Source organism: Eutrema salsugineum, unplaced genomic scaffold (genome assembly GCF_000478725.1).
Source record: "Eutrema salsugineum unplaced genomic scaffold, Eutsalg1_0 scaffold_12, whole genome shotgun sequence".
NCBI lineage: Eukaryota > Viridiplantae > Streptophyta > Magnoliopsida > Brassicales > Brassicaceae > Eutrema > Eutrema salsugineum.
In genome coordinates, this window is record NW_006256895.1 from 708,510 (window position 1) to 778,437 (window position 69,928).

Genomic DNA, 69,928 nt, shown 5'->3' on the forward strand with positions numbered 1-69,928 from the left:
AACGAACTTGCGTAGATCCTTCATATTCAGTCTTCAAAGCCTCCCATGCCTCTTTAGATGTTGATGCTGCCACAATTCGTGAGAAGGTTTGATCCGTAATGGCAGTTTGCAGAATTTGCAAAGCGATCGTATCGTTCAACATCGCTTCTTCTCTAAGCGTTTTTTCCCTTGCTGTTTCAGGGTTTCCTCCGTTCGTACTGGTTCGGCTGGCACGCCTTCTTCAACCACAGACCATAGTTTCCTGGTCTTGAGAATGGTTGTCATCTTAATGCTCCAGAAGTCGTACTTCTCCCCATCGAATATGGGGATCACTTGATGTGAAGAGCCTTGCATCGTCTCGGCTTATTTTGCGAAATCGTATGCGAAAAACTTTGTTTTTGTTCTTGCTGTGATTGTTTGTGCTTTCTCTTTTGTCCTCTCAATCGATAAGCTCTGATACCATGTTGATATTTTGTGTTTGAGTGTTTACGGGAATGAAAGAAAAAAACAGAGTATAGTTGTAATCGATATTTTATTAATGATTTGAAAAAGTATTACAACTTGTTTTGTGATACAAGAAACAAAGACTCGATCTATTACTTATACAAAATGAAACGTTGTGTTTGTGTAAAATGAAAAGACATGACTCTTGATCCAAAGGACACAACTCTAAAACAGAACACTGCGTCTTTTGATCAATAACTGAAAACGTAACTAACTAATGTAAATGTGACTTTGGTTTAGAGATATGATTATGGTTCAACATGCACCAACAACGCATAAAATTATGCCTCAATCGTCGATCTCTTTGAAATCTTGACCTTGTCAACATACAAACAAGCAAATAATCGGTCAAATCATCGGCTAACTGCAAACGTTTTACAAACTAACACATCCCGATCTCAGATTCATGTACTTGCCATGAATTCATTTCTTAGACAAAGAACCCCTAATGAAGTTATCTCCTCACATGAAGAACATGGAGACAAAAGTCATGAATTTTGGGTTTCAGACCCATAAAATTTGAACTCACTTCAGACTTAACTCTGACATAGAACAATTTCGTCTTGACTCATCAGAACACCACTTAAGCATGAAAATGATTACAGAGACTTTATTTCACTTCGAGAATAAGTTCTCTAACTCCACCTTAGGAAAAGAGGGCACTGAACGTAGAACCAAAATTAAATTCACAAGCGATGAACTTGAAAGATAAAGCTCTAGAATGCACCAGAAAGAAAATGGAATCCACCAGAAAGAAACAGGAATCCACCAGCAAAGAGAAAACTCTCAAATTTGATTAAATCATAATAAGGTTGACTTTCGTAAACTTCAAAAGTTGTTTGAATACTAAAACAAAACCCTAAACTGAAAAGGAAAAACCCCAAATAAACCAAAAATAAAAATACGAAATAAAAACTAGATATTAAAAAAAAAAACATAACGATTAGCCTCCTACATCAGACTTCTCCACTTCTGAAGAACTCGTCCTTAAGTTCCTTTCTTGATAAGAGAACCACATCTGCCTTGCATGGACCATAGTTGCTAGGTTGTAGTTTGTTGTACCTCGAATTCTTTTCTTGATAACAAACGATATCTGCCTTGCATGGACCATAGTTTTTAGGTTACTGTTTGTTGTATCTCGAGTTCTTTTTTTGATAAAGAATCACATCTTGCTTGAATGGACCATAATTTCTAGGCTGCAGCTTATCATACGTACTAGCTTGAAACTTCTTCTTTTGGAAGAACAACATCACAAATACACCTTCTTCTTCTCCAACTCTGAAGTTTCGTAGAATAATGGAATCAAAGCTACACCTTCTGGATTTATTTTTTTCTCCAATTTTGAAGATCCGGATAATGGAACATCTTTCTTTACCGAAAAAGCAAGATCATACTGTAGAAGTTTTTGATCATCTCTTTCTCCATGAATTCTTCTTTATCATAACTCGGATCTTCCACAATAACATCATGATTGCTCCCTTCCCTTGGAACCCTAGTTGGTTATTATCTTCTGCCTCTTTGCTGATTTATGCTGGCGTTGCTAATTTTATTTATCAACGTAGTCATCGTACTGGAAAAAGCTACAACACCATTGTTTCCAAGTATGGACCATTCAAGATGTTACAAAAGATCAATGATAAACTTATGTTGTGGCTCTCCCAGAATCGATGAACGTCATTCCTAATACCTTCAATGTAGCTAACATTCACGAGTATCAAGTAGATGGGATTTTTTATACAGAAGAGAATTTGAGGAATATTTTTTTAGAGGTGGAGGAGACTGACGTAGGAGAGATTTAGTTTTTATTTCCTTTTTATGTAATATTTTATCTTTTCCTTTTTCTAAGTTTTACTATTTTGATAATTCCTTTTTTTTGCTTCGTTTCTCTATACATAGATGCTCTAGTTTATTTGTAAGACACGTTATTTTCTAATTAATCAAGCTGAGAGACTTTTCTCTATTCTGATGGATTTACAGAGTTTTCTTCTTCAAGTTCATCGCTAGTGAACTTGAATTCAAAGTAGGTTTAGTGTTTGCTAATCCTAGGGATTTCTGACTGCATCAGGTGGTATCAGAGCAGGCTTTCTACTGTCTCTTTTTCAAAACATGATCAGCCATGGGAGATCAATCGTTAACCAAAGCAGACTTTTAGGGCTTTACGGAGGCTTTTACCACATCCCTTTGGCCGAACAGATATTGATTTAAACAACTCAGAATAACATCAACGAAAATCAACAGAGAGATAGAGAAGAAAAATCTGTTAGGTTCAACAAAGATCATCAAAGAAACAGAGGAGAACCCCAAAATATTGGAAACAATGGTGTTGTAGCTGAGATCAGATGGAAATAGAATGAGCTTGCATGACGAAGATAGGCTGGCCCATGGTGGAGGAGCTCGAGCCGTGGTCGGAGTTTCGTTGGCTGCGCCTCAGGCTGGGGGCTCCTCGGATTGCTTGATGGGACTTCTTGATGTTCATGTATCTATTGATTAAACAGTTGGATCGTTCTCAAATCAAGTGTAATAGAAAGCTGGTGGATCCCTTTTGAATATCTCGAGGTTTGGACTGGATCAGACGGTGAAAAGGTCTTTATTTGAAGCGAAAAATTCTGATGGTTTGACGCTAAGCCGAAAATCTGGTTTATATCGAATTTATAATGCTTTTATCTAAATATTTTGAAAAGAGTCCTGATACTACAAGTATACAAAAATCATAGTAAAAACATTTAAAACCGAATAAAATACTTGTAAAAGCATATTAAAACCATAGTAAAAATAGGTAAAAACACGGTGTTATTATCCAACAAGTGAACAAACTTGAAGCTATGCTTCAACAAGTTATTGAAGAGCACAATCAGAACATTAAGGAACTACATGAGAAGATTGATGGATTCTACCATAGTCTCCCTCCTAAGTACAAATCCTTCTCCGCTGATATTAAGAAGTTGGATGTCCAGTCAGACTATTGAAGTTGTGAAAAGACTTCGATATGATCATAGAATCCTCTCCCTAGATCAACGCTCAAGCACTGGACTGGGACTGATAATCCTTGCAAACAACAAGTGTTTCAAGGCTTGTGGAATCGATAAGACTCCACAGGTTGTGGAAAGACCTTTGATGAATTTGGTTCGACTTCTTCACTGGATATGACACACAAGGCAAAGAGAATCAAAGGAAATGTTTGCAAACACTCTGAAATTTGATATTTTTAAATAATTTCAAATTTAAATAAAATAATTTCTTATGTAATTAATAATTTGATACATCTTTATTGTTGATTTGTTATAGAAAGATGAGGTGTCATCATTTGATATTTCTTGTTTAACTATTATATATTAGATTTAAATGCATCATCTGTATATTGAAGTTTTTTAAAATATAGTGAAGGCACAACCACCAATCTATGTGTATACTGATAAATCCAATATTAAAGACGACTGAGGTTCATAAGATTGGGCAAAGATTCTCAGCATGCATATTACACATCCCCATTACATTTTGAGAGAAAAAAAAAAACAAACATTTCAGAAAATGAAACATAACAACTAAATTTTGGATCAGATGTTGTTTCTTATTTGTCTTAGTACTTATATATGGTTTAATTACATCAAAATATTCACTTCTGGTCCTTCTGAGATAACACTGTTCTTCTTTGTTCCTCTGGTTGCATGGATTTGCTACTGTGTGCTTAACGTCTGAGTTCTGGTTCATGGGAAACGATTCTTTTAGGGGTGTTATTCTTCCTTGTCTCTAATCTGTTCTTCAGATCTTTTTTCGCACCATTGTTCTTCCTTGGCTTCACTTCTGACTCTTGTGAACTGGTTGCTTCACTATCTGTTGAATTCTCCTCATGATATGGTTCAGGTGACCGAGCTCTGATGAGAAGAGCTTTGTAGGGAACTTTTCTCGAAGTATTGTCATTCCTCGGCTTCATTCCCTTCTCTGTCGAGCCAGTTGCTTCATTATCCATTGAATTTTCTTCAACTGGTTCAGGGGACTGAGCTCTTATGCGAAGTGATTTGTAGGGCCGCTTTGGATGGGGAGAAGCCACATGTGGTAGTCTTCCACGCAGCTGAGAGTTATCACTCATTGACCTTGAAATATTGAAAGATTAACAATGAACAACAAGAGAGACCTAGAGAGGGGGTAGAGAGAGCAAGAGAAGTAAAGAGTGTTTATGAGAACATAGAAGTGTCTTTGGAGGACTATATAGATTTACAATGTATTATCTCTCTTTTTATTTTTTTATTAATACCTCTTTACAGTTGTTATTAATAGCTTTTAATTAAAAATTTACGCTTGTAAAAGATAGAGAAGAAAAATACTATATTGATGATGCATTCTTTAATTAAATCGTTTGTTGAATTAAGTCTAAAAATTTTAAGCTAATTTCACTGTACTTAAAATTAAAGGATATGGAAATAGTTTTTTTTAAAAGGTAAGTATTCCTTTTAAACAATATTTATTATAGAATTTGAATTTGAGTGGTGATACAACACCACCACTAATATAGCTACAAGTCATAATTATTTTTTAAAATATAAACTAAAAAAGGAAAAATATCCTTTAAGATTTTGAGGTATTCAAGCTATATAAGCATGGTCTAAAAGAGATATCAACATATCTGTATTTGAAAATATTTACTTAAAAATATATTTTGACCATAAATGTATATAGTATAAAATCTGTAAAATATTTTGACCATAAAATTATATTACTATATATATAGAGGGAGAGAGAGAGAGAAAGAGATATTATTTTAATAAATAAAAAAATAATTTTTCCATAAATATACATATATACATATATATTGTCACACACACACAGATAAATATACATATATATATATATATTATCACACACACATATATATTTATATATATATATATATATATATATCTTTTTAGTAAAATTTATTATGATATTTTAAATTTTATGCTAAATAAGGATATGCAGATTAATTAAACAACTCAGGAGATTATGTACCTTATTATTTCAGATATATATATATCAGAGATGGTTAGATATTTAAATATCAGAGATAGTTAGATATTAAGTTTATTAAGAGTCTTAGGTCTAAATTTCATGTGATCTATTATTAATATTATTTTTAGTTTTTGGGAAAAAGAATTTTATTTTCCTGAGTGTTTTAGCCAGTCTAAAAAAAGGTTATAAGTCCCATTTTTACTAGACAGGATTGTAAGGAGTTATAAAACTTTTTCTTAAATATACTAAAAATGAGTTTATTTAAAATATCAATATCAAACAGGTCCGAGTTCGCCTCTTCTTCTAGGTCTGATAGGAAGTCTCTGAGAAACTAAAAAAGAGTCATCACTAGTCATGAAACAACTATAGATGATTTAATTTCCAAGGTTCAATTGATAATTGATAAACTCCAAAAGTTCATAAAGAACAAATTTATCAAATCTCAAAATTAATTTTTCTAAGAACAGATTATTCAATTAAAACACAAGAACGAGATATACAACTTACAAAACCTTTTGCAACAATTCATTTTTTTCTGAAAATGCTTTAAAAAGACATAGAGAAGACGGTTTCAAATATATACATATTGGTTTAGTTCAAGTTGGAATTAAACCACTTTCAAAAGAAGGATTAAATACTTCAATTTTACCTATTTTAAAAGATACGAGATTTAAAATATTTGAGGATTATTTATTAAGCTCTATTGAATCAAGTTTGTGTACTGATCCAATTTCATTAGATTGTTATCCAAATTTTACAGTATCTTTAAAAGATAAAAAATATCTTAAAATCTCTAGTTTACAAGTTAAAACTCACAATTATGAAATAATAGAAGGATCTATTCCAATTGCTATAATTTTTAGAGTTCATCATAAAGCTATGATGAGTGCTTTCTCTTCAAAAGTAAAATTTCGAGTAAAAAGGGTGAAACCTTCTTACTACAAACAGATCTTTCGAGATCCAACTCCGTAATTCCAAGATCTATTCAATGGAAAGAAAGAAATATTTCTGATGAATGGGTCCTTGAAGGAGTTGTCCAACCAAATCCTACAAAACCCCATGAACCTTTAGAGCCAAATACACGTTTAAAACATATTGAACAATTTCATGATGGAAAGGTAAAACTTTCTTTCATAAGAAATCATCATGAAAACATAGATGATGACACATGCGAATCTTCCTCTCTTCCAGAAATTATTGATCTAGGAAGAGTTTCCCAATTAGCCCAATATTTTTCCAGAATGGAAAATTGTCCAAATTTCCAACCACGGTTTTCAAATTCTAATATTCCAAATTCTGTTTTAAGAAATGTTGATTTTAGAACACAAATCCCAAAACCCGTTTAAAAAGCAGAAAGTAGTTTTCAACATAATGACTTTTCTACAAAATCTGAGCCAACATGTTCTACTTTCTCAGCTAATACAGATAATATGATAAATGGGTTAAATGTTTTAGAAAAAGATTTTCAAATCGATAAAGAGTTTTATGTAATGAATTTTACTCTAAAAATAACACCCAAAATAAATTTTGGTTTTTCAAAAACTTTTTAAAAACTAGAAAAATAATCCAAGAAGAGTTTTATAAATATCTCTATGAACATAAAATACAACTTTTTTTTTCAATTGGTTTGAATACTATGCATTCAAAAATAGTATCTATTTTCCCTTTTCTAAAACTGTGAATCTAATCACCACTCGCAATAAAATCCCTGAATGGGAAACCCTTGCCAATGGAAAAATTATTCGTTCCAATCACCCCCCTCAACAGGGAATCAAGCTTGAATTATTGGAAACACCAATTGAAGTGATTCCTTTTAAACGTCCCCAAGATGATGATAAGACTAATATCAAAAATATCATCGTCCAAAATAATTTTTCAAATACGAATCTTGGAACAATAGGCAAACAGCTTGATACAATAAAAAAAAATCAATTTAAAATCAACCTATCACTCCAATAGATTATACCCCTGAAAAGAAAAAAAAAACTCATATTCAAACCTTTCCAAATTTCTAGCTCTAGTGTCAAAACTTACCAAGAGACAAATAAAGAATTCATTTGTGCCCTCCAAAGCCAACTAAGTAAGATAGACATAGGAGAAAATAGCATGCCACATGAATCCAATATTCCCGATACTCCTACTTCTAAAGCCCAAATAAATACTCTAGCTAATGAATCCTATGCTAGTGAATCCTCTTAACAAAATTTAATCCCTGAGATTAACCGTCTGGGTAGGAAAAACCATCAAGATCTTCAATTAATCTCTGCCCCTGACCTAGGTCAAATCCCGACAATAGAACAATCTAGATTCAATTCATCTTCAGTTTATGACTGGAATATCGATGGAATATCTGAGTACAATATCTTAAATTTCCTACAAAATATGACAATGGCCGCAAATGCCTACAGAACTCAAGTAGGAAATGAGGATAGAACCGTAGCTGAGATCCTAGTAGCTGGTTTTTCATGCCAGCTTAAAGGATGGTGGGATAACTACCTAAACAATCAGCAACGCTCAGAAATCCTAGATGCCGGTCAAAACGGATAAGGATAATGTGCCCATACTAGATAATTTTGGAAATCCCCAACAAGATCCTGTAGCCACCTTAGTTATAGCCATAACCTTACATTTCATAGGAGATCCCTCAGTACTTAGAGATAAGAACGCCGAACTCCTTTCAAACCTTAAATGCAAAAAGTTTAGTGAATTCCAATGGTATAAAAACACTTTTCTTACTAGGGTTCTACTCCACCAAGATTCAAACCAACCTTTTTGGAAAGAAACATTCCTCGCAGGACTTCCAACTCTTCTATGAGAAAAAGTTACAAATAAAATTAGAGATTCCACAGGAACCCAAATAATTGATTATGATGATTTCACGTATGGAGAATTGATCAGTATTGTTCAACAAGAAGGTCTCAAGATCTGTCAAGATCTAAAACTCCAGAAACATCTTAAATGGGAACTCAAAATAACAAAAGTAGAATTAGGCTCATTTTGTAGACAATTCGAAACTGATCCCAGCAAAAATAGTAAATCCTGCATAGGAAATTGCAGTAATTCTTACTACTCTAAAAATAAACCCAGAAAATACTCGAAAACCTATAGAAATCATAAATCTCACGAAATTTCCTGAAAAAAAACCTCGTAAGATATTTACTCCAAAAGAAATAAAACCCCCAAGTCATTCTACAAACACCTCACTTGCTTCGAATGTAATAAAAAGGGTCACAATTCAAAATTCTGCTGTTTTAACAGAAAAATCCAAGAACTCGGCCTTGGAGAAGAACTTTCGAGTAAAATATCAAATCTTTTGCTAGATCACTCATCATCGGCGGGTAATGCTTCTGATTCATCATTATCCTCTGAAAAAACCCTACAAGTTGATGAGCTAAAAAACACATCATCCGGCTCTGAATCTGATGAAAATAAAATAAACGTACTTACAAAAGATCAAGAATTTCAGATTGAGGTCTTGAATTCCATTTCAAATCCTTAGACGAAACAAAAAATATTTAGAAACAATCCTTTCGACCCTGAACGAAAAAGAAATTAAAAAATCTGAAAATACATCAAAGCCTTCAAAGCCTAATAATCCAACATCTTCAAAATCATCTTATGATCTAACCACAATCCTTAACAAAAGAAAGAAAGATGGTTCGAAAAAAACAATTCAAGATCTTAGGATGGAAATAAAAGAAGTGAAAAATGATCTGAAAACTCTTAGACAAAAGCCAAAAAAAAAGATTCTGAGTATTTTTCACTCAATTATATCTTCTATCAAAGGGAATCATGATTCTAGTTCTGATGAACAAGACAATGATAACCTAGATAACATAGAAGATGATCTCAAATCTCAAAGAATAAATATAGTCTCTAGAGTCTGCCCCTAATAATTTCCCCTGTATTTTAAGAGAAATCACTTCCCAAAAATATAAAATAAAAATCACACTTGTTTTTCTGAAAATTACAAAATTGATATGATCGCTCTGTTTGATGCAGGCGCTGATCTTAATTGTATCAAGTCTGGGCTTGTTCCAAAATGCTTTCATCTAGAAACACGAGAAAATTATCTGCTGCTAATAATTTCAAACTCCGCATAACATATAAAGCAGAAGCTTCAGTTTTAAAAGATAATATATTCATCAAAACTGCATTCGTCTTGACAGATGATATATACCAAAATGTTATATTGGGAACTCCCTTCATAAATTGAATCACGCCATACAAAGTTATGGATGATTCAATTTCCTTCAAAATCCAAAACAAAAAACTATCTTTTCAATTTCTTGAAACAACAAAAAACCAAAGTCTAAATTTAATATAAGCTTGCTCAATACAAGAAAATTTCTTAAATTCTTTAATATATAGTAAAACATTCAATTTGGAAAATTTAAAGTCTGAATTTTTACTACGAAAAAACAAAATGGCTTTGGATACAAAAGAAGTAAAAGAAAAAAATTTAAATCTAGAAAAACCTTTCGAAAAAGAAATTTGTTCAGATTTTTCAACAGCATTTTGGAATCGCAAACAACACATTGTTGATTTGCCATACGAAGGAAATTTCAATGATAAAAATTTCCACTAAGGCTCGTCCTATACAAATGAACTCTGAATTAGAAAAACATTGTAGGAAAGAAATTTCTGACCTTCTAAACAAATGTCTAATTTCAAAATCAAGATCTTCTTGGTCATGTGCAGCTTTTTATGTGAATAAAAATTATAAATATTGAGAGAGGCACTCCTAGGTGATAACACCCGACCACTTTTCACCATTGATTTCAAATGCTTTTTCAAAGTTTTTAATCAGTTTTAGGAATTTTTATTATGATTTCCATGTATTTGTAGTTTCAAAGCTCTTTTCAGGAAACTTAGGGAAAATGATGGCAAAATGGAAGAAATCCACTTTTTCAGCTCAGAGTCAGACCGTCGGAAGTTTAGTAACAAATGGAGGCCTTCCCACCGTCTGATCCAGCTCAAATTTAGAAAAAAATCAAGAGGAGACAACCAGATTTCCATAGCACTTTACATCACAAAGATCCAACAGTGCAATCAAAAGATACATGGAGAACAAGTTGACCCAGTTCACCAGTCCTGGAAGACTCTCACCCGCGGAAAACACATGTTTTACCTGTCCTGGAAGACTCTCACCCATGGTGGACCTTAGGACGAGCCACAAGGCCCAATATCAAAGCCCACTTCGCTATTTCTCATCAGAGAAGCCCTAAATGAGATCTGGAAGACCTTAGGACCTATAAATACATTGTTTAGCAGCCCTAAACGGGTGTGTGCTCCTGTAATGAGTTTTTGAGCCACCAAACTCTGTTTTTCTAGGGTTAGGCGATGGAGATGGGGATTCTTCCCCAGATCCATTGTTCTTTCTCCTTTCTATCTTATTAACTTTTCAGTTTCATTCTTTTGCATTCTTCTATGTCTTTCATAATTCATTGCATCATGTATATTAGTCCCAGAGACTCAAATTGTTTGAAGATATCGACAAGCATATATATCGATTAGGATTTCTATTGTTCTAGACTATATTTTGGATCTCATCTCTTCTAAGTTTTTCATAAAGCATGAGAGTAGATTCATGACCTATTCTCTGAGCCTAAGATCGATCAGAGCCACGAGAGTGTTGTATCAGATCATCCGTACCTAGCTTCAGAAAAACATAGTCGCTATAGGAGTCGAAAGCTACCTGTAGAGAAGATGTGAGCAGATGAATTCTATGTCTAATGCATGATCTTAAGTTTAGCATGAGAGAGAGAGAGAGAGTTAATTGCTAGATCTAAGTGATTAGTTGATTAAGGTGATGATAGTTGGTTAATCATACATATGTCTATTCTAGTTCCATGCAGATTCCCAGAAATAGATGAAGATAAATCGCCCGGAAGCTAATTGGAAATACCATTATACGTTGATTAGAGTAAACAGGAGAAGTCTAAATCGCCACCTATGAAGTTAAGAGTCTTTAGTTTGAGTCGATATGCTTTAGATGTTCTTTTAACAATTCATCATGCATTGCATTTCTCGTGAATATTAGATTAGATTTAGTTTAGGATCTTAACCAAAAACCCCAAAACTTTTATTTGTTTATGACTTTGCTTACTTCCTAGTTTGTTGTTTCTCGCAGATTAGACATCCTTCCTGTGAATCGACACCCTAAGTCCTACAACATACATCTGTGGACTTGCAGACACTAGGGTTTTATAAATTTAAAACTTTTGGAGGACCAACGGGCTTGTTAAAAAACAACCCTAGGCCCGCAAGCCCATCAAGTTTTTGGCGCTGTTGCCGGGGAGGATTATAGTTTCTAGAGGTCTAAACCTGGGAGGTTAAAGCCGCAGAAGACTATATATATGTCGAGTTTCTGCCTAAGGAACATAGGAAGTAAACCAAATTCATAAACACCCTAATTTTTCTTTTTCTGCTTACTCTTTCTTCTGTTTGCCCTAGTTTCAGAAACTTTTGAAGCATGGATCATCCAAGGAGAAACCCTAACCCCGAGCGAAGGTCTTGTGACCTGTGTGAAGCTCCCTGCGCATGTGAATCACCCTCCAGGCGTGATTTTGATCATCATCTTTGGAACCCTAATCCGAACCACCACCATGGAGACTTGCGACCTCCGCATCATCGAGATGAGCCCTATTCGCCACACCTGGTGAATCGTCGACCATCTCATCCTCTTCCTCATCAGATTCCCTACCAAAACGCTGAGGCTGATCGATTAACGCTCCAACTGAATCGATTTGGAGCTATGCTGAATCAATACATTGATTTCCAAGTTGTTACGAAAGCTACCCTGTACAAGAGGATCGATGACCTCACTCACCATGTGAAATCGCTAGAAGATCTGCACTCTCAATATATTGCTGCCTTAAAGAGGAAGATAGATGCTTTTGAGGAAGAGCAGCCAAGACAGAAGTATGATATCCTTCAAGGATCCATCGATGTCAAGGCTGCTAAGCTAGAGATCAAGGAGGCCAATGAAATCGCTTCATGGTACAAAAGAAGGACAGATGATGAACTTCAAGAGATTGAATTTCGCCTAAGAAATTTTGAGCACAAGAGCATGGAAACTAGTTCTGACATCAAGCATCTCTCTAAGTGCCAAGGAGACACAAACCTTTTTGTGAGGAAGACCTTTGAGAATCATAAGAAGGATTCTCTTGTTCATGGTCAGCAAAAAGAAGGAGAATCAACCAATTCTGATGCAGGAGATCCTACAATGGACACCTAGAATAACCTTGAAGACATTCTGGAAGACCAAGAAGGAGAAGCAGCTGAGCAACCCTCAGGATTCCCACCGCGGCCGCGAGGGTGTTGACCGCGGCTAGGCCCATCTTCACCGCGGCCGCGAGAGCTTCACCTGCGGCAGGAAGAGACTTGGCAGCGGGTGCGACGTCTCCATCCGAAGGAGACCTCCATCCCTCCTTGAGCTAGCTCACATCACCAAGACTCTGCAGACCTAGAAGAGCATGAATCTTACATCCCATGCATGAAGATCACAGAAGAAGAACCAAATGTCATAGATGTGGAGGATAAATCACCTAAGAGGATTGAAATGCCATACATAGATTCAATCATCGAGTTCGATGCTGCCAAGTTCTATTTTGATTCTTATTCTGCATTTGAGGCACCAGATCATCCACAGGGAAGACCAGTTCAAATTCTGCACAAAGTTCAAGACAAAGGTCAATTTCTTATCTCTTGTGACATTAGAGGTGAAAGATTCCTCAATATTCTTTGTGATTCTGGAGCTTGCATTAACATTATATATAAAACAACTGCTTTGAGACTTGGCATTAAGCACATCTCAAGTACCAGGACAAAGATTAGCTTACCAGATGATTCAAGTGCAACACCAAGAGGGATAGCCCGAGACATTCCTCTAAGGATTGGAGATTGCATTGCCCCTGTCGATCTATATATAGTGAAGACCAAAGATGACTCTTATCCAGTTATTCTTGGATGGCCTTTCTTAGCAACTGCTGGAGCCATCATGGATTGGCCAAACATGAGAGTTTCTTTTGCCAATATCGACAAGTACATCTTCTATGAAACTACACCACTTAAGAGCAAAAGAGGAGAGCATAAAGCACAGGCATTTGAACCAGAAGAACTCTAGAGTGGTGAAGAACCTGCAATACAGAACAGGAGGATTTCGAAAATGACTTGTCTTAGGACAAGATCCTATTTGAAAATCTTTTTCTTTGCAAACTCTAGGTAAGGACTATAAACCAAAGCGCTTAATGGGAGGCAACCCATTTAGGTACTTATTTGTTTTTGTTTAGCTTTCTTTTTCTATTAAATTTTTATTTTTCTTTTATTTTAGATAGGCCTTAGTATGCCATTAAAAAAAAAGAAAAAAAAAGAGAAAAGAAAAGAGGCTGACCGCAGCCAAAGAAGGTTCAGCCGCGGCCAAAGAAGGTTCAGCCGCGGCCAAAGAAGAGCCACGGCCAGCAAGCTTTCCACCGCAGCCAGAGCGCATCCTACCGCGGCCGGGATGTCTTCATCCGCGGTCAGCACCAGCCGGCCACCATTGGCCACTTCCACCACCATCTTGATCAAATTTGTTTTGAATCCCTATCATCCAAGTTTGATCAAGCATCACAACCACCTCACAATCCATCACCAACACCAGGTAAGTTCTCTCTTCCTTAATCTTTTTAAATTCTTACATACTCTGTTTCTCATTCTTGCCTGATTTATTTCACACTGGGGACAGTGTGATTTAAGTCTGGGGGAAGATTTCATCCCTTTCTAACCACTTTTTCTTGCATGAGCCCTTACATTCTGCATTTTCTTTAAAAAATTTCAATTTTTTATCGATTTTCTTGAAGTTTTTCAAAAGTCTTTTGAGTTTCAAAAAGTGTTTTTAAAGGTCAATTACATTTTTAGGGAATAATCACAAAATCGATGATGATAACCAAATTGTTTGCTTCTACACCAATCACTCATGAAAGCTCTTTCAAGGTTTAGTACTAGACTAGGCGGTAGCTAGAGTACTTACACTACGAAATCCCACCAGAGGACTTCTATGCATGAAGATCTTTTCTGATAGGATATACTAGCTTATTTTACTTGGACTTAATCTTGACATCTAATTTTCTCATCAATGGTTTTAATAAAAGGCATCATGATATACATCTAGGACATCTTTACCTTATTGTTACCACTCTTTGTTGTCCTAGATGGCCAGTTCACCTTTAGCTGGTACCACACCTTTAACCCAAACCTTCATGTTCTAACCTCCTACATTCTTTTAAGTCTAATTTGACATATATGTGCAAAAACGCCGGAGAGGGAGGAACAACATAGTTTTCAGTCACTCAAAAGAAAGATTGAAAGAGACCAGAAGGGAGTGTGCCAGAAATCTTATGATGCCTGATAAAAGCTCATTCTCAAAGGTAAATTTCGTGCTCCCTTATACTCCAATCAAAAGGCATTTCCCTTTCCAAAAAAAAAAACGAAAAAAAAGAAAAAGAAAGAAAGGAAAGGAAACTAAAAGCCTAAAAGAGTCTTAGAAGCCGAAATTACTTGAGGCAAGGCAATAGGTATTCACTTAAGGAGTTATGGATTCACAACCTGGACGAAAATCCAAGTCTGGGGGAACTATAAGGAGAACCTGAAGAAAGGAGATCAGAAATCTTAAAGCAAGAAGAATGTGACTGAAACTGTGGGGGCATTTACAATTCCATCCTCTCTTGCTGTTTTGTATAAGTGAAAATTCCTCAGACTAACCTTTAAGGTTAATAAAATGACAAACCTAACCTAACATATTGAAGGGCTTACTAGACTAACCGTATAAAGTTGGTTTAAGTCCATTTTATCCAGATGTTGAATATTATTACGAAAATGCCATATGATTTTTTTTTATAAATTTTTTTTTTTCGAAAAAACTTTAATTTCGAAAAAAACTTTTTAAAAAATCGAAATTTTTTTTGACGAAAAAAACCATTTTTTTAAAACGAAAAAAAAAAACAAAACCAAAAACTAAAAAAAAACCCTAATTCAGCTTCTTCTCTCTCTCTTTCTCCTGCGCCGTTTTTTTTTTCTCCCATGGAGCTGCTCTTCTTCATAACTTGGCAGCCTCCCTTTTTTCGCAGATTTCTCTTCAAAGCTTTCCTTTTGTTTCACAGATCCACACAGATCTTGCCTCAATCGCCGTTCAGAAACATGTTCAGGTATGTTTTTTTTCTCATATATCCTCATTTTTCTTATTTTCTTCTTTCTTCTTCGTCTTCCTCTTTCCCTTCGTCTTCTACTTTCTGTTTGGCGGAGGAGGAGTTTTACTGTTGGTGTTAGAGATCTCGGAAATATTGGCACGACTCTTAAGCGGCGTTCTCGCCGCATCGCGCACAACCGCACTGGACAGATGTTGTTTCGAAGAAATTGTGGTGTCCCGGAGGTTGACGGCGGCGTATGTTTTTTTCTGTAAAACCCGCAACCCTAATTTTTTTTGTTTCAGGTAAGTTTGGTAGATATATTTGGAAAACGATAAGTAGTTTGGTAGATTTATTGTATTTTTTGTTGTAAAGTTCATAATATGTGATGGTAGATTTTTTTGAAAAACGATATGTAGTTTGGTAGATTATTAGTTATTTGATGGTAGATATTTAGGAAATGAAATATGGTTTGGTATATTTATTAGTTATTTGATGGTAAAATTATTTTAGAGTAAAAACGATGTCATTTGGTAGATTTATTAGTCATCTAATGATAGACTTATTTGTAAAACGATGTGGTTTGGTAGATTTATTAGTCATTTAATGGTAACTTATTTGAAAAATGATTTGTGTTTGGTAGATTTATTAGTTATTTATGGTAGATTTATCAGTCGTATATATTTGAATTTTATATACGAATGACAGTATTTGTTTATTTTTTTCTGACAGATTATGGGCTTTGCCATGGTGAACAAATCTTTGATGGGATATCCAGCATCGATCCGACATGTTTTACTATGAATTGTAGATTTGCATTTGGTAGATTTGTTTTGAAATAATGGTAGATTTATTATTAAATTGATGGTATATCTGTATTTTGAATTTGTAAAAATGATAATTAGATTTTAAATGATAATATTGTTGTTTTCAAATTATATTTGTCGTAAAACATTGACCCAGACATTTTCACATTTTTACCATATTTGCTAGTAATGTTATTATTCAATTTAATTTATTTCTTTACTTTCACTATGATGTATATCATAACTGAATAAAATTTTAATCAAAACACATGACAAAAATCATTCGACATTGTGATGTTGTAAGAGTTTATGTAAATAGAGTTAAATGTAACAAATATTCAAAAAGAAAAATAAAAAAAGCATAAGTTAAGAGATGGTTATTACAGATATGACATATATGTTCAAAGTTAATATGAAAAGCAAAGTTATCTTAGAGAAAATATATATCATAGAAAAAATATTCATGTTAGAAATTTTTGACCATTGATTATGGCATCTATATCGTAAATACTAATAATCATCTGTGATCGAATCACAGTTAACCGACATAATCTTAGCAAACTCATGCAAAGAAAACGTTAATGGTAACAAAACCAACTCAAATATAACCATGGAACAAGTCTACCATATGTACGAAACTTGTTTAACATACGACACTTCAAAACAAGTCTACCACACCTCTGGTTTTTTCGTAGATAGGACAATACTTTTAGGACAAAAAAGTAATTTCAATCCATAAAGTCAAATGTCTGCCAAACATTAACAACTAAGTCTACCTCAAGCATGAAAAATAACTCTACCATATATACAAATCTACCATAAACACCTCATATGTCTACCAGATCGAGGTTATCTTTGTAAATACCAAACTTAATTAATCTACCACATGATTATTATAAGAAGTCTACCACACGTACGATAACTCTACCAGATTACATAAACTCTACCAAACAAACAAACATATCTACCAATATTATGTAAGTCTACCTCATGTAACAAATAATCTACCACTCACCGGAATAAATTTTACTTGAATTTAAATCTACCACAAAACAAACATATCTACCACAAAACAAATAAATCTACCAACATTCTGTAAGTCTACCTCATGTAACAAATAATCTACCACTCACTAGAATGAATTTTACTTGAATTTAAATCTACCACAAAACAAACATCTCTACCACAAAAGCGAAAAATCTACCAACAAGATATAACTCTACCATAAAACAGATATATCTACCATTACGTATTGACACATAAATCTACTGCCAAAGGACATAAGTCTACCAACTCAGAAAATAAATCTACTTCATTGTCAATAAATCTACCGAGAAAGTCAACTATGCGAGAAAGTCAACGCTTTCTTTAACAAGTCTACCAACACCTTTGACAAGTCTACCATTCATAACAATAAATCTACCGAAACATAATAAATCTACCTCTCATCGTCAAAACTCTACCAAGATAAGTCTACCAACATTTGTAAACTCTACCAACTCTCGAATAAATCTACCATCGACCTAATAACTCTACCGACAAAAGTTTTGCGTTGACCAAAATTTGATAAGTCTACCGTCAAAGCCTGGTAGACTTATCAAATTTTCAGCGCTATAATCTGCCTACGTGGCATTAAAAAAGTAATGGCATTTTCGTAATTAGGTTTTTTTTAACAAAGACAAAAAGGGTGTTTTGGGTATGCTAGGTTAGTTTTGTAAAAAAATAAAAGTGCGCCAAACAAATAATATAGATACTTTCTAAGGTTAGTGTAGTAATCCTCCCTTTGTATAATGTCCAGTCTCTCCAGAAAAAGGTAACTCTAAACACATCAAGTCTTACCATTAAAAAGCCTTTTGATACCTAACCTTGAATGCCTTGTTTAATATCCTTTGATGAGAATCACTGAAACCTTTAATGAATATTAAGAGCTAGTTGACTGGAAGTTAGTTCTAAATGTGTGGATTTTCGCCTAACGGATTAACGGACTAGTTTTGTTTGTATTTTGGTGAGAATTTTCTAGACTTGATCTGATTGATGCATTGTCCATAATTAAGGTCTAGAAGTATGATTGCTGATATTTTTGAGTTCCCTCTCACTTTTGTTGAATGATATTTTTTCAGATTTGATCTTGTTTTGTTTGAGGATAAACAAAGTCTTAAGTCTGGGGGAGATGATAACACCTGATTTTGACCACTTTTCACCATTGATTTCAAATGCTTTTTCAAAGGTTTTAATCAGTTTTAGGAAATTTTATTATGATTTTCATGTATTTGTAGTTTCAAAGCTCTTTTCAGAAAACTTAGAGAAAATGATGGCAAAATGGAAGAAATCCCCTTTTTCAGCTCAGAGTCAGACCGCCGGAAGTTTGGTAACAAATGGAGGCCTTCCCACCGACTGATCCAGCTCAAATTTGGAGACAATCAAGAGGAGACAACCATCTATCCATAGAACTTTACATCACAAAGATCCAACGGTGCAATCAAAAGATACTTAGAGAACAAATTGACCCAGTTCACCTGTCCTGTAACACTCACCCGCGGGAAACACATGTTTTACCTGTCCTGGAAGACTCTCACCCCCGGTGAACCTTAGGACGAGCCACAAGCCCAACATCAAAGCCCACTTCGCCATTTCACTTCAGAGAAGCCCTAAATGAGACTTGGAAGATCTTAGGACCTATAAATACATTATTTAGCAGCCCTAAACGGGTGTATGCTCTTCTAATGAGATTTTGAGCCACCAAACTTTGTTTTTCTAGGGTTAGGCGATGGAGATGGGGATTCTTCCCCAGATCCATTGTTCTTTCTCCTTTCTATCTTATTAACTTTTCTGTTTCATTCTTTTGCATTCTTTTATGTCTTTCATCATTCATTGCATCATGTAGATTAGTCCTAGAGAGTCAAGTTGTTTGAAGATATCGACAAGCATATATATATATATCGATTAGGATTTCTATTTTCTAGATCATATTCTGAATCTCATCTCTTCTAAATTGTTCATAAAGCATGAGAGTAGATTCATGACCTATTCTCTGAGCCTAAGATCGATCAGAGCCACGAGAGTGTTGTATCAGATCATCCGTACCTAGCTTGAGAAGAACATAGTCGCTATAGGAGTCAAAAGCTACCTATAGAGAAGATGTGAGCAGACGAATTCGATGTCTTATGCATGATCTTACGCTTAGCATGAGAGCGAGAGTTAATTGCTAGATCTAAGTGATTAGTTGATTAAGGTGACGAGAGGTGGTTAATCATACATATGTCTATTCTAGTTCCATGCAGATTCCCAGAAACAGATGATGATAAATCGCCCGGAAGCTAATTGGAAATGCCATCATACATCGATTAGAGTAAACAGGAGAAGTCTAAATCGCCACCTATGAGTTTAAGAGTCTTTAGTTTGAGTCGATATGCTTTAGATGTTCTTTTAACAATTCATCCTGCATTGCATTTCTTGTGAATATTAGATTAGGTTTAGTTTAGGATCTTAACCAAAAACCCCAAAACTTTTATTGGTTTATGACTTTGCTTACTCCCCTGTGGATCGACACCCTAAGTCCTACAACGCATATCTGCGTACGTGCAGACACTAGGGTTTTATAAATTTAAAACTTTTGGAGGACCAACGGGTTTGTTAAAAAAACAACCCTAGGCCCGCAAACCCATCACTAGGATAGTAATTAATTACAACCTTTAAATAATGCATTAAAATGGATTAGATATCCAATACCAAATAAAAAAGATTTACTTCAAAAACTTTATTCTGCCCACATATTTTCAAAATTTGGTCTTAAATCAGGATTTTGGAAAATTCAAATCTCTGAAAACAATCGTTATAAAACAGCATTTACAGTTTTTTTTGTCAATACCAGTGGAATGTAATGCCATTTGGTTTTAAAAAAGGCACCTTTGGAATTTTAAAGAATCATGAATGACATATTTTTTTACTATTCAAAATTCCTTATCATTTACATTGATGATATTTTAATATTTTCAAATTCTCTTGATGAGCATTTTAAACATTTGAAGACATTTTATTATGTTGCAAGAAAAAATGGTTTTGTTGTTTCAAAAACAAAAGTGTCTTTATTCCAAACTAAGATCAGATTTCTAGGGCATTACATATCGTAAGGTATGATAACACCGATAGAAAGGTCTTTAGAATTTGCAAACAAATTTTCAGATAAGATTTTAGATAAATCCCAATTACAAAGGTTCCTTGGTAGTCTTAACTATGTATTAGATTTCTGTCCTAACATTAATATGATAGCAAAACCATTACATAGTTGTTTAAAGAAAAACCCGGTTCCTTGGACAAAAGATCATACTGCATTAGTACAAAAACTTAAAAGGCAGGTTCTAGAAATCCCTTGTCTACACATAGCGGATCCAGATTTAAAAAAAGGTTGTAGAAACAGATGCATTAGATTTAGGATATGGTGGTATTCTTAAACAAAAGAACGTAGATGGTCGAGAGAGTTTAATATAATTTACATCTTCGCATTGGAATGATACCCAAAGAAACTATTCTACTATTAAAAAGGAGTTTTTAAGTGTAGTACTATGTATACAAAAATTTCAAAGTGATATTTTGAATAAAAAATTTATCTTACGTATCGATTGCAATAGTGCTAAAGATGTTTAACAAAAAAATGTTCAAAACCTTGCCTCAAAACAAATTTTTGCGCGATGGCAAGCAATATTAATTATTTTTTATTTTGATATAGAATATATTAAAGGAGATTCAAATTCTGTTCCAGATTTCTTGACTAGAGAATTTCTTCAAAACAGGTATGAATACGATGCCTCCGAGGAAGATTGATAAAAGAAAAGTCATATCCCTGGAACCAATCCCAAAAAAAACTTTACCCCAAACACATCTCTACAGATAAAAATAGAACCCTGGATCTCTGTTACAAAAAAGAATGTGAAAAAGAAGAATATTCTAACTCTCTTCAAACTCCAGAGAAAATTATGGATCAAATTCTATAGCTACAAAAAGCTTTTGAGCTAATTTTTTCAAAACATAAGAAAGGTGATTCTTCTAAAACCTCTCTTCCAAAAATGTTTTAAAATATTCTGAGGTCCCTTCAAAAATGATTTTACATGAAAACCAGACCTCTGAAATAATTTCAAAACCTTCGATTGATTCACAAATTATTTTGAAAGAGTTTCCACAAAACTCAGCCTCTGAAATTTTTGAAAAATCTATTTACCAAAATATTATAAATATTGAAAAAGGATTTTTGATCAGCAACGACCCGTTTTTAACAATCGAAAAATATTTTGGGAAAAACAGATTTTCAAACCTCATAATACTGATAAAACTGTGTTATTCTTTCAAACGATTTTGGAAATAACAGAATCAGTGTCCTTTAAACATTTTTATCTCAATGAAAACCACACTGATCCTGCTTATTCCACTTTTTAAATTCATAAGGTCATTGCTCCAAGAGATTGGGAATACGATCTTAATGAAAGTCTAAATTTCCTAGAAAACCTAAAAGATCTCTCTTGTTTCAATGTCTCTTTCAATTGCTGGGACTATTGTCAGGCTTGGTACAATTCTTTTTTAATCCAATCTCCAAAACGCAAACACACATGGTTAATCTTTTTAAATACCACTTGTGATTTATCCAAATCTCCTTATTGGTTCATTCCGTGGTGGAACTACTTTGGTTCTGTTACTGAAATTTTCAAGCATAACATTCAAAAGTCTTTTCAAATCTTCAAAACAAACTTCAATCCATCAGAAAATGAAAAGAAATTCCCCCCGTTAGCCCTTTCTCACTTTAAATCTCATTTTCCTTGGGTTTTTTCTTGGACTCTCGAATTTTCCCATGATCCAATCACAGTCATTAGGAGAAAGTTCAGGGTAAAATGGTGGGATAAATTAAAAATCCCTCAAGCCTTTATCCGTCCAACATTATAGAATGGATAAAAATAAAAAATTCCAACTACTTCGTCGCCCTTATCCAAACACCAAATAAAAACCAAACACCATAAACAACCTTTTTCTTGGTCCAAAAATTCAAAATATTATCAATGCTAGCAGCAGCTAAATCTGAAGAAGAAATTAAGGCAATCTCCTTACAATTCATGCCTTTAATCTCAGACTCTATTTCACAAACCTCGGGAAGCGGATCAGAATCTAATATCTCGGATGTCGATGAAGAAATTTTTGGAAACAGTGGAGTATGATTCCTCGCCACCAAGTACAAATCTCGACAAAATCATTGTTACAAATAAATCATAACGACGAATCTTTTGATACGATCCACAACGGCGAATACGATAATACCACACATCGCAGACCGCATTTCTTGGTGTTGTTATTCCGCAGACGTGACACCACTGCGATATTGGACATAATCTTTTGTGAAGTGGAGACAAGCTTTTGTGAGTGGTTTTATCCATTCTCTACCACTATTTTATGTTTTATTATTATTTTTATCATTTGAACTCTTGTAAAACTCCTATATAAAGAGTGTGTGTTTAGTTGTAATCTTCAAGGTCTCATTCTCCATTTTCATCCTTCTCTTTCATTTTCTTTCTCCACCATATTCTCTGAGTACTGGATTAACTTTCCTAAATTGCCTCGGCACTTGGATCTCCTCTTCGGGTTTCGTATTTAATATTTTGGTGCTTCCAACCAATTTTCCTTGTCGCTTATGCTCTCTCTCTCTCTCTCGATACGGTTATCCAGAGCTGCAAAGAGGGTGGAGACATCATAGGTAAACCCGGAAGATGTGGCATTGTCGAGTGATAATTTCCTTAATTTTACCTTTCCTATGAACAATAACTAGTCATTTTCACCAATATCATCTGAGAATTAGTTAGTCATGGGTTTATCATGGCAAGAGTAGAATTATTCTTGTTTAATAACTCATCTCCCTACTATTGCACTCTCGGAATCACATGGCACGAGTTGGCAGGCTCTTGAAGAGGTGACCCTTTATTCATGTCCAGAAAATTTATCTCCTTACTTTGTACAAGCTCGGTTCGAACCAAGGATTTTGAGAAAAGTGCCCTCATGTAACTTGTCATAATCTGTCTTATGGATCAACCACTTAGCCTTATAACAGCAACCCCCCCTCCCCTTAGTGGCATGTCTTCTTTTGGTATAGTGACTGACAACTAGTCTATTACATGTGGAATCATGTAATTCTCTCTCTCCATAGGAAAATATTCATCCCCAACAGTTTTTCCCATTTTCTGCGATTTCATTGAGAGGAAGTTATACTTATTGAAGATACGTATTTACTTGTCATAAGAAGATAATTATATTTGACGAATCACCCAGAAGCTGGAACCTGGGCCAGTAAGTCGCAGGCCGAGAAAGCTAGAGCTGAGTCCATGGGACATGTGGTTATGGTCCCGGAGGACCGAGAGCGTGAGTCCGTGGGACTTAGGACCGTAGTTTCAAAAGGAAGAGCTTGACTCCATAGGACCTAGGTTCATGGACGGGAAGCCTTAACCTATGTCTTTGGGACTTGAAGTTGTGGTCCATGATGATTTTTCTTATAAAGCAAGGGCAAACCATTTTAGAAAACTTGAAGTTTTACAACTTCACCCCAAGCCTGTTAGTCCCTGTATAATCATTGATAATATTTATGTGAAAGTATCTTTTAGTATACAACCTCTTATATATTAGAATATACAACATAGTATTTTTTTTTTTAAAAAAAAAACACCCAAAAAGCTCTTTCATATCGTCTTTTGCCTTCTTTGGGTGTGATAAGGTAAGCGCCTCTGCTGTCAAATAGTCAATTTCAAGAAGGCTCGGGGACCTCTGATGTCAAGGATTCTTCTGCATCGATTTAGCAATTTCAACTAGTTTTTAAGTATAGGGGTGGTATTTCTTATGTCTCAATTTCTGATAATTAGTTGGATGACAATGAAGTTATCTTGAAGTACTTAGTTTTCGGGTATTTTATTGGTGATACCCCTAATATCGGCACAGTTTATGATATTGTTAATTGGATATGGTCTACAACAGAGAAAAAAATAAGATTGATGCTCACTTTCTAAACCAAACCATATTGCTATTTTTATTGAAGATCCACAACTCTGTATGATTGTTCTTAAGCGTAGGTTTTGACAGAGTGCAGACATACCAGTAACAGTGGTTAAAAATTAAAGTCCGAATACGCCTAAAAGTCTAGATACGGCTAAAACCCTCTTCTCAGTCCTGCTGTAGTTTAACTTTATAAATGGTTCTAGTCATTATCAAACTGATATTCCTTATGAGTATTAATGTATCATGGAACATCCTGTAAAATTTCATCAATTTCATTGTCATATCATTTAATTGACTATGATTATTGGGTTTTATGGTTGTTGTAGGGTATTTGTTTCAGTTTTAATTGTAAAGTATTGTTAGAGTTTGGCTTTAGTAAAATTTAGTTAACAAAAAAAAACTTTCACTGAAAATTAGACAAAATCAATTGTCCACATGTATATGTCGTATGAATTTATAGTGTTGTACCTTCTATACCGTCTATTTAGGATTATTATTCATAATTATATAATGAATTATATAAACAATTTTTGTTTGTCAAAAAAGTGTGGAATATTTAATCTAAATGTTTTGTGTATATCTAGATGATCTATAGTAATTAATACAATGCTAATATTTAAAAATTTATAATAAAATAAATTTAAAAAAATCTAAATACCTCAACAAGCTTACTAGCGGCTTACAAAATTTTGAACAAAGATTATACAAAATTTTGAAAAAAGGTTGCATATAAATCAATCAAGAAAAAAAAATCACTAGATCCTTCATCCCATAAAAATATAACTGAATAGACTAAGATGAGAATAAATAAAGAACCCAAGGCATACAACCAATTATTTTCTAAGTACAAACGTTGGACGAATAAAACTCACATTCATATATAAAAGCATGACAATGTTTTGCAAAAACTCAGACCCTCTGGATACAAAACAATCTCATGTACATTTACTTCAAGAATTTGATTACTAACACAGAATATACATAAACCTTTTAGTCACTATTTTCAGAGCCATAGGCTACTCCAACAATTGGATAAAACTCAAACGAGAGTGTCCTTTGGGGAAGAAAGAGTTTCCCATGTATAATAGTTAAATTATCCATATATGCATATCATAACTTGTTTTCTATGTCTTCATCAGTGATGTGATGAAAAGTTTGTTTATGCAAAATATCATGTAAATGTATTCATTATAACTTCTTCAGAAGGATCGATTTTTCAGGTTCAAAAAATTGAAATTCCATGATTTCATGATAGGCAATTTACAAATATTTCTCTTAGGTTGATGTTGTTAAGTAAAAACAATATGCTAATTGGACTATACCATACTTTTTTGGTTTGTAATAACCAGACATGTTATAGAGAAGGATGCAATAAAATGTCAATATATACCCAAACTGCCTCGTCCCATGTATTGCGACGTTGTGCACTAGTTTTCGCTATTGTCTTTTATTTCTATCGAAAAAGCATTGTAATCAACAAAAATATATTTTAGACATAAAATATCTCAAGAACATATATTTATACAACATGAAAATTGAACCCTCTAAGCGAAAATAAACCAAAAGTTGAACATTTTGGTCTTATAATGCCTTTAGAATGGAAATTTTATTATGAATCTTCTTGGTAATTATCTCAAGAACTGTCTTTCATTGTAAAAGAAACTTTCTTTCTTAAAGGATAAAACTTAATCAAAACATAGTCTCACTTGGCTTAGAAAGAGATTAGGGAGTGATCAAATTTTAACAAAGGTTTATTATGTTTTTTTATACTAAAGTCTGATTGAAGTTTCATGAGTGTGACAGTTATTTTGTTCAAAGATGTTATTTTGACTTGGAGTTTTAACTTTTGCTAAACAACCCTCCAAATATAAAGTTCAGGTCAAATGAATTAATATTTTTACATTAAACCTGACATTATATTCGATTCTAAGATCGGATATAACAATCTTTATTACTATACAGAAGAATAGTAAAGGGAAGATTTTACTATTTATCCAAAAATCGCCTACTATCTCATTGTTATCGTTCTGATTCGACCATCCGTGACTGGCCAGAACACATGATAACCATATGTTTCTAGATAGATAAATAAAATAATTGATTGAAGATATATTAATGATGGTGTCGAATAAATGATAAACATGTCTCTGGATTGTCAGTCTGATGTTGGACTATGAGTTCTCTTCTGGCTGCATGGTGATGTTATAGTCATTATCTTATCTCCTGCATCAGAGTCGATGGTGTGGTGGTTAGTCTTCATCAGTCTACTAACTAATTCATCACATAAGTCTTCGTCAAAGCCTATACTGAAAGTTAAAAAAATCACTAACTTGAGCTTTTAGTCATTCATTGTCTAACTAAGAGATGCTCCTAAACTTTGAAATACTATGCTTTGAATGAAATATGGGAGAAAGTTGGTTCGTCAGCAACAAGAGACAGACTGCATATATGTTTCCATTCAAAGTAGAGTTTTTACACATCCAAAATGTCACAGAACAAAAAGATCCACACAGAACAACTGTATTTCTCAATATATAAATAACTAAACATGAATCTTAATTTAGAATCCAATCATATTGATCATCATTATGTAGTTAGAAAGCAAAGCTCTTTACCACTTCACCTTTGCTTTTATTCTAATGAAACTCCATCATCAGAAATGACATATAAAAAAACACAATATTAGAAGTGAAGAGTGAACACTTCTCAGATTTAGAGTAGGGCTAGTGTATGTGTATATCTCACAGACCTTCTATCGATGATTTGAATGGTCTTATGCAATCTTGTTGTACACCAGAATATCATCAAAGTAAACTACCAAAAAATTCTCAACGTAAAACTTGATTTATTATCTCATGAAAGTACTAGGAGCATTCAAACCAAATGGCATGATTATCCATTCAGAAAACTCATTCTTTTTTTTTAATGTGGTTTTCCATTCATCTCCTTCATTCATCTTATTTGCTAATAACCAGTTCTCAAATGCTATATCTGAAATTATCATTGATCATTCAACTCATCTAACATGTCTGTATATAACAGTACTTGATGATTATCTTCTGATAGCTCGGCTATCTACTTGATGGTCATTCTTTCCCTCACATAAACTCTATCAATCAGCTCTTGTATTTTATTTCAAAATTCCTTAGATTTCTCTGAGTTACATGTTTAAGCTGGTCGATTTTGTAGACGTGCATAAGGCAACACATCAATTTAGTGTAAAGACCTTTTTCCCTTATTAAGCTTCCCAACAACATGTGTTTCTTCTATTTAAAAAAAAAAAATACTTTCCATGCAACTATTTTCTTTTAATTGCTTTTTCATGTCAAAAAGAGTAGGAACCAATAGTTGCCAACATTCTATGTAAGTGTTCTTGTACCCATCATGCATAACACTCCTATAGACTCCCAAGGTCTTGTAAGTAACATATGATACGCATCTACTAGAATAACATCATTTTTCACCTCATCCTGATAGTTCTTTCCAACAAAGAATGAAACAATAACTTGTTTTAATACAGTTCGTTTGCAGCCATCATAATTACCACTTTAGCTTTTGTGGTTGTTTATGTTTTGTAGTAGGTTGGCTGAGCTTTTCCACAAGTGTACTAGACGATACATTGCTACAACCTCTATTGTCGATGATCATATTGCAAATTGATCTCCCCATAATATGCAACAAGAAGTACATAACAACAGAATGTAAAAGTCTTTAAATCACCAATAACTCCCCACGATAATATTTTTCAACAACCCCTTTGTCTTCATCTTGAACCTTCTAATCCACTGTAGCCAAGTCAAAAGAATCTTGCTTCATTTATTCTTTTTCTCTTGATATTTTTAAATTGCCATAACTCTTTGATTGATACATTCAGCCTGAAAATACTCAAAACCATGACATTTAGAACAATTCTTCTTCACATTAAGGTTAGTATGTATAGTTGTAGCCTTCACATAAACCTTCTTAGTATTGCTGCTAGGATCACACTAAAACCCACCTTTGGATTCAATGAAGAGCTAGAATTGTTAGGTCATGGTAAGGATTCTTCACCCTTAAACCCACCTTTGGATTCAATGAAGAGCCAGAATTGTTAAATCATGAAATTTGATAGCAAGCTTCTATACGACACGAAGATTTTAAAAAGGTGGCATCTCCACCTTAAACCAGCCTCATTTTCATTGTCCAGATTGAAGAAATAGGATCGCTTCTCCGATCTCCTATTCAAATATTTCACTTAATTTTCATATTATGCCAGATAAAATTACAGGTATGTAACTTTGGTGGCAGAGTAACTCAGAGATTATAACACCTCCACACATGGTGGCTTACACGCATATTCATAATTTATATTGGAATAGATTAAAAGTTCATAACTTTCTTGTAATCATCATGTAAGAATCTCCTCTTCCCAAGTTGTTTTAGCTTTGTCTAAAACTAGCTCATTGGAACTTAAGAGTATTCCACCATAGGTTAGCATAAACCTTCAACATATTTTGGGTTCCCCCGTTAAACTTTTTTATTGTATTCTTTGTTTTCAAATGGTATCAGGGCCATGTCTTTTGTTCGCGGTGCGAGATATATAGTTAGAGGTCATATTTATTAAGATTCTTAGGTTTAAGTTTCTTGTGATCTTTTCTTAATCTCATTGTTAGTTTCTTGAAAAAAAGAAATTTATTCTCCTAGAGTATTTTAGTCATTCCAAGAAAGAGTTATAAGTCCTATTGTTGCTAGACAGGATTGTAAGGAGTCATAAATCTTTTCTCTAAACATATTAAAAATGAGTTTAATTAATAAATCAACATCAAAAAGATCTGAGTCTGCCTCTTCATCTATGTCTGATAGGAAGTCTCTTAGAAACTCAAAAATGTTATCACTAGTCATGAAATAACTATAGATGATTTTCAAGGTTCAATTGATAATTAGAAAACTCCAAAAGTTCATAAAGAACAAATTTTTCAAATTTTAAAATTAAATTTTCTAAGAACAAATTACTCAATCAAAACTGAAGAACGAGACATACAACTTACAAAATATTTTGAAACAATTCATTTGTTTTCTGAAAATGCTTTAAAAAGACATAGAGAAAATGGATTTAAATATATACATATTGGTTAAGTTCAAGTTGGAATTTAACTACTTTCAAAAGAAGGATTAAATACTTCAATTTTAGCTATTTGACGAGTTACACGATTTAATATATTTGAAGATTCATTACTAAGCTCTATTGAATCAAGTTTGTGTCTAATTTTTATTTTATTGCTATGCATATTTTACAGTATCTTTAAAAGACAAAACATTTTAAAATCTTTCGTTTTACAAATTAAAACTCACAATTATGAAATCATCGAAGGATATATACCAATTACTTTAATTTTTAAAGTTAGTTATAAAGCCATGACAAGTGCTTTCTCTTCAAAAGTAAAAATTTCGAGTTAAAAAAGTGGAACCCTTTTTCTACAAACAGATCTTTCGAGATCCAATTACGAAATTCTAAGATCTTTTCAACGGAAAGACATTGATCTTCCTGATGAATTTACAAAACCTTTAGAGCCAAATACACGTTTAAAATACATTGGACAATTTCACGATGCAAAAGTAACAAACAAAAAATTCATAAGAAATAACCATGAAAATATAGATGATTACTCATGTGAATCTTCCTCTCTTCCATAAATTATTAATGTAGGAAGAGTTTCCCAATTAGCACATAATTTTTCCAGAATGGAAAATTGTTCAAAATTTCAACCACGGTTTTTAACTTCTGATATTCCAAATTCTATTTTGAGAAATGTTGAGTTTCGAACACAAATCCCAAAACCTGTTACAAAGCAGAAAGTTGTTTTCAACATAATGACTTTCTCAGCTACTACATATAATATGATAAATGAGTTACATGTTTTAGAAAAAGATTTTCAAATCGGTAAAAGTTTTTTCATGAAGAATTTGTTTTCTAAAAAACAACACCAAAAAAAGACTTTGGTTTTTTAAATTTTTTTTTAAAATAGAAATATATCCAAGAAAAATTTTACAAATATCTCTATGAACATAAAATACAAAAAAAAATTTCAATTGGTTTGAATACTATGCATTCAAAAATAGTATCTATTTTCCTATTTTCTAAAACTGCAAATCAAATCACTAATCACAATAAAACCCCTGAATGGGAAACTTTATGCCAATGAAAAAATTATCCGTTCCAATCACCCCCCTCAACAAGCAATCAAGCTTGAACGGTTAGGAACACCAATTGAAGCGATTCCTTTTAAACGTCTCCAAGAAGATGATAAGACTAATATCAAAAATATCATCGTCCAAAACAATTTTTCAAATATGAATCTTGGAACGATAAACAAACAGCTTGATAGAATCGAAAAATCGATTCAAAATCAACCTATCACTCCAATAATTTCTCCCTAAGAAAAGAAAACAAAAATAATATCCAAGCCTTTCCAAATTTCTAGCTCCAGCGTCAAAACTTACCAAGAGACGAATATAGAATTCATTTGTGCTCTCCAAAGTCAACTAAGTAAGGTAGGCATAGGAGAAAGTAACACACCTCATGAATTCGATATTCCCGATAATCCTACTTCTAAAGTCCAAATAAATACACTAGCTAATGAATCCTATGTTAGTGAATCCTTTGAGCAAAATTCAATCCCTGAGATTAACCATCAAGATCGTAAATTATCTCTGCCCCTAACCTAAGTCAATTTCAAACAACAGAATAATCTAGGTTCAGTTCATCTTCAGTTTATGACTGGAATATCTATGGAATATCTGAGTACAATATCTTAAATTTCCTACAAAAATGACAATGGCCGCAAACGCCTATAGAACTCAAGTAGGAAATGAGGATATAATCGTAGCTGAAGTCCTAATATCTGGCTTTTCAGGACAACTTAAAGGATGGTAAGATAACTACCTAAACAATCAGCAATGCTCAGAAATCCTAGATGTCGTCAAAACGGATGAGGATAATGTACCCATGTGATAACACTGTATTTTGACCACTTTTATGGATCGATTTTAAATGTTTTTCAAATGATTTTTATTTCTTTTAAGTTTTTTTACTATTATTTTCTAGTATTTGTAGTTCCAAGACTCTTTTCAAGTTATTTAGGCAAAAAAAGTTCATTTTGAAGCAAAAGATCATTTTGGATAAATTCAGGCTGTCAGAAGTTTCACATCCGATGAAGAATTTCTCACCGTCAGATCATCCCCAAAATGTAACCTAATATAGAGGAGACAACTAGCGTTCAAATGAAATTGGTTTGAAAACAATCCAATGGTTAGATCTCCAGATATCCTTGATTCACTGAAGACATGTTCTGCAGTCTCGCGAAGGAAGCAAGCGCACAATGAAGATTCAACCTCAAAGACCAATCCCCGCGGGTCCAGGAGCCACGACCGCGGGGAACACACTCTCGACCGCGGTTATGAGTCTCTGGACGCGGCCAAACCCCAATTCACCGCGGTCAGTTGCCTCGCGACCAGTGCCGACTAAAAAGCTGGCCCATGACCCTGTTTCAAGCCCAATTCGTCTTCTCTTCATAGAAAACCCTAAGGACGACTGGAGAGATTTGGAGACCTATAAATATGTATTTCTGGAGACCTATTTTCGTGTGCCTCAGAAGAATCCCTTTTGGGAGCCACCAAATTTAGTTTTCTAGGGGTTTTTATGTTCTTATGTTTTTAGTTCTTTGTTTAGGGAGATAGAGATCTTGAACCCTCTTTATGTTCTACCTTTATTTTAATTTGGTTTTTACTCTTATGCATCTTTCAATTTAGTTTTTATCTTCTTCATATTAGATTAGTTGTTTTAAAGGATTTGAAGAGAAGTTTTCTCCGAGCTTAGATCTCGAAATCGAGATTCTTCTTCTTCTTCTTCTCCTTGTCTGTTTTTCTCTAGTTATTTCTTCTTATTAATCTATGCACGTCTCTTCAATTTACTTACGCACGTTTAGGAATGATGAGGTATGAGTTTAAAGGCTCGATCGAAGGGAATCGACTATGTTCGATAAGGATCTTCGCGAGATAAACCAAAGCCGAATTCTAGAAATCTTTCTTCTAAACTTATACTTAAAGCATGGATCTAGCGTCGCGAACTAGAGACTGATCTAGGTCCTTGGTGTTGCGAAAGTATTCATCTGGGGCTGGATCTAGTTTGAGAAGAGCAGATCAACCATAGGAGTGGAAACCTACCTATGGGCGAGCTGTGAATGTTGACGAGTCTTAAGCATATTTCATCTTTTCCCTTCCAGGGCCAGAGTGGAAACCTACTGGTCAGGGTTGCGAGAGATAGTTGGTTATGATCACGACAGTGGCATAGTCATACGTCCGTGACTCGAGTTCTAAGAATTTACTAGGATCAATATTAAGAGCTTTGTTCATCCTTTAGATTTATTATCGATTTATTCACTTCTAGTTTTCAAAACCTTTTTTAAAACCCTTTTTAAAACCCTTTTTAAAACTCTTTTCAAAACCTTTTCAAATCCCTTTTTAAAATACATATATAGAAATCGCACAACCTATCCAAAACCCGTTTTTCGTCTTAGACTTCGTTTACTAATTCTGGTTCTAAGGTTCTGCAGGTAAAGCGTGGATTCTCTGTGGATCGACACCCTAAGTACTACAACGCACTGTTGTGCACTTGCAGATATCTAGGGTTATAAATTTAAAACATGAAGCCGTTAAGTCAACCCTAGCAGCATCACCATACTAGATAATTTTGGGAACCTCCAACAAGATGCTCTAGCTACCTTAGTTATAGCCATAACCTTGCATTTCATAGGAGATCCCTCAGTACTTAGAGATAAGAACGCCGAACTCCTTTCAAATCTTAAATGCAAAAGGCTTAGTGATTTCCAGTGGTACAAAAACACTTTCCCTACTAGGGTTCTACTCCGCCATGATTCAAACCAACCTTTTTGAAAAGAAAACTTCTTCACAGGACTCCCAACCCTTCTAGGAGAAAAAGTTTGAAATAAAATCCGCTTATGGAGAGTTGATCAGTATTGTTCAACAAGAAGGTCCCAAGATCTGTCAAGATCTAAATCTCCAGAAACATCTGAAATGGGAACTCAAAGAACAAAAGTAGAATTAGGCTCCTTTTGTAGACAATTCGAAATTGATCCCACCAAAATAGTAAATCCTGCATAGCAGATTGCAGTAATTTTTACTACTCTAAAAATAACCTGGAAAATACTCTAAAATCTCTAAAAACCATAGACCTCGTAAACATTCCTGGCAAAGACCTCAAAAGAAATTTACTTCAAAAGAAATACCAACCAATAAGCCATTCTACAAAAATCTCACATGCCATTATAAAAAGGTTCATATTTCAAAATTATGCCGTTTTAATAGAAAAATCCAAGAACTAGGCTTTGGAGAAGAACTTTCAAGTAAAATATCAAATCTCTTGTTATATCATTCATCATCATCGGTTAATGATTCTGATTCATCATTATTCTCTGAAAAAGCCGTACAAGTTGATGAGCTAAAAAACTCATCAATCGGCTCTAAATCTGATGAAAAGAAAATAAACGTACTTACAAAAGATCAAGAATTTCAGATTGAAATCTTGAATTCCATTTCAAATCCTTAAACCAAACAAAAATTCCTAGAAACAATCCTTTCATTCCTGAACGAAAAAGAAATAAAAAACCTTTGAAAACACATCAAAGCCTCATAATCCAACATCTTCAGTGTCATCTTATGACCTAACAACAATCCTTAACAAAAGAAAGATGGTTCTAAAACAACATTTCAAGATCTTAGAATGGAAATAAAGGAAGTAAAAATGATCTCAAAACTCTTAAAGGAAAAAAAAAAGATTCAGAGTATTTTCACTCAATTCTATCTTCTAACAAAGGGAATCATGATTTTAGTTCTGATGAACAAGAAAATGATGACCTAGATAACATAGAAGATGATTTCAATCTCAGAGAACAAATATTCTGCCCCTAATGATTTTCTATGTGTTTTAAGAGAAATCACTTCCCGAAAATATAAAATAAAAATCACACTTGTTTTTTCTGAAAATTACAAAATTGATATGATTGCTCTGTTTGGTTCAGGTGCTGATCTTAACTGCATCAAGTCTGGGCTTTCATCTAGAAACACGAGAAAAATTATCTGCTGCTAATAATTCCAAACTTCGCATAACATATAAAACAGAAGCTTCTGTTTCAAAAGATATTATATTTATCAGATGATATATACCAAAATGTTATATTAGGAACTTCCTTCATAAATTTAACCACACCATAGAAAGTTATGGATGATTCAATTTCCTTTAAAACCCCAAACAAAAAGCTATCTTTCCCATTTCTTGAAACACCAAAAAAGCAAAGTCTAAATTTAATAAAAAGCTTGTTCAATACAAGAAATTTTCTAAAATTATTTAATATATAGTAAAACGTTCTATTTGGAAAATTTAAAATCTAAAATTTTTACTGCAAAGGACAAAAAAAGCTTTGAATACAAAAGAAGCAAAAGAAAAAATTTTAAATCTAGAAAAACTTTTTGAAAAGAAAATCTGTTCAGATTTACCAACACCCTTTTGGAATTGTAAACAACACATTGTTGATTTGCCATACGATGGAAATTTCAATGAAAAATAAATTCTCACTAAGGCTCTTCCTATATATCTGAAATCGAGAGAAACACTCATAGGTTGGTAATTAATTATGAACCTTTAAATACTGCATTAACATGGACTAGATATCCAATACCTAATAAAAATATTTACTTCAAAAACTTTATTCTGCCCACATATTTTCAAAATTTGATCTTAAATCAGGATTTTGGCAAATTCAAATATCTGAAACTGATAGTTATAAAACGGCATTTATAGTTCGTTTTGGTCATTTACCAGTGGAATGTAATGCTATTAGGTTTAAAAAATGTACCTTCGGAATTTCAAAGAATAATAAATTATATATTTTCTGATTATTCAGAATTTTATCTATTCCTAGTATCGCATGGAACTAGAATAGACACTAGTATGGCTAACCAACGTGTCACCTTAACCAACTAATCACTTAAACTCGAAGAGTAGATAATGCATTAGCTGAATTGAATTCATTATTGCTCACTTCTTCTCTATAGGTAGCTTTCGTCTCCTACACCGACTATGTTCTTCTGAAGCTATGTATGGCCATCTGATACATCACTCCCGTGTCTCTGATCAATCTTAGGTTCAGAGAGTAGTTCATGATTCTAACTTCACGCATTAAGTTCAGCTTAGAAGAGATGAGATCTTGAATATGGTTTGAGAAAACCTAATAACCCTAATCGAACATGTTGATCCCTTCAATTAATCCTTAAAACCCAACTACTAAACTACTCTAACATGATGCATGAAAGATAAAAATAAATGAATGATACATAAACTGAAATAGAAAGATAAATAGATAAAAAGGAAATAGGTCAAAGGTTTAAAGGAAGAATCCCTCTCTCCTTCACCTAAACCCTAAAAAGAAAAGTTTGGTGGCTTACACACGGATTCATCATTTATATATGAATTAATTCACAATTTGAGCCTTTTAACCTCCCCTCCCACTCCCCTCCCCCCTCCCCCCCCCCGTAAAAAAAAAAAATCTTGCATCTGATCATTTATCATCTTCTTGTTGCGAATAACGTAAGATTGTAGATAGTAAAAAATAATAGTGTATGAGAAAAAGTTCAATATTAAAGAAATCTATTATTTTTAGAAAAAGTTCAATATTAAAAAAAATCTATTATTTTCGCAATTGTTAGTTTTTTTCAAATAATCAAAAATTTATCTTTTAATTTAAAAAATCTTTCAAGTAGAATTATGTGTTATATATATATATATATATATATATAAACTTTTGATTTCATTAAAAGCCCAAATGGGCGATAAAAGGTTTCGAAGCCCAACAACTCTGATGATTACAATCAGATTTTACAGTAAAGCCCAACTAAAAGAACACATATTGAATTTAGATAAGGCTCAACATAACATTGACATGCGTCCAACACGTGTTGCGAATAGTTGAAGAGGAAAGAGTTTTGCCGCCAACGAACCGCCATGGTGAGACTGCGGAGGACCTAACAATTTCCATCAATTCTCGGTCTTCTGCTTCAAAAACCAGTTACTTCCTCCTTCCTCAGCGTCTCCTCCTCCTTGGCGCATCTCTCCTCTCTTCCTCTCTCTTCTCTCTCAGCCTTCTCCTTCTCTCTTCCATCGCCACCATGTTGCAAAGCTATTATCCAGCGAATCGTGAGGATCTACGAGACTATATGTATATCCATTTGAAGCCCCGAGTTTCAGTTTTCTGTGTAGACAAAGTTTGTCCAGATTGGATATCGGTGCCAAGAGTTATGGCTGTTTCTGTGTCAGGTGTTAGATCTGCTCAAATATAAAGAAAGGAGGAAAATGTATTTTCAACCAGAAAGGTAAAGGTTAGGCCTGTGATTTTTATCCGAACCCAAAAACCCGAACCAACCCGATCCGATAAAAGGTAATTTGGATATCATTCGGTTTAGTGGATATAACCAATCGGTTTTTTTTTGAAATTGTTCGGTTATTATGTCGGTTCGGATTATAACCGATATCCGAGCAAATATCCGAACATCCGATCTTCTTCCCATTTTTCATTTTCACCAAGATTCATTTTCCAAAATCTGTTCAAAACATCCCTAAATTCACTCGATTCTCGAAGCGTCGAAGTCGATCCAACCCTATCGTATCCCTTCTTAAGAGATTTTATCAAGCCGCAAAACTGGCAGCCGTAAAAACTCTACTCAATCCACTCACCTCCTCTCTGGAAAACGATAATCCTCCTTCTGAAAATTCACGAAATCACTCGCACTCTCAGGTATGTATTTCGTTTTAATTTTGTTACAATTATCGATTATATTGAGCAGAAAGTCAGAAACCATAGGTTACTTGCAATTTTATTTTGAAATGATATGATGTTGGGTTTTTTTTTGGTTCATCTGATTTCGTTTTCTCATTGTTGTTTTTGAATTTTGATTTTGCAGATGGATTATTCTGCATCTCCGGATGACCCAAATACACATGAAAGTGCAGATACAGTGCCTACTGTTGTCGACGACGCCACTGCACAACCTGGAAAAAGAAAAGCCAAAAACAATCCACGGGGAAGTGAAACATCATCTAAACCCAAGAAGCAGCTTTGCACAAGATCATTCGTATGGGATCACTACACAAGGCTTGAGAATGACCATGATCGCTGCAAATGTCACTACTGTGGAAGGGAATTTAGCTGCCCATCGGTTAATGGTACAACAAATTTGAAAAACCATCTGGACAAGTGTAAGCAGTTCACGGTGTGGCAGGAAGTGCATAAAAACCAGGCTGTTTTGCAACGAGAGGGCAGCGAAGGTACTGTTAAGTTTGGTAAAGTTTATGAAGATGTTTTTCATGAGGCTACTAATGAACTACTTGTTTTGGGAGAGCTGCCTCTATCATTTGTTGAGAGTCTAGCGTGGAGGCATTTCTGCCATAAGGTGAAGCTTCACAATCCTCAATCTAGAAGGACAACAACAAAGGAGTTAGTAGCAATGTATGTGAGGAAGAAAGAAGAAATGAAGAAGATGATTGGCAATCGAAGGGTCTCTCTAACCACTGAAATCTGGGTTGCTCCAAACACAGGTAACAGCTACATGGTCATAACTGCTCATTTCATTGATGCAAATTGGTGTTTGCGAAAGCTTATCATTGGGTTTAAGTATGTCTCGGATCACAAAGGAAAGACTATAGCAACATGTCTTCTCGATTGCTTGGCTGAGTGGGGTATAAAGAAGGTGTTTACCATCACGGTGGATAATGCTACAGCTAATAACTCAGCTCTCAGGGATTTCAAGGAAGAATTCAAAAAGGTGGGAGAGAATGCTATGGTTTTAGATGGTAAGCATATGCACATGAGGTGTGCTGCTCATATCATCAACTTAGTTGCACAAGATGGTATGCAAGCCGTGGATGCTAATGTCTCTGCTATTTGTAATGGTGTGGCTTATGTCAGAAGCTCTTCTGCTCGGTTGCAGTCTTTTGAGCTGAAAGTTGACAGTGGTAAGATGAGCAGAGGTAGCTTGAGTTTAGATGTTAAAACTCATTAGAACAGCACTTATCTCATGTTGACGAGAGCTCTGAAGTTTAAGGTGGCATTCGATAAGATGCAGCTTGAAGATAAGTTGTACATTGATCATTTTGCTGAGAATGAAGACGGACAAAAAAAAGGGTTGGCCCTCCGTGTGACAATGATTGGGATGCAGTTTACAGGTTGGTAAAATTTCTCAAAATTTTTTACGAATCTACACTGGTAGTTTCTGCTTCTAATCGGGTTAATGCATGCTATTGCTATAATGAGATTTGCACTATTGAGAAGAATCTCATTAACTTGTGTCACGAGTCTGATGATAATTTGAGAACAAAGGCAGTGTCAATGAGGCAAAAGTTTGACAAGTATTGGGCAGGTCTGAAGAAAATTAACCGGCTTTTGATTATTGCTAGTGTGCTTGATCCTAGGAATAAAATGCATTTTGCTGTGATGTGTTTTGAGATGGTCTACGGACAGGGTAGTGCAGAAAGCATTGAGCTTCAAAAATCAGTCACCGATGTGTTAGAGAATCTTTTTAAGGAGTATACTTCTGTTTTAAGCAAACCCGAGACTAGTTCTACTGGTGTGTCTCAATCTCAATCAGCTGGCCCATCATCTCAGAGTGATCAAGATCAGTTTGAGGTGGATTTAGATGAGGATACTGGTAGTGGTGGGTATGAAAGAATCGATTGTCTCTACAGAGCAATGGTTAATGAAAATAGATTCTAGTGATGAGCTTGAGCTTTATTTGAAAGAGAAGGTTGAGAATCCAGCGGTTATGAAGGGAACAGAGTGGAGTGTGTTAGGCTGGTGGCAACGCAATGCTGTGAAGTATCCTATTCTTTCTGAGATAGCTAGAGATGTGCTAGCAATGCAGGTGACATCTGGTTGCATCTGAATCCGCTTTTAGCACAAGTGGTCGCATTCTTGATCCATATAGGAGTTGTCTTACACATTATATGATCGAGGTGTTAATGTGCACAGAGCAGTGGCTTAAATGCTCTATACATATAACTGAAAAGGGTTCAGTTACGACTACTAAGCAACTCATGGCAGACATCGAACTACAAGATGAAATTCAAAAAGGTAAATAACTAAATGTAGTGGTTTTTGTACTTGATTACTTCTTATTCAATATTCACTAATCACTATATGTTTTTGTGTCTGTTGTAGAGTTTCATAACAAATAGTGAAAAGTGGAAACAACTCTTGGAGTTGGAGGATTCTGATGTCTTCTACGGTAAAAGGTATTTCTTATTTCCAGATTCAGCTATATTGTTTTGTTAGTTGTCAGTTCTCATTTCTCAATTCTCAATTCTTACGAGTTACAAAATGTATTGTTTTGACTTTTGAGTTTCAGACTACAAGATTCTTCTTCATCAAGGTGTGAAATTTGGATGCTTCCTCTTGCTCGGATGCTTTGGTTTTCTTATGCAACTTTTTCTCTTTATCTTATTTTCATTTTAGGAATCTGAACTTTGGTTGATTGGTTGTTTTCTTATGCAATTTTCTATCTTTTTTTTTATGGATTTTGGAATTATGGATTTGTCATTTATGTTTGGAACTTTGGATTTTGGAATTTGGATGTTGAAACTTTGAAGTTTGAACTTACATCTTTGCTTTAGTGTTTGCCTATTATTCTATTACGTATGAATCGATTGAATCTTTCATTTTTAGCATTGGGAAGTTGTCAATTTTTTGTCTTTTTGGTTATATTTGTTTCGGTTATACTCGGTTTTAATGTATATTTTGGATTTTTACGGTTAGTTTCGGGTAAATTGGTTACAAATAACCAAATCTGATTTAAACTGTTAATTTTCGATTACAATTCGGATCCAAAATCAAGTATCCATACCGATCTGAAATCGGCAAAATCCGAACCAAATAAATCTGATATTATGTCGGTTTTCATATGGGTACTAAAATTCAAATACCGAAATAACCGATACCCGAAAAAACCGACCGAACCCGAACCCAAAAACCGAACGCCCAGGCCTAGTAAAGGTGAGGGCTCAATGCTATTCATATTCCTTCATACATATGTTTTAGTGATGTGATTAGTTTATTCCTAAACCAAAACATGTTTTGATAAGTTAGGTTGTTAGAATTGACTGAATGTTGGTGATAGTTGCTGTTGATGATTTTAATGTTAGATTCATAAGTTTCTTTGGTCCTGTTTGAGAGTCTTGAACATAGTTAATATCTTCTGTAGGAATAAAACAACATTGCTTGATTAGAATCGAGTTAGGCATTCGCCACAGGTTGGGTGTGGACTTGCTTGCTGGGGCAGAATGTAGCTTGAAGGAGCTGGCTGTTCTCAACGTCATGTGGTTATGGTGAACCACGAGATTATCTATGTGACAAAAAAAAGAGAAAGAAAAATGGTGGCGGCTCGAATCGCGGTCTTTTAAACGCAGGGCGGGTCGAGGGTCACAGTGGCATACCGATCCGTGATATGGGATCTGGAATCGGATGTCATCCCTTGCAGAGCATTTTGCTATTGTGTGAAAAATGTTTGTGCTTTTGAAATGGTAATTAATCGACTAAAGATTGAGGACGTTATTGATGAATGTGAAAATTGAATTAGAAATAAATTAAATGAGGAAAAAAAATTATAAGAGTTTGTTGATTGATTTAAGAGTAGATAAATAGTAATTATGTAATTTTATACATATTATTTTCTTGAACTTGTTTTATAATTATACTCTTTATATCTTAATTCATATTATGTCTGGAAGTGATAAATATGTCTCCTAAGACTCGTCCTTGGATTGTTTTATCTAATGTTATTGTTGTTACATGGGCGTTTTAATTCCTGACAGACTTGTTGCTCATTATGGATTAAACCTGACGTTTAACCTAATGAGGTCAGACGACTGATTTAACATGCACGATTTTTCAGTTAGCTAAGAAGCCTGAGATAGGGATATATATATTTCATAGGTCACATTAATCTTTTCAAGTATGAGAGTGACATCAAGAAACAACATTTTCACTTGACATTTCACATTAGACCAACTGCAGTACCTAGGGAAATTGAGTGTTTTTAGATCCAATAGAAAAACAAATATGAAAGGCAAATTGAAAGGCCACCGCAGAAAATGAAATTTTCCTTTTAAGAGAATATCGAATGGGTCTCATAACAATACTAACAAACAGAGTCTCATTTAGTAGCTTTTTTTTTTCCTTTTTTTCTCTTTCTTCTTAAATGATATTTTTATTCAGTAATTGATCAAAATAAAATAAAAATTTATATAATTATTTTTTATATTTTAAGATCTATAAATATAATTCTCTTTTATATTATTTGGATACCAAAAAAAATTTAAATTTATATGATGAAGTGTTGTGGAGGAAACTAAAAAATGAATTGGAAGAAAAAAAATATTAATTTGCTTTTTAGTTGTAGAATTGCGTGTGGATTGAAAAAGGAAAATGATGTGGAAAGAGAATAAAATGATTTAGAAGAAAAATAAGAAGAGAAATTTACATTTCTATTGGAGATGATCTTAGGAATTTCAAAGATCTTAATAAGAGAGTTAAAATGATCCCAAGGATCCTAGTAAGAGAGTTAAAATGATACCAAGGATCCTAAGGATCCTAGTAAGAGAGTTAAAATGATCCCAAGGATCCTAGTAAGAGAGTTAAAATGATACTCCCTCCGTTTCACAAAGAGTGTCGTTCTGACATTCTTCACACAAATTAAGAAATAAGATAAAAAGTCTCTTATACCCTTATTAATTTGCAGAAAATGACTTTTGAAATTATATTTATAATTAATTTTCTGAATTTATTGAGGTTAAAAATGGTATTTTATGTTAAAAATTACATTGGAATTCTAAAACGACATTCTTTTTGAAATAAAAAAAAGTGTCAGAACGATACTCTTTGTGAAACGGAGGGAGTACCAAATATCCTAGTAATCTGATTTAACTTTCCATGGATGGTTTTCTTAGTTTGGGTTTCATTTACTTTCCATGGATGGTTTTTCTCTAGAACCGGTTTAATATAATAATTGAACAAAATTGAAAGAACCGAGAAAGCATCGGTATGCTCTTGTCTCTCTAAAAATATTTTTTTCCGAGTTCCCAACCGAATCTGCTTTTCACCGCCGCTTCCGTTGTCATCGACGGTCTACTCCATTGTTGCCGCACCCTCCGTTGCTACGAGCTCTGGTTTTTTATGTTACTGATTTAATGGAACAAATTTTTGGGATTTGCATTTTTGCTTTTGTTTTCGTAGTGAAATTTGGAATCTGAGAAATCTAATTAAATTATGCAGTAAAAGATGGGTAGCGAAAGTGAGCAAGGAAGAAAAGCAAATGAAGAAGAGGAAGATATAGTTTGCTTAGATGAATCCTTCTTCATCAACGATGAGTAATTGTTACAGACCTAAAAAAAATGCTTGCCTAGTTTGGTTTTAATTCAAGTGTCTGGTTTTTTATTTGCTTAGACATTGTTATTGGTGTATGCAGTTATCAGTTGACGACGTTTACGTTTGGGTCGAATGTTATTGAGCTCTACTGTCTCCAATCAGCTTCAAGTGAGTTTACATTTCTAATCTTTTATCTATCTTACATTTTATGAATCTTGGGCAAGGTTAATTTTCAATTTGATTGTTGTTGTGAGGTTTGGGTTATGAAGACATTTGATTAATAAAGATTGTGAATTTCTTCATATATCATCCTTTGACTAGATGGATGTAGCTAATAGGATCTCTGCTCTTTAATTGGCTTTCTTCTTCTTTAAATGTTTATACTACAAATAAAAGTTCCTCTGTAGTTACTTATGTAACAAAAGTTATGTAGAACTTGTGTTGTTTGTTTATATACTCTTGAAACCGTAGCTAGTCAATTTGAGTTACTTAGGTGTATTATTCTTCAAACTTTTATCGCCATAGAGAAACTAAAATTTGAGCAATGAGTTCTGTGATCATTCAGTTTCCACGCTTGGTCGTATTTGGCGTAAAGCTATAAGGTGTCTAAAACGTTTTCTGGGACAGCTGATTTTGATTTAACAGGGCAGCTGGTTTGGCCTGGTGCTATGCTTATGAACGGCTATCTCTCAGAAAATGCTGAGATTCTCCAGGGATGTTCAGTTTTGGAGTTGGGATCTGGTGTTGGTAATACTTTTTACTGTCTATCTAACTTTCATTTTCGATTGGACCATACCAACGTATCTTGCCTTCGTATTTCAATTAGAAATGTTCGATATTGTAAACATCCCTATTCCGTGTTAGAAAATTGTTGTATATTTTCTTGACAGATTTGGTCTTTGTACACTCTCTTTGCCTGTAATTCATCACCATTATCATATATAAACTTTCAAGTGCTCATTTGCAGTATGTTCTTCCACAGCCTGAATACTTTTTTTTTTGCTGGTTTTAATTCTTGTGCAGTTGCTGAATTTTAATCTTGTTATGACACAGGTATAACTGGAGTCCTCTGTAGCAAATTTTGCCGTAAAGTTATTCTTACTGACCATAACGATGAAGTGCTCAAGGCAAGGTTGCTTAGCAGAAGATTTGCTCTGCGAATTCATCATTTTTAGAATATAACCAAATCTTTTATATGAAATTTACAGATACTGAACAAAAACATCGATCTTTATGAACATTCGAGTGGGCCCAACCCATCAGCTGGTGAGTACTAATATTTTTATCATGCTATCGATTCTCATCTTTCCTAACTATTTTTTTTTATTTTTGGTTCTGTTCATGTTTCTATTTACAGAATTAGAGGCTGCAAAGCTAGAATGGGGAAATAGTGATCATCTTGGTGAAATTTTGAAGAAACACAAAGATGGCTTTGATCTTATTCTTGGAGCTGATATCTATATCCTTATGTTTGTAGTTTTATTTACAGTTATGGTTTTGGTCTAAATTCAGATCTATAGATAAATACATCTTTGATTTGAAGAATTTTCATAAAAATTACGGTTTTAATGGGTTTTATATAGAAAATGAAACCAAAACGAATCTTCTGTTTGGTTCGGTTTTTGTTTAGTTCGGGTTAGTTAAACCGTATCGAGCACTCCGACGATTTGAGAACATTGCCTTGACAATACGTAAGCTTTCAGCAATCTAGTGTGCCATTGCTATTTGACAGTGCTGAGCAGCTTTTGCGGATCAGGGAACCCGGAAATTGCAAGTTCATACTAGCATACGTATCACGGGCTAAACAGTAAGCTTTTCAGCCACAACTTTTTTGCGTTTTTCCTCATATGGCTGCAAGTTTCATGAGTCAGAGAGTAAAACTATGTCAAATGTTGTGACAGGATGGATTCTGCGATCTTGAGGGAAGGTGCTCAGCACGGGATGCTGATGAATGAAGTTCCTGGGACTCGGTGTACCGTGGGAAACTTGGAAGGGGTTATATTTGAGATTGCTCTTAAGTAAAAGAAGAAAAGGCTTAAGATTTGGAGTAAATTTCCTTTCATTGTTTTTATGTTTTATAGATGCATACGTTTGGTGAAATGGATAAATCAATTTAGTGTTTGAAAGCATGCAATGACATTGTGTATGCTTTGAAGTTAATCCACATCGGTCGGGAAAGAAGTGTTGCAACTAACATTTGGATCTCCATTTTCGTAGTTGCTATGTCCAATTCCTGACTTTACCTACTTATTAAGTTATAATATATGCTTGTTAATTGACGTTTAGAGATTCGAATATCAAAGCAAGAAGAATGTTACCTTGAGAGAGAGAGAGAGAGAGGGGTTGTATATCGAGCACAAACTCAGTCTCCGTTAATTAATGATCCCAAAAGATAAGGTTTACAGATGACAAATAAAGACTTAAATAGTAACTAGATACTTAGGTCATCTCTAATCATAACATCAAATTTGGTGTTGTGAATAATATAAATTTTAGTGTAAAAGTAAATAGTATTTTTTTTCATCTTCAACCACAATATCAAAACTCACACTAAAAACAATATTTTAAATTATTATATTATTAAATTAAAGATTTTCTTTATTTTTTAATAATTTTGATGAATACTAATTATTCATTAAATAGATAAACTATAAATTTGATATAACATTGCATTCTGTAATAAAAAAAGAATAAAAATTACAAATCGATAAAAAATAGTAGAAAATAAAGTACATTATACTAATTTTCAGACAATGACAAAATAATTATAGTCTTATAAACCTATTTAAAATATTATAAGGATTTATAAGATTATCTTTGTCATATAAAGCATGAGTGTGTTATCATTACGTGTACTTTTGAGTTATCTAATGTCCAAAAAATGGAGTTTTGTGTTTTAATTACCAAAAGATACACTTTTCTTCTGTTTGGAAGAGACAAATAACTGTTTTAACCATTTTGTCTACTCATCTATATTATTTATTTATTTAATATTATATTAATATCACACACCTCTCATAATTGTTTGTTGTTATTTATCTATTATTTAAAAAATAATCGAATAATTATTTTGACACTATAAATTATATTTTTTTTTTCTTAATACTTTGATACCTATTTTTTATTTTTTAACTTAGTTTTTTTGTCGTTTAGTGATAAACACATAGGTATCCATATAGTAGCGTTCACGTGGACACAAATATATGGATATCTATGCAATTATATAGATATATATGTATATATATATGTATCTATATAATAGCGCACACATGAACACAAATATATATATGAATATCTACGTACATAGAGTATAAATGGATGTAACTATATAGATACACATATATATTTACATGCATATCCACATGCATATATTAGAGATGGATGTAACTATATAAATATATATGCATATTTACATGAGTTTTCATATAGTTGCATACATATGAGTGGGTCCCGTACGATTTACTGTATAGAAACTGATGAATTAAGATAGGTCCCACGCTATTTAGTGTATGGAAGCTGATGAGTGAATTTAAGTGAGTCCCGTATGTTTTAATATTTTTCAGTAAGTAAATAGAACGTAAAGAAAAAGAAGGGCAAAAAAATCCAAAAATGGGAGCAAAGTAAGATAAGTACATCATCTCCATAAAGTGTCTTTTTGGCAATTACACTTTTCAAAAGTCACCTATGGTAATATTCTCTATAAAGCAATGACAAAAATAGTTATAGTCTTATAAACCCTTATAACTAATCTTATAAACTTTATAAGATTTTTTTTAATATAAGACAATGACAAAATAATTATAGTCTTATTAACCATTATAAGTAATCTAATAATTTTTTATAACTAATCTTATAAACCTTTATATTTGTAATATTATGTCTTTAAAATTATCTTTTTGTATTTTGTTTTTCTTTTTATTTTGATTTTTTTTAATTCAGTAATTTATGTTGAAATGTTTAACTGAACTTTATTATGTATTTTTAATCTTACTCTATTTACATATTAATAACGATATTTTGTGCAATTCCAAATCACATGAATGAATATTTAGTGACAAATATAAGCCACTTATTTATTTATAAGATAAGAAATACTCTTTCTGAGAACGAGTCTCTGCTCCAGTTCCATACTCTTCTTTTAGCCACTTGTCTGACCCGAGAACCTGCTTCTTCTCTTCGAGTCTATAGCTTTCTTCTTCATGATAGCTAATGGCACACCAAAATTATCAGTACTACCCTGTAAATGAGCCATTTTGTCCTCGAGGTGGAAATGAGGATATTGCTCTCTGATCTTCTATATGAATTCTTAAGTAGCTTCAAAGTCAAATAACTCGTCCCATTCAACCAACACTTCTACACCTGTACCATCAGCAACCTTTCTGATAGCTGTGATAGCTTTTGGCTCCGCTACCCACTCCATATTCGACTTCGTAGCTGGTGGTAACAGTTGTGCCTTGTGATCTGATGTAACTGCTTTCTTAATCTCAGAAATGTGGAAGATAGGGTAGATAGAGCTACCTGTAGGAGTCTCAAATAGTAAGCGGCGAGTCCTATTTTCTTCAGCACCTCAAATGGACCAAAATATTGTGGTGCCAGTTTCTCATTCTGTGTCGTTGCCACAGATTTCTAATGGTAGATTCTCAGCTTGATATACACCTAGTCCCTTAGAGCAAACTCCAACTCCCTTCGATGCTTATCGACTGATTTTTTAATCCTCTGCTGTGCCTTAATAATGTTAGCCTGTAACTCCTCAATCAGAGCATCTCTTTCTCGCAATGTCTCCTCAACAGTCGCATTGTTTATTGGTGTATCATGGAATTGGGAGGATCACAACCATACAATGCTCTGAAAGATATCATCTCAATCGCAGAATGGTAAGATGTGTTTTATCAGTATTCTGCCCAAGGTAACCACTTCGCCCCAATCCTCAGTTTATTCTCAGTAAAACAGCGAATGTACGTTTCTAGACAGCGGTTGACTACCTCCGTTTGCCCGTCAGTTTAGGGATGATAGGCCGAGCTCCACCGGAGAAATCCATAAATTACTAAGGAATACCTTATCGTGATCGGATACTATGGACTCGGGAAACCCGTGAAGCTTCACTACCTCTAAAATGAACTTCGTAGTAATTTCCTTTGCAGTATACGGATGTAACAATTTGGAAAAATGGCTGAATTTTCTGAGACGATCCATCACCACCAAGACTGATTTATACATTTGTGACCATGACAATCCTTCGACGAAATCCATACTAATGTCCGCCCACACATGTTTCAGAATTGGTAACAGGTTGAGAAGACCAGTTGTGCTCAGCTGAAGTACTTGTTTTTCTGACACACTTGGCATTTCTCAATGAACTTGATCACATCTCGCTTCATTTCCTTCCAATACAACTCCCAGCTCAATCTCTTATATGTCTTCAGCTGCCCCTCATGACCTCCTGTGCTGCTGGAATGGAACTGCTGCAACAGAATTGGAATGAAGGGAGATCTACTAGGCACTACTACCTGGTCATGTTTATACAAGACTCCTTGCTTCAATGAGTATTTCAGATCCGATAAGGAGCCCTGGCATGCAACCCTTGAACCATTTTCTGCAGAGCTGGATCCTTACTAACTCTTGCATTCAATTTAGCCAAGTCAAAAGAGAATGGGGCTGAAGAAATGCTCGGTCTGAGATCTTCTAGACATGGCGTCTGCCACCTTGTTGTCCTTCCCTAGCTTATACTTAATTACAAACTCAAAATCAACAACTTGGTTGCCAATTTATGTTGCTCCTAGGTCACAAACCGCTGCTCCAGCAAATGTTTTACGTTCTTCTGGTCTATACGAATGGTGAATGATTGACAAGCCAAGTAGTGACGCCACCTTTGAACCGCCAGCACATTTGTTAAGAGTTCTCGTTCGTAAACCGATTTCATCTTCTCTTTTTGTGAAAAAATCTTGCTTGAAAAATTCCACTGGTTTTTTTTTTCTCCTTGTGATTGCACTGCGCCCATTCCATTACTTGAGGTATCTGTTTCAAAAGTAAAAAAGATCTTTGAAATTAGGCAAAGCAAGGACAGTCAAAATTGTAACAGCCTGCTTTTAGCAGGTTGAAAGCTTCAGTGGTCTGGGTGTTCTACTTGAAGTTATTCTTCTTCAGCAATTAAGTGGACGTGAAATCTCTCCATAATCTCGGATAAACCTCTAGTAATATCCCGTGAGATCTAAAAATCCCCTTAACTCTGTCATGTGATGTTCCGAAGCTCAGGCCATGCACACACAACACTGATTTTTTCCAGATCTGTACACTCCTTCTCTGGTGATGATGTGTCCGAGATTAAAAATCTGAGACTGCCCAAAAGCGCATTTCTTCCGGTTGGCGTAAAACTAGTGTTGCTTCAACGTTTTCAAGACCAGTTCCAAATAATGAAGGTTCTCTGAAAAAAAGAAATTATCTCTTTGTCAGGTTCAAAGATGCTCTGAAAGTAGTAGTTGCAGTATTTAAGGTGTCAATCCATATGTGTGTGATCTAAACACTAATCTATATGAATGGGTCTAACAATAATTAGGTTTTGTAACAAAGTGAAACTAAAGCAAGATTATGCAATAAACAAAGCTACAAAACAAAAATAACAAATGGTGACTGATGTAAAAGATGACAAAAGGCTTAGAGTTCTAGACATGATAATGGGTTAGGGTGTATTTGGTGTTAAACTAAGATGTTAATGACAAAATGATGAATGATTCCAATTACCTTAAGGTTCCAAACAAGTTCAATTCTTTCTCAAGACAATGAACACAAATCAAACCATTACTCATACCCAATTCTCATTAGAGGCATAATGATAAGATTGCATTAATAATCAACCCCAAAATGTCATCTATTCTTCAAACAAGCATTCTCGTGTGAACAAAGCAATAGACCTTTATAATAGCTTGTTCAAGCATTTCATCAAACACCTTGTGAGTGGAGAAATACCTAAGTTCTAGACTAAAGTGATTATCAAAGATCTAGCTTTAAGCATAACTATTTAGAGAAAGGAAAGCATAAATCTAGTCCCTAAACACCTTAATCTAACACTTAAGCACCCTAACCTACATATCTAGAACTCTAATAAAATTGACTACTCACTAATCATATTTAACTCTCTTAATCCTAAGATGAGAAGTTATATATGATTAATGATTAATTAAGGTAGAAGATGATGATATAATGATAGAAAAATGATTAGAAACAAACAAACACTCTTGATTAAAACAGAATATGAAGATCTCTCTTACAAGGTCTACTTTTTCACAAAAGAGGCAAAGAAGAACTAAAGAATAAAGAATAAGTCTAACAGATAATGTTAAAAGGTTTATTTAGGTATGGTTTTGAGGCCGGGCTAACCCGGAACAAACCGGGTATTAACCCGGAAAAGCCTTAAAATGCGTCCAGGATCAAGTTCATATCGACCAAGCATGTGGTCTGATATTCTGGTCGGTGTGGCTCAAAGAATCTCTTAATGAGAATATCGACTACAAGCTTGGTCGATATTCTGGTCGGTTGCAGCTTCAGCGGATCCACTCTGAGCTCATTTAATTCGATATTCTGGTCTGGATATACACGGTAAAGTGATCTCCCAAAAGCCAAGAAAAACCTAGGAGAGACCAAGGTCATATCGACCAGGAGATGGTCGATATTCTTCTTGGTGTGAGTATAGACCACTTGCACCAAAACTTGCATAAATCCCTGCTTAATGATCTGGTACTTGAATTACCAACTCCATGAGCCAGGTGACTCAATCCTCTCCAACGTTGATGTAGGGTCCAACTCCATCTGAGGTCAGCAAAACCTTTGGTACACCGGTTCATTGAGGGCATCGGATTAAGCTAGAAAAGCTGTGAGACAAATTCATCGTCAAACAACCATAACTTTCATCTCACTGCTCTAAATTGTCTGATTTCAAGTTTCCTGAAAACATGATTCGATCCTATTTATTCTTTATGAAGACACCGGAGGCTGAATCGAAGTGAAAGTACTCAGAGGTATCGCCAGCTTCAGGACTCTTTTCTAAATCTGTCCATTGTTGGTGAGGGTTTCTCTTTGGTCTTAGCTCCATCAGGTCCCCAAATGAGTCCTAAGTACCTGAAAACATTCCAAATATGCATATTCTACAAAATCTAAAATCAAAGCTAAAGTCTAAGAAAACTACCTATATACATGCATTAGACTCTCTATTTGGACTAAAAATGCATCCTAAGTATGCAATCATATGAATATATCAACTCCTCCCACACTTTTTCTTTGCTTGTCCTAAAGCAAACAAAGTAGACAAATGAGAGCGAGAGAGAGGTTGGAGTTTGGGAGTTCATATTCCAAAGAGAAAGACGATCACTAAAAGAATTCAAAATTCATTGCCATAGTTATTAGTTCTAAAATGCAATTACAAGAAAGATACTCTGAATGCATCAAGTCCAAACCTTAATCTACACAGACCTTCCTAGCCTTCAGCCCAATAACATTCATTAAGTTTTATCATGTGGATCAAAATGATGCATACTCAAACAAACAAGCTTGGCTAAGGGTGAGGTTATGAGATAAAAATGATCTCATTCATGCACATGTGGGTTCAATTTAGCACAAGCTCAATGAAAGAATGAACTTCAACAAAATGCTATGGGTAAAAAGCAACCTATGCATACAAGAGTAGACTTCCATCTACCCGATGCCCAAATCGATTTCACCCAAACTCTAAACCAATGAAGAACACTCCTAACCTATCCTTTTTCAAAGGCTTTCATTGCCTTTTTAACCCATTTTCTCTCTTCACTCTCATCTTTTTCTCACTAAGGGATCCTCTCAAAATATTGGCTGGTGTCTTTTCTTTTCACATAGCTCTTTTCATTTCCCATTTTTTAACTAGCCTCTTCCCTCATCAAACTTGATGCGTGAGCCATTTTGGCTTCTTTTCTCTTCTTTTCTCAACACTTAGAGGCTTCTCTTTCTTTTTAAACACATAGTGTTTTCTCTTTAAAACCAGCCATTTCACACTTTGTTATCCACTAGTTCTCTTCCCAATCTCTCTCTTTTTCACCAAGAACTTTTCTTTTTCATGTCATTGATTCCCCAAGATCCCTTCCTAACTAGCTTAACATACTCTAATCTCATGATGCAGAGCTAGATCTACATGAAAGCCTACTCGTGTCGCTCTAAACCCAACCCTTTTTGTCAAGTTCATTCAAAAAAAGGCCTCACATCGCTCACTAGAGTTTTTGGCTTCAAAAATGGCTTAGTTAAAGGCAGGAAAAACTGTCTCAATGATGGAGATCAGCTACTTGGGCTAACAAGAGTGGTAAAAAGGGAAAGATAGTCCAAGTATGTATATGCTATCCACAAGTTCATTCAAATATGCACCACATGATTATTACATTTCAGATTAAAGTTCCACTTGTCAAGGGCTGAGTTCAATTCACAATCTGCTTCAATTAAAGTTCAAACTATGATGCACATTTCACTTCTGAATGCATTAGAGAACTAACAACCAGAGCAATGAATCAAATTCTTAAAGTGATGTTTTCTCTTGAAAAAATCAATCATTACTCCCTATGAAAATGTTAATGCAACCTATATGAAATGCAATCTAGACTCAATCTTAGTATGTGAATGCAACTACATGAATCTTTTTGTGGAAAAATTTTCAATTTTTTGTTTTTTTTTTGTTTTTCTATGCATATAGATGGAATGCATGAGAATTAATATGCAAAAATTAAAATAAGAATGAGAGAGAGAATCAAAACATGCATGAATGAAGGAAATGAAAAAGAATGCATATGCTATGTAAAAGGTGTTGGAGTGATACCTTTTAGGGACTTTGAGGTGGGGCTGGAAACCCCAAGGAGTATGATCGATTTCTTGACTGGTCTGAGGGAGATTGCATGGCATCTATCTTGGCTTATAGTTCCTCATCATCTGAGTCTTGTGGTGAATGCTGAACTTGACCGCTAAAGATCACCAGCTGGCCTCCTTGGTGTGAGCTTTCACATTTCTTCTCCTTGGCTCTTGGTGCTCTGGACTGAATCACTCTTCTCAAGCTTGGCACTGAGCTTCTTGATTGTAGCACCCATGCTCTTGAAATTGCTCTTCAAAGCCTTCACTGTCTTTACCAATTTTCTAATGGTCTTATCCTGCAATTTGTTCCACCTGTGAAGTGACTTAGTGCGATAGTGAGCTTCAATGGTAGCATGATTGGGCATCTGGCCACCATAAGAGTCAAAGAATTATTTATGACTCCCATAAACTGGGTCTGGCAAGACAGGCTCCTCATTAACTGGTTCCTGATCCTCATTAGCATCACTAATAGGCGGTTGGAGAGCTCCTCTTCTAAGTGATTTTATGAGAGGATGAATATCAGGGTTGTAGTGCTGATCTTTGGTGACATAGAAGCTGATGTTCCTCCTCTCAGAGAGTGTAGTGAGAGAGGGATTAGGCAAAAAGACTCTCACCTTAACTTCTTCAAGAGCGAGGTTATAAGCAAAAGAATTTCTTACAGCTCCTTCAATGAATTTTGTCTTCACAAGGTGAAGCTCATCCATCAACCTGAAAATGTTTGGCTGACCTCTCATCTCAACCCCAATGTGCAACAAGATAGGAGTGATCAGACCTCCTATGTGCATAGATGGCTTCTTTGCCTTAGTGGTGAGAGCCTAATTTTTGATGGAAAGGAAATTCTTGACAAGAAGAGATGTCATTGTTGGTTTTTGTGAGTCTCCTTGTAAAGGCATTCCACTATTGAACACTGGCATCAGGCGCTTTATATCTTCACCAATGAGCATTAACTCCTCATCATAAACTCTTGAAAACTTCTTCTTTACATAGACTATTTGAGCCACAATCTTATGGACCATCCTCAGTATTGGGCTTCTAATGCAAGCGGCCTAGCTTACACCACCTAAATAGTGACCATTCCATATAGCCCACAATAACTGCTGCATATCAGACCCAAAGTATCTCAGCCTCCTTTAAGAAGTTTTTCCATTAACTTGGAACCCAAAGCAATCGCTTATCTCCTTAAAAGTCATCTCATATCTTTCCTTGCCAATTTTGAATTCAATGGATCCAAAACCATCTTCAAGTTCAGCTGATCCATTTCCATTGTGAAATTCTGCTATTAACAATGCAAGGAATTGGCAAGTAATCTCCTTGTAAGAGGGATGGGGCATCTCCATCAGATTCCTAAGACCAATGGTGTGAAGCACTGCCCTCACTTCTTCAAAAATCCCAAGCTTTCTTAGAAAATCAAGGTTTGGGAACCAAGTCTCTTCAAGTGTCACAGCTTGGAGCTTCTTGAGATAATCTGAGTAAGTTGGAATTGCTTTGGGTTTCTTCTCCAAATTCTTCTTCTTTTGTGGCACCGCAGCTGGTGAAGCAACATTGAGCTCTTTTTCACTCAAATCCTCACTTGGACTCCTTTCAACCCTTTTCTGTTTTCCAGGTGCCCTTGAACTTGAATAGATTAGCATTTCCCTTGCTCTTAGACCCAGAACCAACAGCTTTCTCCTTGCTTTGTGAGCTAGAGGCAATCGCCTTTCCATTGGCTTTCCTTGGTAATTTTGCTTGCAACTCTGGATTTTCTTTTGCCATGGTACCTAATTCAACAAATTCTCAAGCAAAGTAATGAGTTTCTAGAGAAAGAAATAGCCTCAAGGTATTTTAAGAATAATGTTGCTTGAAATAAAATCAGCCGACATAATTCAAGCAAAATCAACTCAAACTATTCCAGGTTCAACCAAGAGATTCTCACTTCAAAACAATTCTCTACAATCAAGAATCTAGCTCCAGAACAACAAGTTATAATAGTGAGTGTCTAGAATCAAGATTCAAGAATCAGATGAGCTCATGTGAGTTCTTCCCTACCTATCCACAACCTAAATTTCAAGGGTCTAATTCAAATTCAAGGAATGCATTCTTATTTCAACAAAAATTTCTTCAAGAATATCAAGAAGAATGGCGATGGTAAAATTTGAAACTAAGAAGTAATTTCTTTAAAATTTTACTTTGGAATTGAGCTAAGTGATGAAACAAAATGGATTTGAGACTCAGCAATGACAGAGAAAATCGATTTCTAGCAAGAGAGAATAAGCTTTCTAGATAGAACAAGGGAGTTTTAAGAGTTTCTTTGCAAAGGGGAGGAGAAAGATGTTGGTAAAACCGATTTTAATGAGACTGGTGCTGCTTTATGGCTGGTGCAAGACAGCTGGATACAGTTGGAGCCTTTGACTTTGACTGAGCCACCCTATCGACCACTGGAAAAAGAGGTGCACCATGTTAATATCGAGTTCTTTTTGGTCAATATTATGCTCGATATTCCTTTAGCATTTGAGGCTCTAAGAGCATCTCCAACTCATTACGCCATTTTTTACTCCATAAATGGAGTAACTCCATAATGGAGTTGGTTTCTCTCCAACTCTACTCCATTTTTACTCCATAAAGAATATTCTAAGTATATTCTCTTTCCACTAAATTTATAAATTATTTGCAGATATACCTTTTTATTTGTCAAACTTATGAATTGAACTCAATAACTTTATTTTAGTGATTTATTTTCAATAAAATAAAAACTGTTATTTTAATTTAAGAAATTTTTATAAATAAATATATTCCATTACACAACATAATAAAAACAATAACAACTTAAGAAAATAACATAATTTAATTTAATTATCATCATTAGTATATTTTTCCCACAAATGATCAATTAATGCATTTCAAAGTGAAAAATGAGCTTCTTTATCTTTGATTTCTCTATATCGAGCAAGAAACTCTTGGAATCGAATATTATCATCCTCTGCCAATTGAACCTCTGGAGGTGAAGCTTCTATTCCAACTTCAATCGAAGCATCAAGATCACGTTCATCTTTGATTATCATGTTATGTAAAATTACACATGTAGTCATTATATCGTGTAGCACATTCTTTTGCCAAAAACAAACTGGACCTTTCACAATAGCAAAACGCGATTGCAAAACTCCAAATGCACGTTCTACATCTTTCCTACATGCTTCTTGTTGTGTAGCAAAATATTTTTGTTGTTGTGTAATAAAATTTATATATAAAAAATAACAAAGTTTTTGTTAAGACTTATCTGATAACATATAAATAGGTGAGGGATCAAATTATAAATAAAAAAGGTCCACTTAAAAATGGAGGTGATGAATAGTGTCACTCCATATATAGAGGCGCACTGTTCATATCTCCATTTTGGAGATGGAAATGGAGTAGGGTTGGAGAGAATTTTACTCCAAAATAGAGTTTGGATGTGGAAATGGAGTAGGGTTGGAGATGGTCTAACTATCGACCAATATCGACTGGATTCACCTCGGTGTCATGTAAAGTTTCACCTTTTCTTGCTCCACACTGAGGTCCATTTGGTCAATATTCTGATCGATTTTCGCTCGGCATTTTGAGGCTTGTTGCATCGAGCAAAATATAGACCAGATTCTTCTCGATATGAATGCCAATTTCACACAATTTTGCATCCTTTCTTGGCTCCATTCTCCTCAATATTGCACATAAACCTCTCTAGACCATGTTCACACTTAGGCATAACATCAAAACATCAAAACATCCTAAAAACAGAAAAAGAAAGCATGTAAAGACTATTTACAAGGATAAACATGGAATTGTCTCTCAAGTGCACTTTGTTTTAAGTCAGTAATTTTGACTTTCCATACCCTTTAAGAGGAGAGGGGATCACCAAGAGAGACTGAAGAAGCTCCCTCTTTGGTTTCACTTGCAAGATATGGTTTGAGTGTATGAACATTAACCACAATGCCATCTCAATTCTTTGCTTCAAGGGCTAGATTCATTGATTCATCTCTCTAAACAGCTGTTCTCTGTGCTAGATCCTTGATAATCACTTGAGATCTAGATTCTGGGAATTTCATGCACCAAAAGTGTTTGATGAAATTCCTGAAAGAGTTGTGTTAGAGGTTTAAGTAATTTTTCATCATGGGAATGATTTGTTAAATGCTTGAATGATCATTAAGAGCTGTTTGTTAATGCATATTGATTCATGTTTCACAAATGGGAATTTGGTTTGAAAATGGATTAGTATAGGGGTTAATACCTTCATGAGAGGATTAACCTAGATTTGAGTTCTTAATCATTTGAATCATGTCTCATCATTGTCATTAGCATTTCTAGTCTAGCACCAAAGCACCCTAACCAACTATCATGTCTAGAATCTCATGCCTCCATCATATCATATTCACATCCTTTGTCATTGCTTAGTTCTTGATTAGTCATTGTCATTAGTCTTTAAACCTGTTTAAGTTTGTTAGTTGTCATTAGTTAACCAAAACCCAATCTTGTTTGCTTGAATTAAGAACTTGATCATATAGCTTAGTGTCTATCACCACATTCTTGGATTGATTAACCTCTTTGTGCTACTTTGACAAGGGGATTGATAGCCCTGAGACCCTAAAAAGTCTTATCTATCAATAACGACAAGGCGTTTTCATTAATGATGCCGAGCCGTGTAAAACGACGAGGCGTTTTGTTTTTTTATTAACCAAAGATGATTTCGGGATGTTCATTGAGATTTATCCATTCTATCACTGAGAGAGGTCCTCATTGAGGTGAGCTATTTTAGATTGTTTTGAGAAAGAATCTCCGACTAACGCCGAAGTATTTTTCAAGTAAGTTATGTGTTTTATAGGCATTGTTCTCTTTGAGAGATTGATCGTTCGTGAGGAAGAGTCGGGCGTTGCAGCCAAAGTGTTTAGCTTGAGCCTGTTTTTTTCTTGCCGAGGCGTTAGCCCAGTATTTCTCATTGACGAGGCAAAAGTTCAAGAGGATATAGTGTTCTCTTTGGAATATGACTATAGACCGGCGTTCCCGAGAGGGTGAGTGTGTTTTGCCGGTTTTAAGAGTTTACTTCGGTTTTAGAGAAAGCGATGTAGTCTCGACTTATAATCTCGTGTGAGATAGTGAACTGTGGCGACCGATACGTTTTTGGTCTGAAATTTGTATAGCGCGCTTAATTTTTATCCATAGAGGATGTAACTTGCACCCTCGTCCTAGGAAAGGTGGTAAAAGTCCGTTTAGAGAACTTTGTATTTGTTGTCTCGTTGTGGCCAGCAACGAGACGAGGCGTACGGTGTTTGAATACCAAAGTAGAACTTTGCTGAAGCAATGCAAGATCAATGAAAATAAAGTGCTTTGTAAAAAAAGTAAAATGTTTAGCCGACGTAAAACAAGTGAATAAAAGACTAGCCGAAGTGAAAGCAAGGGAATGAAAACTAGCCGAAGTAAAAGCAAGTGAACGAAAAAAATATGAAGTGAAATAAATCTAGAGATACCTGACTTGACGAGTTAAAAATTTAAAAAATGGTGTAAGTATGGTGTATACGTACCTACTCCCCCCCCCCTTTTAGGAAGGGGGACAGCTGAACCCGTCCGAGGACGGGCTGCCTACGTACCCTTTGCAGGGATCAAGCTGTTCCATAGTTCATGCTGGTCGTGGTGCATCCTTAGTGATAGTATTTCTTCAGATCCAGAGTTAAAATCGAGCTCCAGATTGCTGCTTTCGTCGCTTCGTACTGCTCGTCTAAATTCTTCATTTCTTCCTCATTCACGATAAAGTCTGATGATCGATGCAGAGCGTCCTGAATTTTTTGTGGCGTGTTCAGCGCCATCTCCCTTGGAAACTCTGATTCGTACCATATGGATCGTTTCAGGGCTTCAAGGTCGGCCTTGTCACTTATTCCTTATACTTTGGACACAACATCTTTGAATCTTGCCATGTAATCCCGAAGCGGTTCGTTAGGTCCCTGAGATAACGTCCATAGATCAGCGTCGGAGGTGCCTTGGTCCATGAACATCAAGTACTGATTCAAGAACAAGGCGGAGAGCTGCTGGAAGCTGTTGATCGAATTATGTTCTTGCCTTGAGAACCATTCTAGTGCGGCCCCTTTGAGATGCTCTACAAACAGCAGACAATAACCGGCGTCTTTTTCTTGCTTGGTCAGGTTGACAGAGTTCCTCGTGAAAGCTCGTCCCTTTGATATGTGGAACGCAGTGATATGAGCTTTCGGGTCGGTGGTTCCTTCATAGAAAGGGATCCTGACTTTTCCGGGCTCGGGGATCCTAGCCTCTGTGATCCTCGTCGTGAACGGGTTTTTTTTGGTTTCCTCGAGCATTCGATCAATCTCCGGCATGGCACTTGTCGCATTATGCACTTGAGATTTCATGGCGCGTATCTCTGCCATTGTCGGAGCCATTGAGGCTCGCAACTCTTCGATCTCCAAGGTCTGCGCGCGGGTCATTCTCCTAGGTGGACGAGGCCGCTCCTGGTCTTCTCTCCTCTACTCGTCTTTGAACTCTGCCTGCTTTGGAGATTTTCCTCTTCCTCGGTTGGGTCGTTATCGCAAATCGGGTCGGCGACTTCGTCAACTTGAATGCTATTTAGTGCCGAGGCGAGCTCTTCTTGACTTATCCGCCGAGCCGAGCTGTTTTGTTGCGAGTTCCTGGTTTTGTCGCTCTGATGGGCGTCCACATCGGTCACGTCTTTCTCCTCCTCATCACCTCGTCACCTTGAATTCTGACGAAGCGGGGGCAGCTCGGTCATGTTGACTCGGGTAGCTGCGGGAGTTTGTTTCCCGAGGGGACGAAACATTAGCGGAGCCATGGGATTTCTTATGCCGCTACCGGATGCTCCTGCAGGTGTCGAGAAATCGAAGCGTCTCCTGACTCTATCTGTCGGATCGGAGATCCTGGTTCTCCAAGTTGGGTGCCGTCTTTCGGCCGTTATTGCGTCAAATCTCTCCGTAATTGCCTGGTTCCTCTTGTCCTGCTCGTCGATTTTCTTCATCAACGTAGCCATCATGTTTCGCATCTCCTCCTGGGCTTTGGTGGTTGTCGTTGTCGTGCTTGCTGGTAGAGCGTCTTTCTCCGCGCGTTGTTGTTGTTGTCGTCTCCGGGTGCGTTGGTTGCCATGTTCTTCGAATATTTAGCTCTTGATGATATTGAGTAAGAAAATTTTGATTCCCCACAGACGGCGCCAAATTGTGTGAGCCAAAACTCGCACAACCAAAAATTTGTTAAGGAAAACTTTAAGGGATCCAAAATTTCTAGGGTTTATCGCAAAAACAGTAAGATCAAAAGAAGGTTTTTGCTGAAAAGTGTTTTAGTCTTATTGCTCTCGAGTTGTGAAAAATTACATCATGAATTGTTTACAGCGACTATTTATATAGAGTCTATGAACCGCTTAGCCGAGAATCTCGAGAAAAATTTTCGGAATATTTCCTTATCGCTTCGTGCGGCCGCCGCCATAGCACTTTGCCTAGGGTTTTTATGGGTGTAGGTCCTTTAGGATCTTAGCTCATCTCATTAAAGAAGGACTGCCTCGGCCCAACACGAAGAAAAGCGGTTCGGCCCATTCTTCCTCTTGCTCAGCTCGGCTTGGCCCATTTATCTTCTTCCACGGCTAGGCCCACTCATCTTGGTGAGCACAGCTCAGCCCACTTGTTTTGTGGGACGGCTCAGCCCATATTCGGCGGGCAGCTGTTCCTTCTTGCCAAATCGGTTTTCTCCAGTACTTAATCATTTTTGAGATGGTTTTATCCGCTTGGGGTGAAACCGACCCCAACAATAGAGAGTGCAACATCCTTCTACACTTACGTTAACTGTGGTTTGGCCTTGTGGCATCATCGAATGGGGCGCCCTTCATCTCAAGTTACCAACATGATCCCTGAGATTCATAGTTTTTGATTTAGTAGTCGTAATGGATTTTATTTTAAGAACTGTGACATTTGTCTGCGAGCTAAACAGACACGTCAACCTTTTCTAGATAGTTCTAACAAAGCAAAAGCAGCGTTTGATTTAATTCATTGCGATTTATGGGTACCTTACTGAACAACTGTGTTTTGTGGCTCACACTATTTTCTGACGATTGTTGATGATTATTCACGGGTTATTTGGCTATATCTCCTTCGCGATAAAACCTTAGTCTCTCACCAGATTCGAGATTGATTGAAAGACAATTATCTACAAAAGTAAAACGAATCCGCAGTGACAACTGATAAACTTTTTGGTCATGCTCCGGGATACAAACACTTGCGTGTATTTGGCTGCTTGGCACACACACACAATATAGACCATAAAGGCGATAAATTCACTTCTCGTAGTCGACGCTGTGTTTTTCTGGGTTATCCATATGAGAAGAAAGGTTGGAGATTATACGATTTTGATCGAGAGGTGATATTTGTTTCGCGAGATGTGGTTTTCCAGGAAGACAGTTTCCCTTTCTCTAAACCGGTTACTACTTTGACACCAGATCCTTCCCTTGTTTTACCTCCGATACATCTTTCCCCTGAAAATGAAGATGACGTTCAGGACATCAGTGACCCTGTCATTCTACTAAGTCCAATACAGGAAGTGACTGCGATTCCTGTTCCCGAAACTTACCACACTGAACCTCCTCCGCCGGTTTCTGATGAAAATCTAGGTAGAGGACATCGTATACGGATCCCCTCTACACGTCTTCATGGGTTTGAAGTTGGTTCTGCTTCCATCCCTCCTCTCTCTCTCTCTCTACACCGTCACTCGCTCCTCAGCCATCCTCAGGTCATCTTTATCCTCTATGTAACTTTGTCTCATATAACAAGATTTCTGATAATCATCGCAGCTTCTTAATGGCATTGACGGCAAACATTGAACCCCGTTCATACGCGGAGGCCATACGAGACAAACATTGGGAGAAAGCAGTTGATTGTGAACTTGATTTTCTAGAGAAACTCAAGACATGGAGACTTGAACACTTACCACCCAGAAAGAAGGCTCTGGACTGTAAATGGGTGTTCACCATCAAGTACCGGACGGAACCATTGAACGTCATAAAGCTAGACTAGTGGTTCTGGGTAACCATCAGAAAGAAGGATTCGATTACAACGAAACCTTTGCACCAGTGGCTAAGATGACTACAGTCCGTGTTTTTCTTGACCTTGCCGCCAAACTGAATCATGAGATCCATCAGATGGACGTATATATGAAGCTACCACCGGGATTGCGATCAGCTGGAGAGACTCGTTTTTGTCGTCTCCAAAAATCCTTATATGGTTTAAAACAAGCTTCTCGCTGATGGTTTGCCAAATTATCTGAAGCTTTAGAGACGTATGGTTTCACGCACACTTACTCCGATTATTCTTTGTTTGTTTACAACAAGAATGGCACGTTTCTTCGTATTCTGGTGTATGTCGATGACATCATCATATCTGGCAACTCTCCTGAAGTCATTGAAACATTCAAGAACTATCTTTCCACATGATTCCACATGAAAGATCTAGGATTTGCCAAGTATTTCCTCGGTTTGGAAATTGCACGGAGTCCTTTGGGTATATATCTTTGTCAGCGGAAATACGCTTTATACATTGTCACAGAAGCAGGTCTTCTTAGATGTAAACTAGCGGGATCCCCTATCGATCAGAACCACACTCTTGGCCGAGCTACAAGTGCTCTACTTGCAGATCCGGAAACATATAGGCGCTTGGTAGGACGCCTTATATACCTGGGTGCTACACGACCGGACCTCTCATATTCGATTCACATTCTATCACAGTTCATGCAAGCTCCTTGTGTAGATCATTGGCATGCTGCCTTGAAGGTTGTATGCTATTTAAAAGGGACAGCAGGTCAAGGTATTCTCCTCCGGGCAGATACACCTTTTCATGTACGTGGTTGGTGTGATTCAGATTGGACGGGTTGTCCTTTAACTTGTCGATCACTTACTGCGTGGTTCATTCAACTTGGTGATTTTCCGATTTCTTGGGTAACACGTAAGCAAGATACTGTTGCACGTTCCTCTACTGAAGCCGAATATCGCACGATGGCTGATCTTACTTCAGAGTTGAAATACATCAAAGCCTTACTTCTCGAGCATGGTGTTTCGCATGATGATCCGATGTCCATGATGTGTGATAGTAAACCTGCTATTCACATTAGCGCAAATTCTGTTTTTCATGAACGGACTAAGAATGTGGAAGCTGACTGTCATTTTGTTCGCAATGATAGTGTCAAAGGGACTGTTAAACCATTTCACGTTTCGATGAAAGACTAACTTGCTGACATTTTTACGAACTTACACACTCCAACTTGAAGGGGGGGAGTATTAGGAAGTTCTAGAATTAAGAAAATATCACTTTGTCCCACATCGTGTATTTATGTTTCTTAGGTCCATATCTTTTTGTATATAAGCACAAAATTGGTGCAGTTAATAAACCAAATCAAAATTTCATAGATCTAAAAGTTTGTCATAAAGACCTCTATATAAGCGTAGTTTCGTTCTCATTGTAAACGACCAATTTTTGGCAAATTAACACATTTTCTTTTCAAAGAAATGTCTTTCAATTTGTTCTTGTCATTTGAGTTAAGTGTGTGATTCACTTGTTTCTTTGATTGTATATCAGATTGTTTTTGTGAAACAAACTGTATTGTTCATGTGTTTGTTTGAGAGATTCAAACAACAATCCTCTCTTGATCATTGGATGATAACAAAAAGTAGAAAGAGAAGATAGAAAATGTTGGAGGAAAATATTCTCTCATTAGTTTTTGAAAATAGGCAGTACAAGGAGAGTGACGCACTGCAACGGTCTAAACATGTAACCGGTTGTACAAAACCATAAATATAAAATCAAACCAGTTTGATTTAAACCAACATTAACCAACTTATTTGCAATATGAAAGATAGAGATAACTAAAGAGGAGAATCATCTATTATATTAAAACAGAAGCACATTTAGTACTTGCTTCCAAACACTCCTAATTTTTTTTAAGTGTTTAATTTCGAAAATTAATTATTAATTTAAATATTTTTAGAATTCCTTAAATATAGGTAATTTAGATTTGATTTGATTTGATTAAAAATAATAAATCAGATATTAATTTAGATTTGATTTAAAGATTCTAATTTATATAATTTCTATACTATTAAACATTTTTATCAAAAATATCTAGAATTTTCGAAAAAAAAAATTTACATATAAAAAATAATAGTCATATTTGAAATATAAAATATTTATAATGATGTAAATGATATGATATTTATGTTGCTTATATAATATATTTATGATTATGATTTATTTACAAATTAATAATAAAATAATAGGTAAAATTCAAATGTATAATTTAAATATTAAAAATATATTTTTTAAAAATTCATAGAACTAAAAATATATATAAAAAACCGGGTTAAAAATATTTTGGTAACTAAAATCACTAATTTTGAATTATACATGTATATCGAAAATATATTTTTCATACAAAATCAAAACATAAAAAAATTAAAAATAAATGCATACACTATAATGTGGTTTGAAAAACCAGTTGTACACTCCCTTCGTTGATTAAATTTTAGAAAACTATAATGCTAAATAATACTGTTAATACATCTCAAACTTTTAACAAATATTTATATTATACGGTAATATGAACGGAAAAGTTAGAATTATGTTTTTATAATAGTTCATTTTGAATTAATATTAGTGGACGGGTTAAAATTATATTTTTATAATCATAATTAATTTTAATACTATAAAAATATATCTAAACACAAAAATCAATATTTTCACTTATTAAAAAGTATATTTATAAAAATAATTATATCTAAACTCAAAAACACAAATTATATTACAAAATTCGTTAAACAATAAAAATATTCTTGTGCAGATGCACGGGGTTAGAATCTAGTGTACATTAAAAGGCTCAAAAATCCGGTAACCAATATTCCGACTTCAAGCTAGAGCTTTGTCTCGTTGGGGCGGATATTGATATGCCCACAAAGAGCTTATAATCGAAGAAGGATCTCTAAAGCAAAAACAAGGGGAACTCAACAAAAAGTGTTGACCATTGTGGTTAGCTCGCAAAAAGGGAAGGAAGCAAGAGGTTTTGCTGTTATACTATACAAGACGAAAATATAAAAACAATTTTTCTTCCTTATTTTGGTTTTATGCTTTTATTGTTGTTAAAGTTGTAAAGCGTTATGCGCTTAACAATGGTGATGATCAAGATGAAATCGTAGGGGTGAGAGTGAGATTATTCTGTGAGGAAGAGTTCTTATTTATTTCTTTAATTGTCTCGTTTTCTTAATTCACTGGTTATCATCAATAGAAGAAAATTTAAAGAAGTTGGGGGAGTTCGAACATAACATTCTTCACAGAGAAGAGTTTAGTTTGTCATCGAAATCGAGTAGACAGATTTAATGATGTGTGACATCGAGATAAATAATCTTATGGTCTGTATCGATCTTCTGAGTCATGGAAAGAGAATTGCAATGAATCCTTGATGGTAAGAGTTTCTCCACAGCTATCTGTTTCATACTTTCAAAGTTTTGTAAGCTGAGCTGAGAAACACAAAAAAATACAACATGATTATTCCAACCGCAGATCTCCATGTATTAGAAGCTTGACATGTTCCTTTGGAGTCTCCACAGTAAATATATAGCTACTGTGTGGCTTGGGTTTGGCTACTTTGTCATCAAGTTTTTTGGCTTTCCCTGCGAGTGAAATAAGATCTATTCAGCTCCAATATACGGGGTATTTGTTGATCTACAAGAAAATTAAACAGTCAAATGTATATAGATTCACGAGAAATAATATGAAAATACCAGTGTATTTCGTTTTCCCTGTTTTTTTTTTTTTCTGCAAGTCAAGTCTATTTGATTCATCTCTGAACGATTCAACTTTTTTTTGCACTTCCCTCATCTCACAAGCATAAACTGATCTTCCACATTATCCTTTCGCTAAACCACTCTGCGCAAAAAGAAAACAGATCATCTCTCATATAAGGATATGCGATCACAAAACAAACCAAGGTCCACAAGTGTATAATGTATTGCTTATATTTCTGCGTAAGACCGGCCTTATTTTATTGCAGTACCTATGACAATGAAAAACTGAGACCGTTTTCCGAGGGAATGAAAAAACTGAGGATTAAGAATTATTAACTGAATGTAACATGCTTCAAGAATTCAGATTTTTCCTCCCGTTTAGTTATGGCATTGAGTAAATAACCATCTGCTCGATAAGCTGATTATAATGGAGCAAAGCAGAGCATTTAAACTGACCAGAATAAGCATGGTTGACTCGATCCTTATCATTGTCCACGAACTGCATCCACTGCGACATCATGACCGTTGAGAGAAGAAAGTCAGGAAAGAAGAAGCGCATTTACCTAAACACCCTTCAAAAATCCTCCATTCATGCAGATGCAGATCCAAAGTTTCTTCTCAATGTGCTGAATTCTACTTTTTGCCTCCAAAAGTGATACACACCATCTACAATATTCTCAGTCAAAACTTTGCCAGATAGGGATCCCATGAAAACTTTTTTCGATGAATACGCTAAACCAGGTCATTCTCAAGAACAGTAGCTAAGAGACCTGATACTACCACTTGGATCTGGAAGCTACATGCTGATGCTCACGATTTTGATAGTCATATCAGTGACTTAGAGGAAATCTCTCGAAAGATATTTAGTGCAGATCACCAAAATCACACTTGACCTTCCAAAAATGCGCTCATTCTAACCCTTTATTTCCCGCAATTGAAATCTCTTGGCCTTCCAAGTACCACGCCTAACAGCAAGCATTAAAAGTTCAGCCGACGAAATATCCTTTCTTGACAATTGGGTAACAAGTCTTACTGCCTTATCCATGTATCCTTTGCGACAATAACTAGATATTAGAGCCGTGCAAGTCACCATATCAGGCTTGAGCCCACTGTCTATCATTTGATCAAAAAGTCTTGTGGCGTTTTTTAGGTTCTGAATCTTGCACTGGCGATCTATCAAAACAGTATAGCATACAACGTCTGGCTCAATACCAGCAGCTTCTAATTCTCTCCAAATTTCTGAAGCTTTCCGTTTTTGCACTTCTCCTCTAACATAACCTGTTTCATGATGGTCTGGATCCAACTTCTGATGACTATCAAGCAACACTGTGTATATTACCACATCAGGTTTTATTCCTCTCTGCTTCATGTCCTCGAAAAGAAACTCAGCTTTCTGCAACTCATTTAGCCTACAGTATGTGTGAATCATGATTGTATAAGTAAACAGATCAGGGATGAGTCCTCTACTGACCATTGTGTCAAATACCAGCTGGGCTTCCCTCGCATTATTTAACTCACAAAACTTCCCAATCATTTTACCATACATCCACCTCCCAGGTTCAACTCCATAAGCCCACATTCTTTTAAGTACGACAAGAGCTTTGTCGAGACAACCCTCGATGCAGAGACTTGTGAATAGCTTGAAGTACACACTCTTGCGCAGAGGGAAATTTTGATCAATGAATAGTCTAAAGGCCTGTTTAGAAAGGCCAGAATCACAATAACCTTTCACCAAACTGGCATAATTATCTGGGCATTTGTCTTCCAGACTCTCGAAGAAATTTTCGGCATCCTCTATTTTACGAGCAAAACACAAGCCTTCAATGATCACATTGTGTGTGACAGCATTGGGCTCTAGACCCTCATCTTTCATACATTTATAAATTTCAAATGCCTCTTTAGCATGACCATTCCTGGCGAGTCCACCGGCAAGCACGTTGTATGTAATTACATCTGGAGCGGTACCATTTGCTCTCATTTTGTCAATCAAATCAAGGGCATCAACAAATTTACCGTGAAGGCAGTAGCCATCTATCAGAGTTGTGTAGTTGATCACATCAGGAACCATTCCTTTATTCATCATTTCTTGGAGCAACTCAACAGCTTCTTCCACTCTGTCAAGCTTGCTCAGAGCTTCAAATGCAACATTGTAACAAACCTTGTCAAGGAAAATATTCATGTCTTTGAATTCTTTGAACTTCTGTAAAGCTCCCAACAACAATTCATTCGTATTGATCTTCATGTCTTTATATTCTTTGAACTGTTGTAATGCTTCGAAACACTTGCCCATCTTACAATAGCACTGAAGGATTGAACTTACAATCACACAATTGATTTTGAGTCCTTTTTCCAACATAGCATCTACAAACCCCAAAGCTTTAGGTAAATCCATGTTCTTGCAGTGTCGATCAATTATTGCTAAGCAGGCATTAACATCAGGACCGATCCCAGTTTCCTCCATTCTAAAAATAACTTCTTCGGCGGCTTCTGTTTTCATCTCATTACAGAAACCACGGACCACCATGTTATATGCAAATCCAAGTTCATCACCAGCCAGAGCTTTCGCATCTATCAGATCACTGATCAGAGCAACACCCGCTTCTGTCTTCCCATTTACACAAAGCCCTTCGATGAAAGTCGTATAAGCAAACACGCTCGTAGTTTCCCCAAGCAACTTAGCTGCTCCATCTAAATCGCCTTCTCTACACAATGCCTTAACCACAATTGCATAAGTGTAGTCATTTGCACACAAACCAATCTGCATAAGTTGCCGAAAAAGCGCCAGTACCATATCGTTTTTGCCAAACTCAATCAAACGATTCATCAAGAAATTGCAGGACTTAATTCCCGGGACACAACCAAGACGATAACTCTGGAACAAAACATCGATAGCTTCGTCAAACATCCCAAGACTAACATAAGCTTTTACCAAGGCACTAGAGACTCGAACCAAGAGCAAGTACCGTTTATCCTCAGCAGCATCCTCTCCAATGGCTTCTATCAAATCCATTACACAGAAACTACGCTCCTCGTTCCCGATTAGTTCAACTAACACCGAATCTAACTTCCTGTCCAAACCCCAACCAGAGAGAATCTTGACAACAGTTGCGTATGCATTAACATTAAGAGATACCCCATTTTGTTTAAGCTGTCCTAAAAACGAGAAGGCGAGATTTGGGTCATCCCTGACACTATCCAGGACACGAAGAACGCCAAACTCATTGGAATTGGAGAAATTCGAATCAAAGTTACCGACTTTAAGGTGATTATTCACCTGTTGTTCAGAGTCTGAGAGATTTGGGTTAAGAGCAGAGATGGTGTAGTAACGCGAAGACGCTGCTGCTGCTCTCCGAGCCAATCTCAAATGTGAGCGTAATAGAGTTGCAGAAAACGGCATCAAAATGAGAATTTGGGTTTTGCAGAAGGAAAACAGTCTAATCGGAAAAGAGAGAGAACCGACGGTTATGGCAAATAGCTTCAGAGGATTGTGGAAATAATCTAAAACCCTAAACCCAATTCACACAATTTGCTCTCCTTCTGCCGGGTTTGGGTAAAAAGGACAAATTACTATTGACCAAAGCGTCGACTTTTTGTAAGGGTTCTTGAAAGGTTCAAACTTTCTAACTTTTCCGACCATATGTGATGTCTCCAAAACCCCAAATACTCGTTTTTCCATATATGTTTTAGCCTTTTTTTAGGAGATGAACACTTGGTAAAAAGAAAGAGTTATTGCGGGAAAACGGCCTATTCCTCCACGAACTTTATGCCTTCTGAAAATCCATACACGAACTATTGAACCATGCTTATAATTACATGAAATATTAAAATGCGGCCAATTTCACCAAAACCGTAAACGGTGTTAATTTTCCGTCAATAATTAATGACATGGCTGACACGTGGCATACCGGTTGTCGATTTTTTTTATTTATTTCAGGGATCAAAACGATGTCGTTTTGATATTTCTCTTAAAAAATGCATTCAATAAGACTTGAACACATGACCTTCCAAGTAAGGGGTTTACCACCAAACCAACTGAACTAAAGACATTTATAAATTTTAATAAAGTAAAAATATTTATATTGATATCCAACTGAGATTAACATCATCCTTGGTTGATAATCTGTGTCACCTAATCCTCCCTTACTTCACTCCGACTTATAGAGTCGTCATCTACGACTTAGTTTGCACCAGGATTGACGTTGCCGGTGCTAATCTTGGATCAAAGCAGATCCCAAATCAGATCTCGGATACCAAATAATAATTCTAGCCTTAGCCGGTGAAAACTTAGTCGTAGAGGACGACTCTGTAAGTCGGAGTGAAGTAAGGGAGGATTAGGTATCACAGATTATCAACCAAGGATGATGTTGATCTCAGTTGGAT

At 35.3% G+C, this 69,928-nt stretch overlaps 5 protein-coding genes across 6 annotated transcripts in view; 1 reads left to right on the forward strand and 4 right to left on the reverse strand.

The window, feature by feature from the left end:
- LOC112089271 overlaps positions 1-142 on the reverse strand; it is a 792-nt gene extending 650 nt beyond the window's left edge. Inside the window, exon 1 of the mRNA XM_024160342.1 lies at positions 1-142. This exon is cut by the window's left edge and continues 650 nt beyond it. Within this exon, the coding sequence (XP_024016110.1) occupies positions 1-142 (142 nt within the window).
- A 4,026-nt stretch (positions 143-4,168) lies between these two features.
- LOC112089272 lies at positions 4,169-4,570 on the reverse strand. Its single transcript, XM_024160343.1, has one exon. The coding sequence runs from the start codon at positions 4,568-4,570 to the stop codon at positions 4,169-4,171; it is 402 nt and encodes a 133-aa protein (XP_024016111.1).
- A 37,994-nt stretch (positions 4,571-42,564) lies between these two features.
- On the forward strand, positions 42,565-45,106 carry LOC18025493 (protein N-lysine methyltransferase METTL21A). 2 transcript variants are annotated; one of them, XM_024160276.1, is made up of 9 exons: positions 42,565-42,722; positions 42,829-42,923; positions 43,022-43,089; positions 43,549-43,668; positions 43,975-44,048; positions 44,130-44,187; positions 44,279-44,380; positions 44,617-44,728; positions 44,823-45,106. In XM_024160276.1, exons 2-9 carry the CDS (start codon positions 42,835-42,837, stop codon positions 44,941-44,943), a joined length of 744 nt encoding a protein of 247 aa, XP_024016044.1. In that variant the 5' UTR covers positions 42,565-42,722; positions 42,829-42,834; the 3' UTR covers positions 44,944-45,106. The 2 variants fall into 2 exon arrangements, with proteins under 2 accessions (XP_024016044.1, XP_024016045.1); XM_024160277.1 differs by having other exon boundaries at positions 42,585-42,731.
- An 8,550-nt stretch (positions 45,107-53,656) lies between these two features.
- LOC112089229 lies at positions 53,657-55,071 on the reverse strand. Its single transcript, XM_024160217.1, has 2 exons — positions 54,942-55,071; positions 53,657-54,533 (listed from the first exon to the last, which is right to left on the reverse strand). Exon 2 carries the CDS (start codon positions 54,477-54,479, stop codon positions 53,907-53,909), a length of 573 nt encoding a protein of 190 aa, XP_024015985.1. The 5' UTR covers positions 54,480-54,533; positions 54,942-55,071; the 3' UTR covers positions 53,657-53,906.
- A 10,107-nt stretch (positions 55,072-65,178) lies between these two features.
- Positions 65,179-69,072, reverse strand: LOC18025494 (pentatricopeptide repeat-containing protein At2g26790, mitochondrial). The gene is made up of 3 exons (XM_006408556.2): positions 66,005-69,072; positions 65,546-65,690; positions 65,179-65,434 (listed from the first exon to the last, which is right to left on the reverse strand). Exon 1 carries the CDS (start codon positions 68,943-68,945, stop codon positions 66,462-66,464), a length of 2,484 nt encoding a protein of 827 aa, XP_006408619.1. The 5' UTR covers positions 68,946-69,072; the 3' UTR covers positions 65,179-65,434; positions 65,546-65,690; positions 66,005-66,461.
- Positions 69,073-69,928: the final 856 nt, after the last annotated feature.

What these genes read in the sequence shown, in the direction of transcription:
- LOC112089229 (XM_024160217.1), bottom strand. Translation starts at nt 54,479, where the DNA reads ATGGAAAGGCGATTGCCTCTAGCTCACAAAGCAAGGAGAAAGCTGTTG.
- LOC18025494 (XM_006408556.2), bottom strand. Translation starts at nt 68,945, where the DNA reads ATGCCGTTTTCTGCAACTCTATTACGCTCACATTTGAGATTGGCTCGG.
- LOC112089272 (XM_024160343.1), bottom strand. Translation starts at nt 4,570, where the DNA reads ATGAGTGATAACTCTCAGCTGCGTGGAAGACTACCACATGTGGCTTCT.
- LOC18025493 (XM_024160276.1), top strand. Translation starts at nt 42,835, where the DNA reads ATGGGTAGCGAAAGTGAGCAAGGAAGAAAAGCAAATGAAGAAGAGGAA. An exon ending in TCCTTCTTCATCAACGATGA is followed by an intron (nt 42,924 to 43,021) that starts GTAATTGTTACA and finishes TGGTGTATGCAG; the next exon opens with TTATCAGTTGACGACGTTTA. An exon ending in TATTCTTGGAGCTGATATCT is followed by an intron (nt 44,381 to 44,616) that starts ATATCCTTATGT and finishes GACAATACGTAA; the next exon opens with GCTTTCAGCAATCTAGTGTG.